The sequence below is a fragment of the Adiantum capillus-veneris genome, chromosome 24 (assembly GCF_014529385.1).
Source record: "Adiantum capillus-veneris isolate H3 chromosome 24, ASM1452938v2, whole genome shotgun sequence".
Lineage (NCBI taxonomy): Eukaryota > Viridiplantae > Streptophyta > Polypodiopsida > Polypodiales > Pteridaceae > Adiantum > Adiantum capillus-veneris.
This window is the reverse complement of record NC_140954.1, coordinates 33,442,483-33,514,571: the sequence shown is the minus strand read 5'-3', so window position 1 is coordinate 33,514,571 and position 72,089 is coordinate 33,442,483. Positions and strand designations below refer to the sequence as shown.

Below are 72,089 nucleotides of genomic sequence, written 5' to 3'. Positions count from 1 at the left end.
CCAGCACTTGAGGAAGAGAATCTTCAATGACTTAGTACGCTCATTTACACAAGGTAGGTGGAGAGGAAAATCCCACCATATTTAGTCTAGGAGTTTTAGCTAAGAGGTGAGTTCCCACAGAAAAAAAGGAGGAGATAGCCATCAGAACTGAATCCAATACACATAACTTTCGTAAAGCCTAAGACTTGAGAACTAGGGGCAATTATGAATATTCAACATAATTTATAATTTATATTTAAAATGGATAGGGCTTCCAACAGATCATTCCATTCTGATGTCGAATGTTAAGTCAACCATAAATGAGAAGTGAGTTTAAAAAATCAGTAAGAGGCAGCTATCAATACTAAGCAAGGCAAATTATGCAATCATAGAAGTATGTTTAGCAAAATAACCCTACATCAAACGCCACACCACCAACCACAAGGCCCATGAGGGGAGAATCTGTAATGGAAATGGCCTATGAACTTTGAGAGTAGAGGAATTAGGAAAGTAGGTGAAGCACTTTTAAGAGATTACTTTGTGAGCATAGCGGGTGAACTTAATTGATGGTAGCAACATAAACATGGTACTTAGTTAACTTGGCATGAACAATACTTTTGCAAGAGAGAGAGAGTTTAGAGAACATGACAATAGTTGAGGACCGGATTCATATGGAGCCGGTCCCCCCTCCAATAGGCATTTGTATTATAGTTTCTCCCATCAAGAGAGACTTGGTACAATACAATCTTTGTGTTCCTTGTGACCTTGGTGATGCAATGAAGATGGAAAGCTTCATGCATCACAAACATAACATAGCATAAACTTGAAGAAAGCATTAACTATCCCAAGCCTCAGTCCCAAGGCCTCAAACACCTTCGAAGGTGGAGAGAGCTAGCGGGGAATTATGATAGGGAAGAGGAAGAAGAAACATTCCATAGAAGAAAGAAGTAGTTCCTCACATATCATTACTCTTCTTGCTAGCATACATAATAGCATAGTAATGGAGATGGAGAAGATGGCAAGCTTAAGCATTGAAGCATGACTCTTGGTTGGATTTGCATTCCATAGCCAAGAGTGTTGGTGTAGGCATTCACTCTCACAAGCTTGGAGAAGGAGGTGGTGTTCCTCAACTTTCACCAAGTGAGAATAGTCTTGCCAATGAGTGTGTGTGATGGTGTATACCCCCCTAGCTTGCTTTGGGCGAAATTTGTTCATGTTGCAAACTCATTGGACCGCTCTCCCCTTAGCTAATCACATGCCACATGCAGTCAAGCATATGGGTATTCTTTTGACAAGTGTCCTCCTTACCCCTTAGAGAGAGAGAGCTTGAAAATATCTAGATATTTGTTAGGTGGAAGTGAAAGCTCATTGGACCCCTTTTTAGCCCAACCAATAGCATTCAAGCTCCCATCTAGTTAAGCTTAGTGAGAGTCTGACATGTGTCCCATGTGCTCTTTTAGAATTTCCCTAACTTTGAGATTTTTATGCATAGGAAGTTTCTCAAGCAGCTTCCTCGTTAAGTGAGTAGGTTCTCTTTTTGACTCAAGCATCTTACCCCCCATGCATAGGAAGCTTCTCAAGCAACTTCCTCATTAAATGTGACAAGTACCTTAGTCATTAAGCATGACAAGCACCTTAGTTGGGGTTCCCACCTCAAGCACATCCTTAACTTTCTTAAGATTAGGTTGGGTTCCCACATCAAGCATAGCCCTAGCTTGCTTAAGTTTAGGTCGAGTTCCCACCTCAAGCACAACCCTAGCTTGCTTAAGGTTCCCACCTCAAGCACAACCCTAGCTTGCTTAAGGTTCCCACCTCAAGCACAGCCCTAGCTTGCTTAAGTTTAGGTCGAGTTCCCACCTCAAGCTCAGCCCTAGCTTGCTTAAGGTCAAAGGACTTTTAACACTAACCATTGGAGGTCTTTAATGAAGCTAACCCTAAGGTCTTTAAGTTTCATTAGTTAACCTTGCTCTTTGACATACCATCTCTCATTTGGGCCCCTTTACCATTGGCCCCGTGTTGAGATAGATCCGTAAGCACATGTCTATATTCTAACCCTTGTTCCCGTTTATTATCCCATATTAAGTGATCAATTTAATATGAGAAAATCATTTGGGTTGGTTAGATATTAGATATTTGATGACATTACCTCTCTCTTGAAATCATAGTCGTCCTCGACTATGAGGTAAAAGAGATAAAGTCATAATCATTAGTCAATTTGTCTTAGCGGGTAGAGGATCCCTTTTTACCCTACGACATCATTCCAAGATGGATGGCTAATCCATTTGGTGCTTGGGAGACATAGCTGCCGCAACCATGTCTGCTCTTTAGTCCATTTCCTCCTCCCAAGTAGAGTGACAAATTCTACATGGTGTTTGAGAGACGTCGTCATCCCAAACATGATTCTTAGTATGCATACTACTTAAATTTGTGCACAATAAAGAGAGAACTAGTCTTATAAGACAAAAACATTAATCATTTCAAAGAAACATGTACATTTGGTTACTCTAAGGTAGCATTGTAAGCATTGACAAGGTTCATACTATCCTTAAGCTGGATTCCTTGCATCCATCTAGCATCTTCAAAAGGATAATTTTTGAACTTAATAAGATACCGTCGGATAATCTTACCATGTCGTAGTACCTTGTCTTCATGTCGAAGGATAGCTTCGGGTTGTAGTACCTCTTCTTGATCTTCGATTTCGGGAGGGTCTTCAATAATTGGTTCATTTGGAGGCTCTCCTTTGTAGGGCTTGAATAGGCTCACATGAAAAGCATTGTGTATGAGCCAATGGCTAGGTAACTTGAGTTGATAAGTTACCTCATTGATTGGCTTCAAAATTTGAAAAGGACCATAGTATCTTTTTGCTAGTTTAGCATAATACTTTTGATGGCCCGTAGGGTTTTTGCTCGTCGTTTGCCTCAATCGAGCCTTAGGAAACTTAAGTAAGACCCAATCATTTTCTTTGAACGTTAAGGCCCTTCTGTGCGTGTCAGTAGCAGTTTTTTGCCTTAGTTGGGAGATGGATATAGCCTCCTCAATCTTTTGAAAAGATGTTTGGAGGTCACGGCTATACTCATCGCCAGCGAAGATCTTCCCATGTACTTTAAGTAGCAAGGGACTTTTAGGTCTTCCTTCTATGATTTCAAAAGGTTCTTTTCCTGTAGAAGTATGGATAGTATTATTATACGCATACTCTACAAGAGGTAAGTACTTTTCCCATTGTGAGCGTTGATCTACTTCTGTAACATAGGTCTTTAGTAGATCAAGAATTGTAAGATTGGCTATCTCACTTTGGCCATCCGTTTGTGGGTGATAGGCCAAAGAGAAATTCAATCTTGTACCTAGATTTTCGAAGAGACCTTTCCAAAAATTACTTGTCATTCTAGGATCTCTATCTGACACGATGGAGGTTGGCAACCCATGGTGTTTGAAAATCTGTGATATGAAGAGAGTTGCCATTTGGTGTGCCTTAATAGTCTTCTTGACAGGGATAAAGTGTGCTTGCTTGCTAAACCTGTCGACTATTGTCCATATTCCCGTATTCCCATGGATAGATTTTGGTAATCCAAAGATAAAATCCATGGATATCTCTCCCATGGTGAATTAGGAATTGGCAATGGCTGGAGTAATCCAGTTTGCTTCCCTCTATCATGCTTGGTCTTTTGGCATACTACACATTTTGAAACATACTCTTGTATGTCCACTTTCATGGTAGGCCAATAAAAGTACGTCTCTACTCCTCGAAGAGTAGGTTGAATGCCTCTATGCCCCGCATAGGGAGGGGCATGGGATTCATACATGACTTTCTCACGAAGGGAGTGGGTAACACATAGCCTATTTCCATGGAGAAGATAACCATCCTGCAAGGTGAATGGTTCCTCTTTCTTCCCCAAAGCAAGGGCTGACATTATATCTTTAAAGTCAGGGTCAGTAGCATACTCATCTATCATAGAAGATAGATCATTGTGAGTTGCTATTGACACAGCATTAACTTTTGGTCATCGCGAAAGTGCATCAGCCACTTGATTGTGCTTACCAGCAATGTGAGCAATGTGGAAATTAAATTGTGAAAGAAAATTTTCCCACCTCATTTGTTTGTCGGAAAGCTTTGTTTGCGTCATGAAGTACTTGAGACTTTGATGGTCTGTTCGTAAGATGAATGGAGTCCCCAATAGATAGTGCTTCCATGTGTCTAGGACATGTAGAACAGCTAACAGCTCTTTCTCATAAATGCCTAAGACCCGTTCATCCGTGTTGAGCCTTCGGCTCTCATATGCTATGGCATGCCCTTCTTGAAGCAAGACTGCTCCAAGGCAATCACCACAAGCATCACATTGGACCTCAAATGGCTTTGAGAGATCCGGAAGCACGAGGACTGGTTGGGAGATAAGCTTCTCTTTGAGCTTGTCCAAAGCACTTTGCTCCTTAGTAGTCCATGAATACTTAACGTTTTTCTTTGTTAAGTCATGTAATGGTCCTACTATTTGAGAGAATTTTGCTATGAAGCGTCTATAGTATGCACACATACCAATAAAGCTTCTTAGCTCATGTAGATTCCTTGGATTAGGCCATGCTTTTATTACCTCCAACTTTGATGGATCCATACGGATACCATCTCGAGAGATAATGTGACCTAAGTATTGAATCTCTTGAAGGAAAAATTCGCTTTTCTTTTGATTGAGAAAAAGCTTATTCTCCCTTAATGCTTGAAAAATCACTTGGAGATGTTGCTTGTGTTCCTCCAAGGAATTGGAGTAGATGATGATATCATCAAAGAACACTCCAGTGAATTTGCGGTAGGGTCTAAAAATTTTCTCCATTAATCGATTGAATGTAGCTGGTGCATTAGTCAAGCCAAAAGGCATGACTAGATATTCATAAAGGCCAAACGTTGTTCGAAACGCAGTCTTTATAGGATATCTTCATTCACTATCCTTATTTGATGGTAGCCACTTTTAAGGTCAATCCTACTAAAGTAGGTAGAGCCTTGTAGCTTATCAAACAAATCTTCTACCCGGGGTACAGGAAATCTGTTTTTGATAGTGATATGGTTTAGTGCGCGATAGTCCACACACATGCGGTATGTACCATCTTTCTTTTGCACTAAGGGGACTGGAGAGCAAAAGGGAGAGGAGCTAGGCCTCACCATTCCTTTGTCTACCAATTCTTGTACTTGCCTCATGATCTCCTCCTGTTGAGCTTGTGAAACTCGATAGGGAGGTTTGTTAGGTGGTGAGCTTCCTGATAGGAGCTCAATTCGATGGTCATCATCCCCTCGTTTTGGAGGTAAGTCCATAGGGATATCATCAATGAACACATCTTGGAATCCTTTTAGAAAGTTAGACAAGTCTAACTCTTCTTGATTCCTACCATTCACTTTTGATGAAACATTAGGACCTTTTTGGGATTCTTTGACAAAAATCATGTACACAGAAACTGAGCTTTTCATTGATTTATCAAGGGCGAGAGGATTTACAAGTGGTATAGTACGACCAGACTCATTAGCATCTATATACATATTCTTTCCCCTGTAGGTGAAGTAGATTCTCCTTTCAGGGAACTTCATGTTGGCAGCCATGCGGTTGAACCATGGTATCCCTAGGATAACATCCTCATGTTGGAGAGGAGAGATGAAGAAGTCTTCTTTGTCGACATAGCTTTGGACATGAAGCCTCAACTTCCCAATCAAGGGAGTAACGGAGGCTTGTTGTCCCTTGAAAGCGGCATCGGCCGTTACAGCATTTCCCATCTCAAAAGCTTGAATGCCCAACTTGGTGGCCAACTCCATTGATATGAAGTTGAGACCAGAACCAGGGTCAAACAGGATGAAAGCATCATGCTCCCTTACCTTTCCCCAAGCATAGGAGAGAGGTGATCCTTTGCAATGAGTATCCTCTTTTGAAGCTTCGATAGTGGAAGCTCTAGGAGTCTCATTGTGAGCATTTCTTTTGGGGCAAGAACGATAGCCATGTCCTTGCTCCCCACACTTAAAACATTTGTGATCCTTGCGAAAAGTTTCAAGCTCTTCAGCAGAGAGTTTATATTTACCTTTGTAAACTCCTTTCTCCTTGGACCGATTGTTGTTGTTGTTGTTGGAATGGTCGTGGGAAAAATTTTGGGCATTAACTTTTCCCTTTGTATCAGTTTTGTCTTTATTTTCCATGGGTTTGACATTTCGTCTAACCCCTTGTTGGAAATTGATGCGTGAAGCAACCATGGTATGGTGGATTACTTCGCTGATAGAGTCAGGCCGTTGAGAGTTGACATACTCGGCCATCTCCTCAGGTAATCCTACACAGAATTGTTGTTTTTGCTCAGCAAAGTCTATCTTTCGAAAGATAGTAGCCTTGAGATGTAAATCCCAAAACTTGTCCACATATTTGTGGATAGACTCATGAGAGAGAAGCCTTAAACTCTGCCATTCGGTGAGCACTTTGTCCTTTGCATCACTTGCAAGGAATTTCTTCATGATGGAAACTCGTAGAGTTTTCTATGTCTTTGGTGCTTTGCCATTGCCTCGAAGACTAGCCCACCATTGACGAGCCGATTTTTGGAAGTGCATAGCTACATGGCGTAGCTTGGAGGACTCTGTGAAGCCCTCGTCTCTAAAGGCCGCATCAAATTGTTGGATGAAGGCTAATACCTTGTCGGTAGCACCAAAGGTTCCATCATAGGTGAGAAAAGAGATACTCTTTCCTCCCTCTTTGAACTTCTTGAGCTTTTGTGACCTTCGCCATGCAGGGTAAGATTTCGATGTCCTCCCCTCTTATATTCTCTAGGAGAATAGCCATAGCTTTCATCGGTATAGGAGGAAGGTGAAGAAGAAGGAGAAGAGGGTGACCTCTTTCTTGCCCGTTTCTTCCTTGGTTTCCTCTCTTCCCTTTTGGAGTGACGAGGAGAAGGACTATGGGTTAACCGTTTCCTCTTGGGAGGAGTTGGCGATCGTTTAGTCCTCCTTCTTCGTGGAGCCACATCTTCGGAGGAATTTAGGGATTCATTGCTTTCTTGATCTTTGGATTCCTCCTCTCGTATGGAAGAGAGTCTTCATTTGGGGGTCTCTTCAAGAGGCCTCATAAGCTCTCTCTCCTCTTGGAGAGGAAAGGAAATCCCATAAGCACAAAGTTGTTGAGTAACTTCGGCTTGCAAAGTGGGGTTGCCCATCGCTTGTTGCAACCTAGTGACAAGATAATTAACAAACATGGGAGCATCATCATTGGCACCTTCATGTGCAAAATCAAACTTATCAATGTTCATTCTCCTCTCTGGATTATTGTCAGCCGTGCTAGTTATACTTACGTGTTTACTTAGTGTATGCTTTGGCAATTCAAAACCTTAGTTGCTACTCCTCTTAGCCTTTGAAAATAGGCACTTAAGTATCTACACCCACGGCTCGAATTGGTTAATTATAGAGAGTATTGGAGTGAGTCTAACATAGAGAAGTTGTCGAGGGATAGCTCCTTTTGGACTTCTTATGGCTCAATAATGGTAAAGCCATAGGCAAGTCTAAATAGACTCCATTATTAAGTCCAAAGCTCCCTAGGTGTGCACCATATCCCACATAGTGGGCTCAACAAAACCGATAATAGATCCCAGTCCCACTTACCCTAATATAATTAACAAAATCAACCATTAATAGACTACTTAAGGACCTCTCTTCTTAAGCAAGAAAAGAGAAACCAAATGCTCTGATACCAATGTAATGGAAATGGCCTATGAACTTTGAGAGTAGAGGAATTAGGAAAGTAGGTGAAGCACTTTTAAGAGATTACTTTGTGAGCATAGCGGGTGAACTTAATTGATGGTAGCAACATAAACATGGTACTTAGTTAACTTGGCATGAACAATACTTTTGCAAGAGAGAGAGATTTTAGAGAACATGACAATAGTTGAGGACCGGATTCATATGGAGCCGGTCCCCCCTCCAATAGGCATTTGTATTATAGTTTCTCCCATCAAGAGAGACTTGGTACAATACAATCTTTGTGTTCCTTGTGACCTTGGTGATGCAATGAAGATGGAAAGCTTCATGCATCACAAACATAACATAACATAAACTTGAAGAAAGCATTAACTATCCCAAGCCTCAGTCCCAAGGCCTCAAACACCTTCGAAGGTGGAGAGAGCTAGCAGGGAATGAGGATAGGGAAGAGGAAGAAGAAACATTCCATAGAAGAAAGAAGTAGTTCCTCACATATCATTACTCTTCTTGCTAGCATACATAATAGCATAGTAATGGAGATGGAGAAGATGTCAAGCTTAAGCATTGAAGCATGACTCTTGGTTGGATTTGCATTCCATAGCCAAGAGTGTTGGTGTAGGCATTCACTCTCACAAGCTTGGAGAAGGAGGTGGTGTTCCTCAACTTTCACCAAGTGAGAATAGTCTTGCCAATGAGTGTGTGTGATGGTGTATACCCCCCTAGCTTGCTTTGGGCGAAATTTGTTCATGTTGCAAGCTCATTGGACCCCTCTCCCCTTAGCCAATCACATGCCACATGCAGTCAAGCATATGGGTATTCTTTTGACAAGTGTCCTCCTTACCCCTTAGAGAGAGAGAGCTTGAAAATATCTAGATATTTGTTAGGTGGAAGTGAAAGCTCATTGGACCCCTTTTTAGCCCAACCAATAGCATTCAAGCTCCCATCTAGTTAAGCTTAGTGAGAGTCTGACATGTGTCCCATGTGCTCTTTTAGAATTTCCCTAACTTTGAGATTTTTATGCATAGGAAGTTTCTCAAGCAACTTCCTCGTTAAGTGAGTAGGTTCTCTTTTTGACTCAAGCATCTTACCCCCCATGCATAGGAAGCTTCTCAAGCAACTTCCTCATTAAATGTGACAAGTACCTCAAGTACCTTAGTCATCAAGCATGACAAGCACCTTAGGTGGGGTTCCCACCTCAAGCACATCCTTAGCTTTCTTAAGATTAGGTCGGGTTCCCACATCAAGCATAGCCCTAGCTTGCTTAAGTTTAGGTCGAGTTCCCACCTCAAGCACAACCCTAGCTTGCTTAAGGTTCCCACCTCAAGCACAACCCTAGCTTGCTTAAGGTTCCCACCTCAAGCACAGCCCTAACTTGCTTAAGTTTAGGTCGAGTTCCCACCTCAAGCTCAGCCCTAGCTTGCCTAAGGTCAAAGGTCTTTTAACACTAACCATTGGAGGTCTTTAATGAAGCTAACCCTAAGGTCTTTTAAGCTTCATTAGTTAACCTTGCTCTTTGACAGACCATCTCTCATTTGGGCCCCTTTACCATTGGCCCCGTGTTGAGATAGATCTGTAAGCACATGTCTATATTCTAACCCTTGTTCCCGTTTATTATCCCATATTAAGTGATCAATTTAATATGAGAAAATCATTTGGGTTGGTTAGATATTAGATATTTGATGACAGAATCCCACCAAGATGCCAGGTAAAGAATCAAAGTAATCCCCCATAAAACCATATAACCATTAGCAACATTATGTCCAGCATAAGCAAGTAAACTCTGCAAGGAAAAACTCCACACCGGTCATGTTAATCATATACAACAGTATACCCATCAACTCCATCCTACATATTAGAGTAAATTTCTTCAATTGAGGCAATAGATTGGCACAGACTCTTGGTAAATACACACAAGACAATATAATCATTAGCTTTGAAGTAGCTTCTCAAAAAGTGCATTATTGGGCTAAAGAAACCTAGTAGATTGTAATGTACCAATTCAAACACAATAAAGTGACCAAGTGACTCGATAAGGAGGTCCAAAAAATCGTTATGTTTTAAAATTAGAGGAACCACAAGTTATAAAATGGTCAACAACATCAAAAGTTCCCTTCAACCTGATGTAAACATGAAAGGTAATCACCCATAGGACAAAACAACAATCAACCATGGATAGCACACCTTAGGACACCTTAGGACAAGCCAGGTACAAATTTAGGCATTATCCATCAAGTGACTCATAGTTTTAACAGGGGTGAATCAAAATATTGTGTGTGTGGGTCAAGGATGAAGCACTTCTAGCCAAGTATGGTGACCGTGTGTGTGTGTGTGTGTGTGTGTGTGTGTGTGTGTGTGTGTGTGTGTGTGTGTGTGTGTGTGTGTGTGTGTGTGTGTGTGTGTGTGTGTGTGTGTGTGTGTTTACCCACGCACCATACTCAACGTTAAGGCAATAGGCGCATTGAGTATGGACCTACTGCCTCATCTAGTGGATGAGAGTCAAATATGAAGCTTAAAAGATGTACCACATCAAAATTCCATGAAGCTTTAAAGTGAAGCAAGTCTTATCAAAACCATATGTGATAATGTTTTCGGAGAAGATTGTACTTCAGTAGAAGTTTTAAGGCTTTAGAAAATAGTGGGGATACCATTCAAAGTCTGTGTAGAATGTTATCCATGCATCTCAGGGTCATGGATAATCCTCAAATAAGCCGTTTAAAGGTAGTATGATCCTGAAAGACACAAAAATTAAATTGATTACTTATGGGTGAGTAAATTTGGATTAACCAACAACGTAAAACCGGCAGAGTACAAAGACTACAATAGCCGTGAGCAAGAACCCAATCTATAGTCAAGAAAAGACCACCTAGCACTTGTCAACTTAACAAGGAATTATAGATAGTGGGTCAATTCAAGCATCATCTTGAGGATTACAAAATCTTATCAAAAGATCAAGCAAGCTCCATATGCTACTAAGTGTCACATAACTAAGGCAATATTAGAGGAGAAGTAAGATTCAAGAGTCAACAGCTTACTAGTGTGTGTTTTCTTACAAATTTTAGGCAAGCATCATTATGTTCTTGACTCAATTGATGTAAACAAATTTCGAGCTCAAACACTAGGCAAATCATGTAGTGATTTCAACAGTAGGTGAGTACAAACGCTATGAATAGAGCTCATTTAGTTTTCCAAGTTTGAATATTGACAAAGGCGGATTTTTGAATCTATGGTAAAGCACCAAGGCTTGAAGTAAGATTACATCCACTTCTGATTAGTCATCAATTTTTTTTCACAAAACAGCTATATCAAAATATTAAATATCATCCAAAGGTAGGAAGGTAAGAATGCAACAAGTGTTATACAACACAAAGTAGCTGTTGAGCCAGCAGAGGATCACACCCACATTTTTGCTCACACTCATCATTTTGTAACCATTGATTGTAATAAATGTCTTTTCGACATTAATTTTGATTTGAGCCATTCATTAAGTAACGGGACTCAATTGAGTTTCCAGCTTGTAATCCCGAAGTAATTTCACTTGCTGATGTAATTAGTTAGAGATGTTCTCACCTCCAAGGCTGAGGTATATAAGCCAAAGTTTTTGTAACCTAGGGATTCAGATTATTAATCAAAGTGAGTTTTTGAGCGCCGTGATTGTGTCTGAGAGAGAGAGAGAGAGAGAGAGAGAGAGAGAGTCTTATCTACTTGCTACGCGAGCTACGGAGCCGCCACATTGTGTTAGCAACGGCGAGAGCTACGCACAGATACCAAGAGTGCGCGCTATCGGCTTCTATGTGTGGTAAGTTCCTACGAGCTTCGGTGTGAGTTTTCTTCCAACTCGTGTGTCGGAATTGAGCGTGCAGCATATCTATAGAACCACAACGAGTAGAGCTACACATTAGTACCATCGGGGTCAAGTTTCGGTCACCTGTATATTTCGGCCTGTCTTCATACGCGTTTACCGCACGGAGTGGTTATAGGTTGATTTTGCAGTTCAAGTCTTTAGGGTATTGTTCTTACCTAGTGTATAGACTTCCCCTTGAGTTTGAGATCGATTCAATGACTCTAGGTTCTGTTTCGTATAGCATTCGTTCGTAGTACGGATTTCAGTCACTCGCGTATTTTAGAACTTAGATTTGATTTCCTTAGTAGTGATTGTCATTAGAAGGTCGAGTAGGTGATTTGACACCCACCTAGTTGTTTCCATGCGCCTGCGGGTCAAACTCCGTCCTCGTCTGACAAATTCTGTTGTTGGTTGAGTCTCCCTATTTAGCTTCCGCTAGCGGCGTAACCGCCTTAACATTTGGCGCCGCTGCTGGGGACGAGAGCCCTAAGTAGGTGACCTTAGACTAATCCTACGAGGTGAGTCGTATAAATTACTTTGTATACTTTAGTTAGAAAAGATCTAGGAGTGGTGGACTCAGATCTCGAGAGATACTAGGAAGTGGGGTATTCCTGGGTCTTCCGTGTTGACATTATTTTTAGTTTAGCTTAGACTTGTTTGTTGTTTTGTTGGTGTTGAGTAGTTGCTGATAGAAGAAGAATTTGCTAGTCCGTGAGTGGCAGTGGATCTCTTTAAAATCACAATTACCAAACCCATTTTATGATTAGGAATAGCTTAGGTAGGACTTCATTTGATCCTGATCTAGAGCTAGTAATCATTGGAGTATTTGATTGATATGGTTGATTGCATGTTAGATCACTAAACTGTCCAGTTAGTAGTGAAACTTGCAATAAACAAAAGTCAGAGAAATTTTCTGTGTATCTGGGAGTTGCTGAGCACTTGAGAAAGCTTTAGGAAGGATTCTGTGCCAAAAAACTGGAAATCTGCAACTTTAGACATCATACGCGTATGATGTCTAAATGACCAAACAGAGACCAAAACAGAAATTTTGACTTTACCAGAGTGTTCAAAAGGGGGGTTATACCCTAATTTCAACTTAAAACAAGAGCATTAACACTCAAAGAAACCCAAAAAGACAAGTCGGAGTCCAAGAAACGCAAAGAATAGAAAATTTTGGATTCAGATCTTGTTTTTACATACAAACCTGACAAAAACACTTGAAACTCAATTATAAACATTGGAGAAGGCTTAAAACCAAGAATAGTCAAAATCTGGAACAAAAGACATCATACGCGTATAATGTCTTTTAGCACATCCACTGCTTATTTTTGATATCTGACCTGACAAGATTGTTACAAACACTGTAGAAAGCATAAATATCAAGTCTTGACCCAAATTGATGAAAAAGACATCATACGCGTATGATGTCTTTTACCTAATTTTGGACATATTTTGATACTTTGCCAACACAGATCCATTGTAATAGCTGTCTAGAGGTTATATTTCAAGTTTCATCCCATTTGGATCACAATTGACCCAAAACAAGTCAAAAGCGGAAAATTGCCAAGAAAAGCCTAAATTAGCCATAACTTGCTCAAACAGAGTTCAAACTGAATTTTGTGAGTGGACAGAGCATAAGGGGGCTACTGAGAGTGAGCATAACCAAAATAGTCCAAATCTGTGAAAAAAGACATCATACGCGTATAATGTCTTTTTCAACATAACTGCAACAAAATTCTCACTTGATGAAACAGAAGTTGTCCAGCTGACAAGATTAAACAATTGACCAAGTATCAATCAGTTTGGATCAATTCTGACCACAAAAACTTGGGAAAACAAATTGCCGAGATGGAAAAGTTAAAGTCCTTTAGGGGAATTGATGAATTTGAGATCGGGCAGGAATCTCCAGAATAACCAACCAAAACAAGGGGAACAAGCAAGTGTCATATCAACCGAGGGAAGTGTAAACCAAAGTTGGGTGCAACCATTAGAGCCGATCTTTGAAGGAAGTGTTTCTGATACTTCTTCGGAGAGGTCTTACGAGATTTTCACCGAACACTTGGAACACTTGAACCTGAACAACAGAGAAAGTATGGTAGCAGGACCATCAAACCCTTCTGCCACAATGAAGCTATTGTTCATAAAATACCAGTACGACAATGAGCAAGGTGCCAAGATCTACAAAGATGGAATGGACCGCTATTGTGTAAAGATAGAAGATAGACCTAGTGAGTTCAAGGACTTAGTGCCTGTGAGCTATAGCGGAGATAGATATCTAGATGACGAGGGTACCATAAATTTGGTAGTCCTAAACCCTAACATTGTGGACAAGTGGGAATTGATGGGCACCAAAGCCAAAGTAGATGAAGAACTTGAGGAGAAAGCACCAATAATGAACTTCCCTGATGCGAGGTTAAGAAGAGAGAATGAAACTACAAGGATCAGCACTGATAACATCTATGTGGGGCTATACAAATATAATAATGGGGAGCAAGATCTCTATTATAGATGTGAAGAACCCTACACTGGAGAGTTGACAGACCAAAAAAGACTTTATGTCTTTACCTACACAGAGGGATCGGAAGTGAAAATTGCCGCTTACGACAAGTATGGGAGGCAATACTCAACAATGGGCAAGAAAGAATTAGAAGGATAGACATACTTTGGGGGACCACTACATCAGTATTATGTTACTTCTAGCTCACAAATACCAGAAATCCAAGTGGTAATCCAAGACAGAAATCACAAATAAGTGTATATTCATATACACAAGGTTACCAACTATTTATTGTGTATGTTTGGAATTTTTTGGCTTCAATTTGCTATTTTCCTTTATTTTTATGATTTTCTTAATAAAAGTAAAAGAAAAATAAAAAAAAAGCAGGTGAAATGAGATCGGAAAAAAGAAAAGAATAGACGGTGATGGTCCTAATGACAAGGGCAACCCATGGTAAAAATTGGGTACAATTCTGAAAAAGTTGCGGAAAGTCCGAAACGGCAGAATTTTGGCAAGTGGACGGAATTCTAAGAAAACAGGTCAAACGGAGTCCGATTTGGGAAATTTCAGATCCTAAAGCGCATCTCACAACGAGATAGGAGCACATGACAAATTTGGTGGCAAGTGAACCGGGAAGTCCGAAGTCAAGTATTTTTCACATCACTTTCAAGCTCATTCACACTATTACCTTCTTGGAGAAGAGCAGAGAGCCACAGGAGCACAGATCTTCTACGACCTTCTACGACTTCCACGAGAGCTCAAAGGACACCAGACATGAGAGGTAGACTCGTTTCCATAAGCTTTTGATGCTTATCATTAACTTTTGTCGCGAAAACTGACCAAAACCAAAAAACAAGAGCAGACGGGGAATGGGGTAGAATGCTAGGTAGTGGCACAACCGCCTAACCAAACCTTGCAAGAACTTATAGGTGGGTTACCCTAGTATAGCATATGGGTTTCTAACACTCAAAGCTTGAGAAAGAACAACTGGAAAAACCCTAGGTCAACAAAGCCTGCAAGAGGCAAACAGGAAAAAGTTGTCGAAACAACACGAAACTTCAAAGGAAGTTCAACCACATCAAGGAAAATGCAACCATAGAATATCTCCAAGTTTGAATCACAAAAAGTAGGTCGGAACAACCGATTTGGCTGCGGACACACAAAGCGTCATTTTGGCATAACGGTTGAAATTGACGACCGAATGAAATGAAACTTCACAAGCAGCTTCAAGTAACTATCGATGACTTATGTTTGCAAGCAAAACCCAAAAGAAAGCTGATTTACTTACCGATGGTGCAAAAGATGCTTTCGGGCAACCCAAGGGAGAAAGATGGAGAACGGGGAGCCAAAGTCAAGTTCAACCAAATAGATGGCTTCACAACATATCCAATGAGCTGGAAATGCAACTCTCGAGAAGAAAAGTTGAAGAAATTCAACTCCAAGGCAAAAAGACGACTTTGGAGACTGAAATCCCTATAAGGGGGCTTTTTAGCTAAACTGATGACTTTTTAAGTTGAAAACTAGTTAGCAGGGCTTAGGGCACTAGCACAAAGCATTCTTTGCACAAAAAGACCAACATTTCAAGAAACGACATCATACGCGTATGATGTCTCACAGCATGAATTTCACATCCATTTCAACATTTGAGTGCATAGCCTCATTCCACATGTTAATCACATCCTATGAACCAAGTATCATGAGAATTGGAGTTAGAAAACCCAAGGAAAACAAAAAAAAAAACGCAAAGTAGGCTATAAAATTGATTTTTGGTCCTAATTTTGTCAAAATAACTCCAAACTCATTGAACCTTTGTAGGATTGTTGTTGAACACGTCTACAAGCTATCTGGAACCAAAAAGCACCATTTTGACACAAAAGACATCATACGCGTATGATGTTTATTTGCACTTACAGAGCCAAAACTGCTCATTTGTCATCATACATCCATTATATATATCTAATACATGCTACATATGAAATTTGGAACCATTTGGTCAAGAGGATCACCCCATTAGCCCAATTGAGGGAAAATCCTTCACCTAAAGCCTATTTTTGGCCCAAATCCAACATACTCAAGACCAAACCAAGATTTGAGTAGGAACAGTCCTTCACTAGTACATGGGGAGTCCACAGAACCAATCCCATGCAAAATCGATGAAAAAGACATCATACGCGTATGATGTCTCCAGAGCCATTTTTAGCCCAAAATCTATCCAAACTTCATAAATCCACTAAATAAGCCTATCTAAAGCCAAATCCAAGCTTATAGAGAAATTTGGTCCAAAAATACACTAAAAGACATCAGACGCGTATGATGTCTCACTATGTGATTTTGGCACCTCAGGGCTTCAACCACCAAACAGAAGTGATCTACATGCCATTTGAAAGTGAACCACCAAGTTTTATCCAATTTGGATCATAAAATCCAATTCCCTTTCAAAATTTTACCAAGAGCCGGAACTGGATTAAATTGGCCAAAACTTGACCAAATGGGATCCAAACTCAAATCCAAGCATATGATAATCATGTATACACTATCAGCTACACGCACAACCAATATGAAGTCATTTTGACACAAAAGACATCATACGCGTATGATGTCTCCAGCATGATTTTGAGCCCACTTTGCATATTTTTTCACCTACCTTGCATCCTTAGGCCCTGAATAGCTCATGTTTCAATTTTCAAGTCATTTGGATAGTTAAAAGCTTCATTTCGGCTTTCAGTACTAAAAAGACGCTAACTTCTGAAATTGGAGTTACAGGATCCATGGATTCCACCAAGTCATCGGCAACGAAGAGAAAAAGACCGACAATCAAAGATGCTATTGCAGAAGCGGAACCATTTGACATTCCAGCAGAAACCCTCAAGCCAACCAAAACTTGGGTGGAGGAAGCAATATTGGAGAAAGAGGGAATAAAGATCTACCAGGGGACTTTCAGAGATCCTCAAGGGCAAGCGGTGGATGTACCGATGATCCCACAGGAATTGGTAGATTATAGCAGGTCAAAAGACATTAGCAGGTACCTGAAAATGGCAGACTTGCACAGTTTCTTCACCTGGAGACCATCAGGTGTGGATACAAGAAGAGTGTACGAGTTGGCAACATCCATTCAGAAGGATGGAAGAGCCACATTGACAGCCATGGATGGAGAGAAGGTAGAAGTACAGATCACTCCACAGCTAATTGCAGACGCATTGAAGTTGCACAACAAAGGGAGCTCGGTCAGGGAAAGAAGGGAGGCCATAGAGGTCTATGGGCCCAAGAAACAGAATGCAACCTATGGAGATATGAAGGACCCAAGAGCGGCAACCCTTTGCCGACTGTACAACCAATTTCTTCATGTTTGCAGTAAAAGACCGCAAAAGTATACGACACCACCCCATGCCATTGCGACCACCATCACATGGGCATTAAAGAGCAATATGCCAAAAGAGGTGAATTACGCTCAACACATCCACGAGCAAGTAATTGCCATGCACAACGAGAAGCCAAAATACATAGGAGGAGCGGAAGTTCTGACAATAATAGCTTATGAAGCTATTGGAGCTAGAGATCAGTGGCAAAAGGCTCCCTCCCAGAATGAGTGGCTTAGAGAAGCCGACGAGAAGGAAGAACAACCCAAAGTATCCAAGAGGGCATCCACAAGAGCACGCCGGAAGCTAGAAGTAGTTTCAGAACTTGAAGAGGATGTGGACGAGCCACTTAAGAAGAAAGTAAAAAAGAAGGTTGCTCCCAAGCAAACCAAAATTCAGAAAGCGGCAGGAAAGGAAAGATTAGTGGAGCAGTTTAGAGCGGAAAGAGCTCTAAAGGGTGACTTTGAAGAAAAGTGGGTGCTAGACCCCACTAAAGTCTGAACTAGCTCGGCCATGCCACATATTGATCAATATATTAAAGCTTATGAGGAGTCAGAGGCTATTTTGGAGCAGCAACCTGTCAAGCTATACACTGAATAGGAGGTACAGCAATTAAAAGATGAGCTTAAAAAAGACGACAAGGGGAAAAGGAAAGTAGATGGGTCTACTAAGCCTCAACAGAAAGATGGGCAAGCCGACAAAGGGAAAGCCAAGGAAGCTGAGGACAAACATCCCTCTATGACTGATGTACCAAGCCCGAAGAAGACGGAAAAAATTGTGGAAGAGACCACAGTAGAGGTGGACACAGATGTTTTGGAAAAGCCAGAAGCCGAGACCAAAGAAAAGAAGATAGATCCAGTTCAGCAAAAGAGAAATGATTATGAGGATCTGGTAGAGATAGGATACACCGAAGAAGAGGCCCTTGAGGCAGTTTATGGGATCACCCTACAAAAACAGGATGAACGGAGAGGGACGGAGAAAAAGACAAAGAGTAAAAAAGAAAGTGAAGAGAAACTGGACGAACCGAACATACTAGAAGAGCCAAAGGCAGTAAAGGTGGTGGCCAAAAGAGCTTTAGAGTTGACAGATGATGATGAAAAAGACATGCACATGGTGAATGAACTGCTCAACAAGATAAAAGAAAGGTCCAAGGCAAAGGAAGTAGAGATTGAGACAGCCAAACAAAGGGAAGCGGAGTTGCAGAGAAATTTAGAGAATGCTATGACTGAATCTGAAAGTCATAAAGCATCACTCTATGACGCGGAAAACGAGAGAGACGGCTTGATACTCCAACTAGCCGAGGCTTCAAGAGAAGTAACAAGTGCACAGGAAGCAAGGGAGCGGATAGAGGATGAGTGGGAGGCGGCTAAGGATGAGCTCATTGAGCTAAGGGAAAGAGTCGAGCTCCAAAAAAGAACAATCATTAGACTCAGGTCTATCCCTAGAGCTAGCAGAGCAGGAACCGAACAAGAGGGAGCTATCGTACCAGTTTTGGAAGACCAGGTCCGAAGCTTACAAAGAGAGCTAACATTAGAGCAAGTGCAAAGGTTGCACATTGCGGAGGGATCATTGGCCGCAGAGGAGAGGCTCACATTAGAAAATCAAACACTACGGACAGAGAATGAGGCCCTCCGCAAACAGCTCCAAGATCTACAAGAGCAACAACGGAGAGAGACAGAGACACCACAAGAAGAATCAGGTGGAGCAGCCATAGAGCTACCAGAAACTGGAGAGGCAACCACAATTGAAGATCCAGCCCCAGCTCAAGAGGTGGCCTCGACTTCAAGAATTTGTGAAGAAGAAGAACAAAGGCTCCATGACCAAATAGAAAAGTCAGTAGAGGAGAGTGCCAAGGCGGAAATGGAATGGGAGAGGAGACTCCTAATCTCCATTAGACTTTAGGGACTAGACACAAAAGTGCTCCATGAACAGTGGATGCAACCCAGCCTGCCTTTCCCTTTGATGAAATTTGAAGTGCTAAAGACGAAAAAGAGACTAGAAGGGGAGCAGTATGTCGCTCTTTACGAAGGCGACATCACAAAGGAGGAACAATCAAAGAAGATAGTAGATTCACAACCTAGATGGAGGAAAGGTTGGCTGAACAAATACCCAACCTATCTCATCTACTTGGTGGAGGCACCAAAGGAGATCCGGGAGGATGTAACCTTCTGCCCGGTGCCAAGAGTCAGAAACTGGAAAGAGCATGGCAGGATTGCAGAAAAGAAGCCAAATTGGCTTAATTATCCCAGGATGCCAGGACCAAAGGCAGGAGAGAGAATAGGTGAAGCCTACATGGTGAAAACCCTAACGGGCACCATCAAGCTCTTTATTGGCTCTCCTGACCTTTCATGTCAGATGCTCAAGAAAATCTGCAGGACTCTCTTAGCTTGCATTGAAGTGTTCACGCCAGATAAAGCCACGAGCTCGAGTCTACTATCGACGGCCGACACGGTGTCTGATATGATGTATGATCTTTCATTGCAGCCTTCTCCAAAAGTGTTACACCTCCTATACCAAAGGATTATGTTTTTGCCTAGCTTCCACATGCAAACATTCGAAGAAGCTTTCTACACCGGCTTTTTCACCCACGAAAGCAAAATATTCGGCCCAACCTTGACCATCGGCAACCTACGATACGAATCACATTTGCAGAAGCTCAAGACGACAGGACTTTATTGACCAAGCATAAAAGTTATGTCAGGGACGACATGAACGCGGAGGGGGGGGAGTGTTGAGCCAGCAGAGGATCACACCCACATTTTTGCTCACACTCATCATTTTGTAACCATTGATTGTAATAAATGTCTTTCTGACATTAATTTTGATTTGAGCCATTCATTAAGTAACGGGACTCAATTGAGTTTCCAGCTTGTAATCCCGAAGTAATTTCACTTGCTGATGTAATTAGTTAGAGATGTTCTCACCTCCAAGGCTGAGGTATATAAGCCAAAGTTTTTGTAACCTAGGGATTCAGATTATTAATCAAAGTGAGTTTTTGAGCGCCGTGATTGTGTCTGAGAGAGAGAGAGAGAGTCTTATCTACTTGCTACGCGAGCTACAGAGCCGCCATTGGAGAAGCGACACCGCCATTGTGTTAGCAACGGCGAGAGCTACGCACAGATACCAAGAGTGCGCGCTATCGGCTTCTATGTGTGGTAAGTTCCTACGAGCTTCGGTGTGAGTTTTCTTCCAACTCGTGTGTTGGAATTGAGCGTGCAGCATATCTATAGAACCACAACGAGTAGAGCTACACATTAGTACCATCGGGGTCAAGTTTCGGTCACCTGTATATTTCGGCCTGTCTTCATACGCGTTTACCGCACGGAGTGGTTATAGGTTGATTTTGCAGTTCAAGTCTTTAGGGTGTTGTTCTTGCCTAGTGTATAGACTTCCCCTTGAGTTTGAGATCAATTCAATGATTCTAGATCCTGTTTCGTATAGCATTCGTTCGTAGTACGGATTTCAGTCACTCGCGTATTTTAGAACTTAGATTTGATTTCCTTAGTAGTGATTGTCATTAGAAGGTCGAGTAGGTGATTTGACACCCACCTAGTTGTTTCCATGCGCCTGCGGGTCAAGCTTTGTCCTCGTCTGACAAATTCTGTTGTTGGTTGAGTTCTCGCTATTTAGCTTCCGCTAGCGGCGTAACCGCCTTAATAGTAGCCAAACCAGTCAATCAATAGTACCCAGGAAGGTCAGTTCGTAGTTAACCACTTCCAATAAAGTAAAGCACATTCCCTATTTAACTATAAATTTAATCGTAAAGTTATGAAGTTCATATGACTAGTAGAATCTCCACAACAGATCAATCTTGATTAGGAAACTGAGTTTTTTACAGAATGCAGAGAAGCACCAATAAGTCTTGATATATATTCATGGTTTTAGATATGGCTTTGCAAGATAATACTAGCTATTACAAAATGCAGATTAAGGCTTCAAACACTCATGGTACATTTAGATGGTATCAATCACGATTGTATATTCCATTTCAACGGGTAACATATATGGCCGCTATAAAGGCAACTAAGAAAACCCATTTAGAGTAGCATGAATGAACCTAAGTAGAGATTAAAATTAAGTGTTCCCACTAATTCTTTGCCAGGTAGAAGATACCACCCTCAAACAAGGCAATAATGCTAAGATCCTTCAACCCAAATATACCAACATGAGAGCCATCAGGTTTTTTTTTATAAAATATAACCCCAGCTTATGCACAACAATTTATCACAGTAAATCATGAGAAGCAAGTAATGTTTATTCGAGGATGATTAGAGCAAAAGAAGAGGAACCTAAGAAGCAGCAGCCTACAGACGTTTTGCAAGGCAAAGTCAACAGAGTTGCACCACATTAGAGCGACCACATTCTCAAAAAGCAGTATTTGCAAGCCCGCTTTCACCAACATCAAGAATCATATCTTCTCTCATACATGCATTCATAGTATTGCAAAGCTAAAGGGAAAAGAAAAATCCCTCAAATAGGCTTGCTAGTGTGCAGGATGTTTCCATCCACATCAATGGAGATTTGTAATCAAATCAATCAGAGCCAACTACAAAATCTCTAGATAATCTTGGACTGCAAGAGTCAAGAGTCTTTAGACTTCAAAGGGCAACCCAATAGGCAAGGAATCAAGTCTGCATAGGCAGGGAGAGAGAAGAAGAAGAAGAAGAAGAGAATTTTAACGTCGTAGGAAACTATCCCAACAGACCTTAAAGATCTATCCAACGAGGACAGTTGAGCTCAAGACCTGTTATTCAAGATGGAAATGGCATTAGAAATGTTAAACCATTTTCCTCTTCTTATTATCATGTGCACGCACGCACGCGCACACACACGCACGCACGCACGCGAGAAGAAGAGAGTGTTGGAATTAGGGTTTCAGGAAAACACATACAGCTTGGAGAAGACGAAGGAAGCTCAAGGCACACAATAGAGAATGTATTACTTAGTTGCAATGGAAAGATAGATAGCCCTAGAATGATGGGCGCATATATAATGCACAGGGGGAAAAACCTCCTAGTGAGGGACAAAATGCCCAAGCAGTCTTGAATGTGTTCACACACATCACTACCACATGTATATGATAACAAATCCCCCTGGAGTGATGTTGTGAACGAGAGTTGGCACATAGAGTAAAGGGAAGTGCCATGCCATGAGGACATGATCAATCCACAAAGGCGAGTAAGCCCAAAGCTTTGCGGAAAGCTTCGAACTTCTCACGAGACAATGCCTTTGTGAAAAAATCTACAAGGTTGTCCTGTGTTGGCACATAAGCCAAGTTGATCTCTCCTGCTGGGGGCCTCTCCCTAACATAGTGGTAATGCACCTCAATGTGCTTTGTGCAAGCATGGGTTCCTCGCAACTGCCAATGCGCTCTGACTGTCAGTGTAGATAGTGTTGGCAGTGTTCTGTCCAACACCCAAATAAGCCATAACACGTCTAAGCCATACACACTCAACCGTAGCTGTGAAGACTACCCTGTACTTAGCCTCACAACTAGAAGTGTCCACAGTAGGTTGCTTCTTGCTCAACCATGATATACATGAACTACTAAGCATGAAACAAAAACCACTTGTGGACCCACTCGCATGTCAAAACAACCAGCCCAATCTGAGTCCAAAAAAGCATGTAAGTCTGGCGGCAATGATCCCCCCCTTGGGATAAAACAAGCCAAGATGTAAAGTGCCACTTAAGTAGCAGAAAATCCTCTTGACAGTCTGCCAATGCTTAGACCTTGGGCAATGCATAAATCTGCTAACCTGTGAGACCGCAGCTGAATATCCGACATCCTGTTGCATACATATATGAGGCATCCAATAGTAGTTTGGTAAAGAGTGACATCTACAGGATCACCAGAACCATGAAGATTCAACTTCAAACCTGTTTCCATGGGAGTGGCAATAGGTTTGCAATCCTCAAGTCCAAACTTACATAGCAATGTCTCTATGTAACTTTTCTGACACAAGGCAAAACCATCATCACACTACTTAAAATTCTATACCCAAGTAATGATGCAAAAACCCCAAATCTTTCATCTTGAAAGGAGCATTCAAATCAGCCTTAAATTCAGCAATATGTCTCTCATTTGGTCCAGTGATCAACAAATCATCTACATAAAGAATCACAATGAGAAGTACATCACCCTCACGCTTTACATACAATGTGCTTTCTATTGGACTGTTACAAAAGCCTCGTTTGACCAAATGAGAGTCAACCTTCTCATACCAAGCACAAGGAGATTGCTTCAACCCATACAAAGCTTTGTTACATTTTCACACCTTATCCTCTTGTCCTTTCTTGACAAAACCGCGAGGCTGCGTTACATAAACTTCCTCAAATATGTCACCTTTCAAGAAAGCACTAACAATGTCTGATTGATGTACATCCCAACGAAAATGAGCTGCCAATACACATAGAAAATGCACAGTAGTCATACGAGAAGTGGAAGAAAAAGTCTCTTCATAATCTATGCCTTTTTGTTGTGCATAACCCTTTGCAACAAGTCGAGCATTATAGCAATCCATCTCACCATCCAGCTGGCGTTTAAACTTGTAAACCCACTTCGTACTAATGGTCTTTTTGCCAGGAGGCAAATCACTTAAAGTCCACGTGTCATTTTCTATAAGTGCATCATATTCTGATTGAATGGAAGCCATCCAATTTTTTGAGTTATGGCTTCATCATAAGATAGAGGTTCCTCAACATCATGTAAGCTAGACATAGCCAAAGCATAACAATGTGATGCATAAGATGCATGGCAAGAACCTGAACGAGTACCACTAGAAAAAGGTGCATCCAATTCATTGTCATGCAAAGTATGCACCAACCATTTAGGCATACCTCTAGCCTGCTCATTCTCAGCTCTTTCCTTATCAAGTACATCATGTACATATGCGTCAGTAATAGGCTGATCTGCAACATTTTCAGAAACCCACATAGACTGTACATTTGCCTCATTGGAATTTACATTTGTACTTCCACCACCAAAAAGAGGAAACAAAGTGTCATAAATGTCATGTGAGCTAACATTACTGTCTCTAGTACATGACAGTAAGGGGTGAATAGAGTCTTTCACAAATACAACATCCCGTGAGACGAGCATACGCTTTGTTTGTGGATGATACAACCTGTAACCTTTGCTTTCAGCACTATAACAAAAAAAATTACATTTAACAGCCTTATCATCCAATTTTTGTCCTCGAAAACGAACGTACAAAAACGTTTCTTAAGTGCGGGGACATTCTTCCATGTAGAACCTTCTTCAGGTCTATCTAGCCATTTTACCAACACCTGTCGTCTGACATGATGTCTGGTGCGAAGCTCATGAGAATCCAGAATCTTTTCGGGCTCATGAGGAATGCTTGGCGGTTCGATAAGTTCGACCAGCACACCTGTGTCAATGACATTATCATTCTGTCCTAGCTGTTTTCGTAAACGGCTAACATGGAAAATAGGATGAACTCGTGAGTGCTCTGGAAGAGCTAACTTATAGGCCACTTGACCTATACGTTTGAGAATGGTAAACGGTCCACAATAGCGTGGTGAAAGTTTAGCAACTTTTCCCATCTTCAGACTTTCTGAATGCTCCGGAACTTTGAGGAAAACCTTGTCTCCTTCTTTGAAAGTAGCAAGACGTCGATGTTCATCTGCGTACTTCTTATATCGATCTTGAGCTTGCTTAACATTCTGTCGAGCAACTCGAAGCATGCCAAAATGGTCTTGGAGAAAATCCTTCGCTTATTGTATCTTATCCTTAGCCAACCCCACCGTAACGGGTGATCTAGGTTGAAATCCATACAAAAGCGTAAATGGACTAAACCCTCTAGTCACATGCTTTGAACTATTATAAGCAAATTCCAATATAGGTAAGTAGTCTTCCCAATTGGTTTGCTTCTTGCTAACGTATGCTCGTAGCATATCCTCTAGCACTTGATTAACTCTTTCTGTTTGACCATCCATTTCTGGATGATCAGTCATACTTACATTAAGTTTAGTTTCCAGCTTTTGGAACACAGCTCTCCAAAAGTGATTATCAAACTTTCGATCTTTGTCACTAATGATACTAGCTAGAAGATCGTAGAGTTTATATATATGCTCTACAAATAGCCGTGCTAATTTCGGTGTCTTAACCGTAGTCTTAGTGGAATGAATCGACCCATCTTTGTGAGACGGTCTACAATTACCCAAATGGCATCATGGCCACGATTTGTAGTAGGTAGTCCTACTACAAAATCCATAGAGATAGTCTCCCACTTACCCTGTGGAATCTCTAAAGGATGTAAAAGGCCACCTACCTTGAGGCGCTCTGCCTTATTAACTTGGCACTGTTGGCAGTTTAGTACGTACTCTTGAACATCATGATGTAAGCCCGACCAATAAAATTGCCATCGAACTAAGGCATACGTCTTACGGATACCTGGATGAGCAGCACTTGGAATATTGTGACACTCAAATAAGATTTGGCGCCTAGTGTCTGAGTCCTTTGGCACACATACTCTACCTTTGTGGAGTAAGTAGCCATCATTAATGGAAAAATTCTTCCATCGCTTAAGCTCTTCCTGAGTAGGGGTGGAGCTCTGTGTGTTAGAGTTTCTATCTGCGCGTGCAGAGACATGTTGATCTGGGTGTTCAGAGACATGTGAGTGTGAGGGATCCCTTTTTAAAACTGCACTCCACACTTTAGCATATGAGTGATCTTGTGCACACTTGCCACGTAATGACTCCAAAAATCCACTCTTTAGTTCCGTGAAAGCAGGTGAATTAATCTGAGGCATCCGCTACTACATTATATCGCCCCTTGTGATATCGTAGCTTACAATCATAATCTTGAAGGATTTCTGCCCATCTAGCTTTACGGCTCTTCAAGTCTGTTTGAGTAGTAAACCATTTGATACTCTCATGGCCAAAAACTACTTCAAACTCGGCACCATATAAATAGTGTTGCCACTTTCGTAAAGCGTGAATTATGGCATAGAGCTCTCCCTCATAGACAAAATAATTCTGTCGAGCTCTATCTAACTTTTTACTTTCAAAGGCTATAGGTCTTCCCTCCTGGAGAAGTACCGCACCAATGGCTTTATCACTAGCATCAGTCTCTACCACAAACGGCTTAAGTGGGTCGACGATTGCTAGGATGGGAGCAGTGGCTATAGCTACCTTGAGCTTTTCGAAACTGCGTTTTTGGGCTTCTTCCCAAGAAAAGGTCTTACCTTTTGCTTTAAGTTGATCTGTCATAGGAACGGTGATTTTGGCATAGTCACGGATATATTGTCGATAAATCCAGCCATGCCTAAAAATATTTGAAGCTCCTCAACCGTGTTGGGATGTGGCCATCGAAGAATGGCAGCGACCTTGTCGGTGTCCATCTTGATGCCAGAATAAGAGATCACATGACCGAGGTAATGTATCTCTGTTTTAAAGAAATCGCACTTGCTTTACTTAGCATACAACGCGTGAGCTCGTAGATGTTCAAACACTAATCGTAAGTGTTCTATGTGTTCATCTTCAGTCTTACTGTAAATGAGAATATCATAAAGGAAAACCACAACAAATTTAATAAGATAGGGACGTAAGACAATATCCATGAGTGTCATAAATGTAGTTGGAGCATTGGTTAGACCAAAAGGCATAACCAAAAATTCAAAATGCCCGAACCGTGTTCTAAAGGTCGTTTTGGAGATATCTTGCAGTAGGATACGTAGCTGGTGGTATCCTGAACGAAGATCTATCTTTGTATAGTATCTTGCCCCGTGGAGTTGATCAAACAACTCATCCACTCGAGGCAGAGGATACTTGTTCTTGATGGTTATCGCATTTAATCCACGATAATCTACGCACATGCGCATAGTACCATCTTTCTTTTTTACCAAAAGAATTCGTAATGCCCAAGGCGAAGTGCTAGGCCTAATGAAACCACGAGCGAGGTAGTCAGCCAACTGACTCTCAACCTCCTTGGCTTCTTTAGCACTCATACGATAAGGTGGTTTACTCACCGGTTTAGTTCCTGGCAAGACATCTATGCCATGGTGCACATACGATAAGGTGGTTTACTCACCGGTTTAGTTCCTGGCAAGACATCTATGCCATGGTGCACATCACGTGTAGGGGGTAAACCCAGTGGTAAATCACTTGAGAACACATCACTATACTCCGTGAGTAAGTGAGTCAGCTTTTGTCATGCAAAAGGAGAAAGTAAACTAGAGTTATGCTGGGATGGAGAATCTTGTAATTCTTGAATGTTTGTTTTACAACAGTTGCACGTTGCTCTACAGAATTAAAATTGAGAGCACTTTTCTCGTTAGATTTGTTAACACTTTGTTTATCAGTAAAATTCATTGCACTTTGCATACCATTACTAGAATTCACCGCACTTTGCTCTTGAGAATTCACAAGATTTGGAGACAAGCAGTAACATAAAAAGACTTCATCTATTAAATTTTCTTTCTGCAAAATAGAAAGCTTGGTTGTACATATAAGAGGTGCAGATGGTATATTTTTCTCACCAAGCAAAAGCACATGTTTACCATTGGCCATAAAGGATAAGGAGTTGTGTTCATAACTAGTGTGCAATGTGTTTCCTAAACCATGCAGCCACTCCCGTCCTAAAACTACATTAGCACGGTCCATGTTCATAACTTGGAAGTCAAGGGTCATCGTATGATCTTGAACAATAAGCTCAACCCCTTGAACTACCGTGTCCCATACTTCTTTATCATTCCCAGACATCTGTTCCACCACATACGTGTGAGAGAAGGGAGTCTATGTAAGTTTCAATTTCTTGACTAGCTTATAGTTCAAGAAGTTATGAGTTGCACCATCATCCACTAAAATACAAACACGTTGTCCGTTAATAGTGCCATGCATGCGAAGCAAATCATGGGGGCCAAAGGTGGGCTGACACATTGAGGCAAGCACAAAACACTTGTGCTTTTCTTCCATATGAAGAACCATTACAACACAATATTTAGGAGATGAATCTAATGTGAGGCGTTGCACCGTGTGCATGGCCTTTTCTTTGCCTTGCAAAAGAGGACAATCTTTCTTGTTATGTTAGTCCAAAAGACATCTAAAACACAAATTGTGTTTCTTTGCACGCTCAAAATCAGTAGTGCTGAGAGACCTACGCGGAGTATCTCGTGATTGCTTAGGCTTCTTAGCCTCTTGTGGGTGTGGAGAGGTAGATTGTCTCTTGTTTCTCTTGGAACGTGAGGGAGATCTACCTCGCCATTGGCTCTTAGCCACATTGCTCTCAGAAAAAGTGTTCTTAGAGTAGGGAACATTTCCTTTCCTCTCTTGGTCATCATCATATCTTTGTGCATGACTAATGAATTCTTTCAAAGTTTTTGGATGTTGGGTCTTGACATGAAGACGATACTCTTTGTCAAGACCCCTATTAAAACCCCGTATCTTTTGGAATCCATCTAGACCTTCTAGTTTTAATATGATGTTTCGATACTTTGAAAGGTACTATGTGAGAGAGAGGCCAGTCATGCGGCATGCCTCCCATGCTAAACAATTATTATCTTCTTCATTGGAGTCCAAAAACTCTTTGGAGAAAGAAGCTTGAAACGCAGCCCAAGACCGAGGACAAGTATCTATTGGAAATGTCATCCACCACTTATAGGCCTTGCCTTTAAGAGATAAACTTGTTTCCACAGCCGTCTTTATATCTAGGGTGTGTCTCAATCTATGAATATCACTCCATTTGTGTAAGAACGTATTGACCGCATCCTTGTTGCGATCACGCTCTTCCCCATGAAACTCAGGAATGGTGATATTCTTAAGTAATGCATTGCTACCTTCTGCATCTTCTGCAGCACTTGTCTCTTGGAATCCTTGAGTCGTGCGAGCCTGGTTCCCTTGAACCATGCCACTTGTGGCTCCTTCAAGTGGCTCCTTGAGTTGTCTGTGAATTCATAAATTTCACAAGTAACTCTGTAAGATTGGTAACATTTGCATTGAGTGCAGAGAGGTTTCTTTCAAGTACGCTTTGGCGATGTTCCAAAGTCTTGAAAGAAGCCATATCTACAAGCCCATGATCTCCTAGATCATCATCATCATGCAGATTAGTGTCAGCAGCACCCGTGGTGCCCTGATTTTGATCTACGTGCTCAAAATCAAACGTGTGTAGGTGGGATATCCTCACTGGCCATGGTAAACACACACTAATGCAAAGAGAGAAAAAGAAACGACAACTTGTACCTTGAGAAATTGAAGTCTTTGTGTTTTGTATGCTCCGCGATTTGCGTTGCATGTGAACCTCGCCTTGCGGGAAGTTGAGCGCTTCACTTATTGTTCCTTGTAAGAACACCATTGATGATTCTTCACAAAAATTCGTCGTTTTTGTGAAGGCTTTTCTTCACTTTGAAGCTACCTCCTTGAGGAAAAAAGAATTTTTGGAGGAAAACTTGGCTTTGTCCAAGAAGTGAAAAGGAAGGGTAAAGCTACTCCTTGAAGTTTGAAGCTGTCCCTTTCCTTTTGTCCCTTTCCTTTTAGTTTTCCTTTCAACACAAGTAGACTATCTTTCCTTGTTATACACAACAAGGGCCAATAACTTGATGGTAAAGTGTTGGACTCTTACCCTCATGGGGTGGGTATAGCCCTTCTTCATGCAAGGGTTAAGCGGGCCTTCCTGCGCGCGCGATCAACGGAAGCCTTTGGAGCCTCGATGTCGTCGAGTTGCCGGTCGAGTTTTCCTTGGTCGCCCGCCTTAGTCGTGCATTGTGGAGGGCGTCGATGGGGTGGCCGGGGTCGGCTGTCGCTGTTTCTCCACGCGTTTCTCCCACATAATATTGCGCCTATCTTCTTTTTGCTGCACGACGGAGACGTTGTTGTCTGCGGAACGTGGGAGAGAAGCTGAGCGTCGCACGCACATGCAAGCCGCTTTTAGCCTCCTCCCAAAAATAGCTCAGATACCAGTGAAAGGGCGGTGGTAATGCGTGTGCTAGTCTCCACCCAATCGTGCTATCTTATAGCCTCCCCCTAGAGTACACACTGTCCGGCCGTGCCGGTAGCCTTGCCCATATGACCCATGTCCTTACAATCTGTCTACTGAGACACTGAGTTTTGTTCATGCTTTATGCAATTTTGGTAAGTTTTTTTGAGTTTTCACTTAGTTTTTAGGAAAAAAATCTATCGGATTTTTTCCAAATTCTTGCCATATTTTATGTAAATTTGCAGTTTACTCTCCGATGGTTTAGTAGTCAAGTCTGACTCCCACTTTCATAGGTTTTGTCAATTGCATATGCTTGTGTGGCTACAATTCAAGTAGTCACATGCTTTACAGGTTTTAAAAGTTTTATGAACCGTTGGTAAATCTTTGAAGTCAATTTTCTTGTGGGATGCATTTTGAGTGTGTTTGCTCACTACTTGCGAATATGGTTATACACTTTACACTCGACTGAGTTGTTCTATCTCATATTTGGCTCACTTGGTTTAGTGACATTGTTTATGCCTATAGATTGTAGATTGTGAAGATATTTTGTGCATATGCGAGCATCGACCTTTGATGCGATTGATCATGTTTTTCTATGATTGTTTAGTGGTTGAGTGATCTCCCACTTTATTGCCAGTTTGACATGGTTTATGGTTGAGATTCTTGCATGAGTTTTTACTCAGTTTGCAAGGAAGACTTTGCCAGATTTCTCCCAAGATTTCTTGCCATAGTTTCTTGGCATCCATATAGCACACATGCGTGACAGTTTAGAGTCAATAGTGATGTCTCATGAGAGACAACGGTCTCGTAGTTACCGATACTTGCGTTGTTGGCATTGTGGTCACACAAGTCACATTAGCGCCATTGTTTTATATGTATGAGGCAACAGTAGAGATGTATGCGTGATGCAAATGAGGTTTTGACACATGCTAGAGGGGTGGCTTTATGTGCCAGGTGACCGGTGATGTCACGTTTTCCTTTAACATTCCTCCCCCTTTCATGTCTTCGAGAGGTGGCACTTCTCCCCATTGGTTGGTAGATGAGGATGTAGTTTTCCATGCCACATCACATTGTGAGTGGTTCAACACATTCTCTAGTGGGAGCTTTGATTGTGTTCAATTGGCCAATGATTTGGCTTTTGACATTGTAGGTGTAGGAGATGTTTGCTTTTCATTGCCCAGTGGTGCATCATTAATGCTACGACATGTTCTCTATGTTCCTCAGCTAAGATAGAGTTTGATCTTAGTGAGACAGTTAGAAAATTGTGGGTGTGAGACACTACTTAGAGAGCAATCTTTCCAGATGCATTGCAGATCACTAGTGATTGCCAAGGGAGCCCGTAGTGGCTTGGTATATCCTATGCATGTATATGAGGTACGAGACGACATGGTCTCAATTTTTTTGCTGGCATTTGTTGAGTGAGAGACGAGACATGTCTCCGTTGCGGGTGAGCTCCACCATGCTCAAGAGACATAGTATATAGATGTGCAAGACATGCCAGGAGACTCTGTAGAGACAAAGGTACAAAGGCAGTGCTCCAGTGAGACACATTAGGTGTTGTTAGAGTTTGTGCAGATAGAGGTAGAGCGGTTTTGCTTCCCTAGAGACATAAGCAAAGATGACATATGTTGATTTCTTTGATATGCTTATGCTAGAGGTTGATGAGTTGATGCCAGGACACACAATTTTGCCTATGGGTGAGAGGGATGTAGCCATCCCAATGTCAGTGATGACACATCCATACTCGATGAGTAGTCTTAATGATGTAGTGCATACAGATAGCGGAGAGGAGGCTAGGATAGCCAGGTTTGCGGAGATTTCATCAGTGTTTGGGTGTCTCATGTACGAATTACTATTGTCGAGGCCCGACCTAGTAGCTACAGTGGGAGCATTTGCAGCAGAGACAGTGAGTTTGATATCCTCATGCGAGATCTTATTGAACAAATTTGGGAAAATACATTGCATCGAGTCCAAAGAGAAGGCAATGCAAAAATATTTGAAAGGCAGAAGCTCCCCGAATTTGATTATCAACACAGAAGTCGCACCATTTTGGGAAGTATGCGAGTTGCATACGAGGATTTAAAATTTTGATGCTAACTTCTACTCATTCACGTAGATTGCAGCTAAGGGGCACAATATGGAATGAGAAAAATGTGAAGAGCAAGCGCATGAGGGCATTACATGCAGAGTCACTTCCAAAAAGAGTGCGCATCACCCAAGACACAGCCGTTGCATCATCCGGGCAACCAGACGTTACAGGGACATGGGCAATTATGTGCACTATTTACAACTCCATGTGTGCACATCTCATCGACATTTCACATGAGGCATTGATTGAAGGACAAACAATTGGTTCAGGAGCCTTTAGTGAAGTAAAAGAGTACAAAGTTTGAGGGATTTCTTTTCTTCTTGAGCACATAACATATTGTGGGAAGCTATACAAAGGAAACATCAACTTCAAGTTTGAGAGCTTTCAAACAAAGCAGGGCATGCAAGTATTGCACCCAACAATCGTCAGGTGCATTGCTTTTATGAATGAGTCGCCTTGGATTACAATTTTTCCATACTATAATGGCAGCTTGCTCGGTGACATACTCTTGAAGGTACCCTTCAAATACAATGCATTTTTTAGAGCGATGTATCGCTTGGATAAGGGTGGAAAAATCCTCCCCCTCTTGACATGCGACTAAGCAGGGAACAACTTGCCAAAGTCAAGGAGGTAGTGATGAATATACCCCACATTATGCATGCTCTGGGGGATGGCATGGCAACTGCACATACGACGGGCATTATTCACACCGACCTACACCCATTTAATATAGTGCTGGACTTCACTAAAGATTTGAAGGCAGGCATCGACATCATTGATTGGGGACTTCTACTCAGAGCGCCCAAAAAACGATTTTTGCTTAATTTTGTATATGAGGCAAAAAAAAACCCAAAAAAGGTGGCACATGCTCAATCTACTGCTGATCGAGAGCGACAAAAGCGAGGATGGCTGGCGCCCAAGTTATATGATCCCCTTCTCGAAGATGCCTATACACTGGCAAGCGATGTCTATGCTCTGGGACACTTACTACAAGTGCTATATGATTTTTGGAAGGTTGTACAGGATCTATGGGGATGGGAGGCAGTACCCACAAAAAAGCTACCATGGACGCTATACTTTATAGAGCCAGAAATTGGATGTTCTTGCCGAATTGCAAAGAGAGAAAATCTATGATGCAAGTGGCAGAGTTTTTTAGATCATTGAAAACTAAGTCAGCCAAGGCGCAACGCCCGCTAGTCAAACTCTCTTTGTCGTTTAATCCAATTCTGTAATTGAACATGGTTTTTATATATTGAAATATGTGGTCAAGATAATTTGAGATGTGGTTAAGATAATTTGTTTGGTCTCATGTTTGAGGTGTGCTTATCTTTTATGGATGCTTTCCACTGATATTTGCATTCCACTGATCTTTCAATCTTTGAGGCCAATGAGATGGAAGTCTTATGTATGAATCTTTCATACACCAAGTTTCTTATATCATCTATGTTTTTGTAGATATGGCAGACGAACAAGATAACAAGCACCATGAGTTGGCTAGAAAGGCATACAAGCGACTTAAAGCTCTCACACAAGGTTTGACTGCCCGCCAGGCAACTAGAACGGCTTACAGATTGTCCAAATGGGAAAACCCCAGTCATGCCCAATGGAGTGACATAAACAAACAAAGTCACAAAGGATATGATCAAAGAGATATGGCCGTGCCCAGAAGGTGAGATCAAGAAGGGAATACATAACATGCATCATTACATGATATGCATCCATCACACTACTCCACCGAGTTTTTTTCGTAAGTGCTACCCTTAAAACTTTGATTTTCTCTTTGACTTTTCCGTTCTGCTCGCTCTCCCAGTCATGAAATGCCATACATGTAAATGTAGTTATGACTGCATCTTTGTTTCGAAGAAGAGACTCAAAAGTGTAGAAGTGAGTGCAAAATCTAGTCTCTGTAAGTAGTTTTAACATTACTGACATGCAAGGTTGAAAAATATCTAATACTCTCCGTCTTTTGAGCATAAATCTCACAAGTTGGCGAGCAGTATTGACAATAGAGACAAACCACTTGGTATCGTGACTTTTATACCAATCTTTTAACACAAGATTCAAACCATGTGTATTGCACCTGAAAGGAAAAACATGCTGGTATCGTCGCTTCAATATTTTGTCGGCGTTCTTGCAATTCTTTGCATTGTCCATCACAATGCACCAAATTGTCCATCACAATTTGGACTACATGTTTAGCACCCACTTCCTCTATAATAGAGGCAATTACATCAGCAATACAAACCCCAGATTTAATTGAACCATGTGAATCCACAACACGAACAAATGTTTCGCCTCTAGGTGAAGCGATCATTAAATTAATTAGTGGTTTTCTTTGTACATTGTACCAGCCGTCGCTTACTATGGTACATCTAGAAAGCTCTATATTGCTAAGAATTACCCTTTGCACACGTTCTTTTACTTGAACATAGCATTTCTCCAATAGATCATTTTGCATAGCATGGTACGTGGGCGGTGAAAACCTTGATCCAAACTCACCAATTTTCTTTCATGCTCTCTTTCAATGCTCATTGTCCACCATCATCGTAGCACTTCCTGAAAAGTAAATCGATTTAGTAAGAGCGAGTTGTGCATCATCGAGTAGACCGTTACGTAAGCTTTCTTGCAATGAAGCTTGACGCATAGATACCTTTCCTAGGTTAAAATGACGCTTTGATGAAGATGCACTGGGTAGATTGCTTTCTGGTTGCACATTGGGATTCGAAGTGCAAGTCGGCAATGCTTCCCAAGTCTGTTAGTTGGAACCAACATGTTCTGGCATTCCGAAGACATTAGTAGTAGACATGTAATGTTTCTTTGATTATTTCCTTAAGTGTTTGACCATTGCAATTGCACTGGGGTGGCTATGTGTGCGACATCGTTTCTTGGGTCCACCTAGAAAATGTTCCCTTAGTCGAGGTGCCCCACCAGATTTTGTTGTATGGCATAGCTTACACTCCCAATCTATGAATCGATCACCGATGTTAATTGCATATTGCCACTCTATCCTAAGTGCCTTTTTTTCTTGCTAGTTTGAATTTGAGTTTCATCACTAGGTCCAAGGTTTCCTTCCATGTCAAATAACCTATTCAAGAAAGCATGGAACAATGAATACATAACTAAACTAACAACAAAAATACTTACGCATTACAAGAACGTACATCTCTACACAAACATACATTGATTTTGATGATAAAATGAAGCAACACGACAATTTAAAACTAGTACAAAAATTATAGTATTGTGTTCATTATTGAACTATTTTAAAAACTTACTTTGCATGGATAGTCAAATATATAGACCTACTTAAATTTTAATCGATAGTTTTGATGTTCTCTTAAATATCCATAGATATTAATCTTTGTAGATATACATATATCAATTTTTATTAATCCTCAAGCATCATAGCATGATAGATGCAAGTAATCTTTAAGCAATATAAATGTGTGTTTTCAAATTAAGATATATGAAATTGATAGCATACATACAATGCACATTGCACACCCAGTGAAAGATGTATTTCGTACCCAATTAAGGATACTTTACACCAATTAAACCAAGGATCTATGCCTGCCCAATACTCTAGTATAAGACAATAGACCCTTGCTTAACGTGGAACATATCAAATATCAAGAACCAATACTAGCCCCTAAGCACGACTCTTGGCTCCATCAAACCGTTTATAAAGCAGCATGAGGGAGCAAGTAACATGTAAATTACCTGTGTTGCTCAAATACAAACAAGCTCAAGTGACTCCAACTTTATTCCTAAATCTCCACAAGTATTAGCTACAAACCACACTCATCCAACAATTCAAAGAGCTGAAGATTACTGGCTCAGTAGCCTTAGGCGAGCCTATGAGGAAAGAAGATCGTCCCTAAAATAAGGACCTTTCTCAAAAAGCTAAAAATGCGCCTAATCATCCGCTCTTTATAGCGATGCCATAGCCCGCCAAGCTTTGAGTTTGCTCGATGGGGCCCGTCGAGCAAACCTAAAGCCCGACGGGTTTATAGACAAAGCACGTTTAAGCCGATTGTTGCAAAGGTTGTGTGAATATAGATGTGATTACAACATAAATTATGTTATTAACACATGTTATTAATGTGTTCACGTATTTGTGAACACGTTAATGAAATCCCTGGTTCGGCTATTACCCCCTTAAGAGGTTTATATATATATATATATATATATATATATTTTTATTTATACACACACACACACATATTCTTTCTCTCTCTCTCATGCTCAATTGTTGAGAGAGAGAGAGAGAGAGAGAGAGAGAGAGAGAGAGAGAGAGAGAGAGAGAGAGAGAGAAGGGGGGGGGGGATAGAGGGAGATAGTGAGCGCTCACTTGAGAGAGAGAGAGAGAGAGAGAGAGAGAGGGTAGAAGGAGATAGTGAGAGAGAGCAAGAGGGGGTAGAGAGAGAGAGAGAGAGAGAGAGAGAGAGAGAGAGAGAGAGAGAGAGAGAGAGTAGATATTTTTTGATATATATATGTATAACACACACACACACATATGAGAGAGAGAGAGGGGGGGATGGAGAGAGAGAGAGAGAGAGAGAGAGAGAGAGAGAGAGAGAGAGAGGGAGGGGCGGGAGGTACAGGGAGAGAGAAAGATATAGATAGAGAGGTGGAGGGGAAAGAGAGAGAGAGAGAGAGAGAGAGAGAGATGGAGGGGCGGGAGGTACAGGGAGAGAGAAAGATATAGATAGAGAGGTGGAGGGGAGAGAGAGAGAGAGAGAGAGAGAGAGAGAGAGAGAGAGATAGGGAGAAATATAGACGGAGTTAGAGAGAGAGAGAGGGAGAGAAGGGAGAAAGCTCCCTCTTAAAGCTCTCTCCAGGAGGCAGCTTTTTAGGAAGCTTCTTTAATTTTTGCTAGTGTAAGTAAAAATAAAAAAAAAGCTCCCTAAAAAGCTCTCTCCATACCTCTACTCCTTGAAGTGTGGGCTTGTTTATTAGAGAAAAAACATCTCTCGCATTGTCTCCTCCCCAACCCCTAAGGTGCCGCCACACAAGTCATCTACACATCCTTGCCTCACGCCCCCCTACGTATACCGTCGGCCTAGTCTTAATATGCTACCCACCACGACTCCCTTGTAGGTGGCCTCCTCCCCCCCATTTCCGACGGACTCTAATTCTCCTTTTTTTGCTCTCAAGCCAACACTTGGCATCAACTGCCAAGATTCGCTAGAAAAAAATGGTCCCAAAATCATGACCACCTACTCGCAGATATTACATACCACATACTGGCAGAGCTTAGAATCATGCAAGAATCTCATTGAGATTCTTTTCTTTAAGGAGAATTCCAAGGCTCTCTCAACTTTAGATATTTCTAAAATATCAAAATGTAGAATCAAACTTAGGGGACTGCATCATATGATTTGCGCCTTTTGCTCAGGACCAGTTTGGCAAACCAACATGTTATGTTTTTGAACCTAGCCTCATAAAAAAACTTAGTGCGTTACCCCTAGACTTGTTGGGCGAGCTACATGATGTGTATTTGGCCTCGATGTTCTCTTGCCTATTTCTAAGTGATCCGCGTGCGCAACCCCCAATGATGGAGATCCATGCTCTCATATAATCCACTACTTACCCCCCCCCCCCCCCCCCCCCCCCCCCCCCCCAACCCCCTTCTATTAAGGGAGAGGGCATCTCCTAAGATTCCTAATAAAAAGAATACTCATTATTAGGCCCACACACATACTAGGGCTACTATAAATATAATCTATTAATCCCAAGATTCTTTTGAATCTTCCTGCACACCCTTGCCCCCTCCTTGGAGTCCCTCCATCAGTGTCTCCATACTCCCCCCCGGCGTCCTTCTTGCCTCCGAAACCCATCCCCTTGTGTGTGAGATTCTACCTTGCCTAGAAAGAAGTTCTGAGATCACTACTTCTCGTCTCCTGGACAAGCCAATGCGACCTATTGCACACATGGGCCAACTCACGGGTTGCTTCATAAGACAATGCTATTAAAAATATCACGTGAGAGAGACAATAGCATGATGCCGACACCCTGTTAGAATCTAACACATTGCAGATTTAATACTGGCTTGTGGGCCTACGAGAGATTATCACACTACTATGCAGTGATATACCCACTCTGAACTGCCTACAAAAATGCACATTTTCTCGCTTGAGAGAGAGAGAGAGAGAGAGAGAGAGAGAGAGAGAGAGAGAGAGAGCCCTTGGGTTGCCAAGTGCTTGTTGCGGGAGAGCTTTGCTCGTGGCTTAAATAGAGAGTTGCCGCCCCACTGCCTCTAAAAGGGTGCGCACATGGAGCTGAACTAGAACCATAGCGGCAAGAAACGATGACGTGATAAGAATCTCCACCCCGCTGCGGCAAACCCAGCAAAGTAGGGCTTGGTACATAGTTAGCCCTGCTGCCCAACTTCTCACCGAGAAGCAAAGGGGAGAGAGAGCTTGTTCGATGGAGATGGCACACTTTGTGTGCGCGAAGAGAGCTTGGCGGCTCTGTGCTTAAATTCAGATTGCTGCATGAAATTCCTTGCTGGTAAATCGTCATGTGCGCACCCTTTGAAAGAGGCTTCGAGATGCAGACGATGGTGGGCAGGAAGGAGGGAGAGAGAGAGAGAGTTTTCTGGAAGCACGTGGAAAGAGAGAGAGAGAGAGAGAGAAGCAAGGTACCTTCCTCCGATTCTTTCCAAAATTTGAAACTTTGGAGTTTAGGCTATACGTCTCAATTCTCTTCCCCCTCTCTCTCTACTTCTCGGGTGTGGGTGCGTGTGCGCGCGCTAATAAAAAGAGGAAAATGGTTCAACCTTTCTATCACCCAAGTGTCCTCGTCGGCTAGGTCTCTTGGGACAGTTTCCTACGACGTTAAAACTCTCTTCTTCTTCTTCTTCTTCTCTCTCTCTCTCTCTCTTTCTCTCTCTCTCCACGATGAACAAGGTAGGGGCAGGTGGGGGGCCAGCAGGCGGGGCATTTGGAGTAGGTCTCGGGGGTGCGGGTCCAACTGTTGCCGCTGCTGCTGCCGCAGCCCAACGTCAGCGTGCCCTCCTTCAACGCGCAGACGCAGACATCACCAGTCTTCTCGACAACTTCTCTCACCTTCTTAAGGCTGCTCGGGTATTCTTCCTTCCTTCTTCTTCACTGCTTGCTGCTCTAAAATAACTGCTGTGTGTCAGAAACGAGAGAGAGAGAGAGAGAGAGAGAGAGAGAGAGAGAGAGAGAGAGAGAGAGAGAGAGAGAGAGAGAGTCCGTACCTAAAGTGCATACGTTCTTATATATTTAGACCTGGGTGGGACTCATTCTGACCTACCCAAGGTGGTGACAAGCATGCGAGTACAAAGGAACAGAGTTTAAGGACACATTGAGAGGAAGTAGGAGACACATATGTTACACACACATATGCATATGCATGTATGTATATATGAAAGCTAGAGTCTCGAGGAAAGAGTTGAAAAGTTGCACCTCTGGTCACATACCCAATGCTAGAATCTCAAAGCTGCTACGGGAAGTCCAAGAATGCGGACGACTGAGGCTACTGAGGAATCAATTGTCTGATGACGAAGAATGAAGGAACTGCACTAGTCACCTTAGAGAATGACGAATTGCAAACTGTGTCTAAAGGAAATCATCGGAACTGAGAGTGAAAACTGTGACCGATCTTCATCTGTCTGGAACACATCGCGACTCTTAGATTGAATTAGGAACAAATATCCGATAGAAATAAAAACACAACAATATTGGGACTGCAACTAATACGATAAGATCAAGAGACCTTGCACACAAGCTCTACAAGAGAAGAACAAGGTGTTGTAGAAAGCCACAACATAGACTGTCAATCGTGTTCATTGCACATGGAACCACTAGAACTGAAAGGAAGTAGTTCTCGGAGACTAACTCCCAAGCTGGCTTCACATCCCCCTCTGAAGGGAGAACAGCGAGACTATAGATAACGTGTTGCTAGGGCTCTTGCCCTTGGACACTCGAGTGCATCCTTCTCATAGGGTGGGTCACTTGAGGAGGAGGTTCTTAGCTGGTTGCTACGAGTTCGCTCCGTCGTTCCCAGCATGTGGTGCATCAATTAGGTGGTCATGGTGATGCCTACGCATGGCTCTTGCCCGATGGTACGCGGCCCTTGTCCCACCATGTATCATGGCTAATATTTGGAAGGGATAAGCACCTTCCCCTGTGGGCACCTCTGGTGCGACGAAAAAGAAATAAAAAATCCATAGCCGAAAGTTGATTCAAAACTTTGCAAAAGACCAAGCCTTTGCAGGAACAAGCCCTGAGAGTTCTCATATTGGAGGCAGTTTTCATACTAGAGGCTAAGGCTACTACAAGCATAGTTACATGGGACGGTGGGTCGGGTCGGGGTCGGGGTCGGGAACGAGACGGCAAAAGTCAGGAAACGGGGACGGGGTCGGAACGGCAAAAAAAAAAGAGTGTTTTTTTGGCATTTTTTGACCTACACACATGCCACACACATAGAGCATCACTTTGACCATAAATTTATACTAAATAGACCAAAGAACACGAGTCATATAGGTTGAAATGTGCTAATAAAACATCGATGATCGATGGATACAAAATGAGAAGTGCATGCCACAATGGCTCAAGAGTCAAAAAGCCTAAAGGACTTAGGACAAGCCTGAGGCCTCAAGGATAACAAAAAGTACAAAGGGCTATGTAGTAGGTAGAGTCGTAGACTCAAGAGTCTAGACTCGAGAGTCGAGTGATCAATGATCATCAAACTCCAAGAAGTGCTCGCGTGCTGAATCTCTACATCGTCATCGTAGTCGAGGTCGTCAGCGACGTATGAGGGCTTGGGAGGCTCGCATTGAGGCTCGAAATCCTCCTCTAGCTCCTCCAAAAGAGTATCGGCCATAGATGGATTCTCTTGTGCCATCTCCCACTCAGTGAAAGGATCTGCCTTGTGTGTGACGCTCTTGGCAAGCATACGCAAGTTAGCGCTCACAAACACCAAATCATTGGCCCTCTGAACCCCAAGGCGATTCCTCTTCTTAGAGGCAATGTGGCTGTACACACTCCATAGTTGCTCCAAGCAACTAGTGGTACATGCTTGGCTAAGGACACGAACAGCCAAGCGTTGCAAATGTGGGCCATCTCCTCCATAGTCCTTCCACCACAAAACCGAGCCAATCTTGTTGCGATCAAGCTGTGCATCTACACATCCATAGGAGCACTTCTTTTGCCTGTAGTTGAGTAGCTCGTCTCTAATCTTGCGCCTAATGTCACTGCTAGGCTCAAGGCGCTCCAATGCAAGCTGCCATCCTTTGCTCACCTCCTTGTCAGTCTCTTGACGCCTTTCTTGAAACTCATGGTCAAGCACATAAGCTGCCGCATGAAGTGGAGAGTAGTATCCATTCCACCTCGACTCACACAAGCCATGAATCTCCGCATACTGAACAGGGTCAGGCACAAGCTTCTCAAGTGCCTCTATCATCCGATCCATGGCTTCGTAGACTTTGCCAATGCATGGTTGCAAGCCATCCACCACTCGAAGTAGGTGTAGAATAGGCTTGACCATGGCGTCAAGAGTCTTCACCTCCTCCCACCAAGCGGCGTCGTCGGCCCATTCTCGGCATTTCAATCCTATTGCTGATGTAGACTCCGGCATGGCTTGGAACTCATCACTGAGAAAGAGGCCCCTTAAGGCTCCGCCACATGTAGACAAGCGGCCTAGCATAAGCCAATTGAATGCAAATCTTGTCTCTGAATATTTGAGCAAGGACAAGTGGCTCCTCTTTGAGAATTCATGGCGCACTTTTTGATGGTTGAGCACAAAGGAGACAATTCGAGAGGCGTCACCAATGGTGGGTGAAATCCATGACAAGTTCCCTATGTCCTTGAGGAGGTTATTGAGGCAATGCGCCATGCAAAATGTGACATGGATGCTGGGATACATTCCCTCAGTGATAGCTCCGACTGCCCTATTTGACGCCTCTCCATCTGCAACCATACAAAGGACATTCTCCGGGCCGGTGATCTCTATGGTGCTTGTCCACTCCGTAGCAAGCATCTCGGCGGCCTTGCCACTATCGGATGCATCATGTGACTCCACAAAGTACATCTTCCCCCGAGAGTAGGCCACCACCCCGTGGATGGTGTAACTAAGTCAGACTTTGTAAATAATTAATTTATATACGAAAAAAGAATCATCTAATTAGTTGTGTGTACACCAGAATAGACCTAGCAGTTCTAAGGCCTCAGGTGAGCCTAAATGCGGGCCACAACACCTCAGAGGGACTTTAGCAGAAATTACCCTGAAGCCCTAGTGATTGGGAAATCAGGTCTTCAGAAAGGGGTAAGCAGTAGCCTCAGATTTTAGGCTCAGGAAAAATACGCGCGTCAGTACAAGCACATGAATGAGATGGGGTCCTTAGAACAGTGACCCTAAGGCTAATAAAGCTAATAAAGCCTTAGGGTAAGTTTCGTTAAATTAAATTTAACGGTCCGTGCCCGGGTAGGCGGCCGGACAAGTGTGAACAGGTAAAGGCGGTGCAGTGCCAGTGTAGCATTGCGCCGGCAGACCTTTGGTGTTCTCATAAAAGAATCATTGGTAGCATTTGTTAGTTAGTTGCACATTTTTAATTAATGAGCTAGAAGTTTTTAAAGTCAAAAGTTGAATGGTTTTTAAGTTTTTAAAGTAAGTGTGCCAAGTGGCACACTTACCAATGCAAACTAACTCTCTCTTAACTCTCTCTTCCTAGCGTCCCCTCTCCTTGATGGCTATTTAGGAGCCCCCCCTCCCCCATTTTCAGGGCTGGCAGTGCACCTACCTCCCCTAATGTGAGCGTGCTCTACGCGGTGGAGCCCTCCATTGAAGCTTTGAGAGCAACCCCTTGCGACATATGTGGTAGCCTTGTGCTCCAATTGTCAAGAACAAGGGATCTCACAGTCATAGACACCTTCTAGTGAAGTTTCATCGCGAGAAGCTGCCGTAGACGCTCTCTTAGCAGAGTGCGGCTGCTGTAATTCTCTGTTTTCAGCCCCTAATCACCTCGATTAGGGCTGTTTTCAGCAGATCAGCCATAGAAATTCTCTTCTCTCTCCTTATCCTAAGTCTACATCAAGTTTGGCGCGATTCCATTGCGAAGAAGACCTCTGTTTCGGCGTAGGGGTGTGCATAGGTAAGAATTTCAGGTTATGTGCAGAAAATTACAGCAAGCATGTGCGTGTGCATTTTGCTTGTTTCTCTTTTGTGTTCGATGCATGAATGAATGAGCATGAAGGCAACACATAACGGAAGATGGACTCTCCTCTGTGAGAGCTTCCGATGAGCTGTTTTGGAAGATAGACTCTCTTTTTGAGAGCTTCCAACCAATCTCGCAGAAGAGAGGAAATCCCCTAAGCAGAAAGAAAGTGGAAACACTTTCTCAGTCAGTAGTCAGAACAGAACAGAAGAAAGAATAGAGGACGGGCGTATGTCCCGTTCCTGTGCTTGTAAAGATTCTCCCTTAGTAATAAAGATATTCTCTTTATGGGGGGGGACCAGCCCATCTTCTGGTCCCCAATGGAGTGTCAAGTTTTCTCTCTCCCTCTAATTCTCTTGAGTATTTGAAGTGCAATTAAACGTCAGTTTACGCTTCCGTATTTTTGTGACAGTGGTATCAGAGCAAGGTCCTCTCTCTCTTCCTGAAGGGATTGACGACTCTTGGTAGACTGCAGAAATGGGAGGACGCGAGATAGAGTTCTCTCTCCTTCAACAGCAGGTGGAAGAGTTGCAGAAAGCTCTCTCCCATCCAGAAGTCCAAAAGATTCTCCATACTCTTGAAAAAGGGAAGGAGGAAATGCCGATGGGGTCAGCAGAAATTCCGCAGAACCCAAAGGCGCCACAACCAAGGAAAGATCCTTTGATTGGAACCTCCGGCATGCACGAGAGGCAGAAGAAACCTCCAGAACGTCATGTGCTGTTTAATCCAAAAGTTCAAGAGCAGGATCCCCCTGATTCCCCTCAATTCTCTTTCATGAAGGATCTGGATGACATAGTTGCTCCGGAAGACATGTTTCTCGACGATCCGTCGCAGCAAGAAGTGCATTCAAGGGAAAGGACTCCTGTCTACAAGGAGTCTAAGCATAGAAAGAAGGAGGACCATAAGAAGAAACACCATAGGCAGAAAACATTCAAGTCGGGAGATAAAGATGTGAAATTCGACACCTACAATGGACGGCGTGATAATGACAAAGCTTTGGCTTTCATCCGCCAATTTGAAGTTGCATTTGCAGAAGGGAATTTCAAGGAAAGATCCAAGCTTCGCCATGTCAGTTTGTACCTGAAAGGCACCGCCAGCAATTGGTGGTTAACCCTTATCCTGGAAGATCGCAAACCCCAAGATTGGACTGCCTTCAAGAAGGAGTTCTACGCACAGTTCCTTCCTTCAGATTATGAGGAAGAGGTAAAGAAAGAATGGGATCGACTTTCACAGTCAGAGAACGAAACTGTTCCACGCTATGTGGATAGGTTTTGGGACGTTCTCTTGAAAGTCACTCCTTTCAAGAAGATTGACGATTCGGAGAAGATGTGCAAGTTTGAAGCAGGTTTGCATGAAGCCTTGCAAAAGGCTATGAAGCTTTACCCTCGAGGTAACTTGCAGATACTTATGGAATCAGCCCGCATAGCTGATGGAATACATGACAAGGGTACTCCCAGGAAGATGGAGCAAAGCACTTACCATGCCAAGCAGAAGGCTCTCCATGAGCAGTCTACCTCTTCTACTTCTTCTCAAAAGAACAAAAGAACCGCCTCCGAAGCAGAAGCAAAGCCAAATCAGCCCAAGAAAGGGAGATATCTCTCTCCTGCTGAGTTGCGAACCTACATTAGTGAAGGAAGATGCTTCAAGTGCGGACAAGCTGGTCACATGAAGGGTGACTGTCCAACCAAACCTCCACAACCACCCTCTTCCAATGCAGTCCCAGATGTACAGGGAAATACAACCAAGGATGGAAAAGAAAGAGCTCTTCTCAAAGCATGGGGTAGTATCAACAACCAGCGGGCTCTTATTTTGTTTGACCCTGGTAGTACAGACAACTTCATCTCTACCAAGCTAACTGACGACCTGAACTTGCAGCCCAATCGTTTTGGAGTCTCTATTCAAGCGCAATCTGCTTTCAAAGGGCAGAACTCAAACTCTACTCCAATTATAGGAAAGTTGAATCTAAAGGTCGACGACTACAAGGATCAAGTGTCTTTCTTACTAGCTTCACTTGAAGGATGCGATGTTATCTTGGGAATGCCTTGGCACTACAAGATGCATCCCATTCCTGACTATGTTCAGAAAACCTTATCTTTTGCTCATAAAGGAAAGGAGTATCTTGTACTTGCAGATGCAGGTGATTGGCGTATTCCTATCGCCAATCACATTGCCATCAAGAAAGAAATGAAAAAGTGTGTTTCAGCGTACTTGATTTTTGCAAGAGAGAGAGATGTGTCTGTTTCACAACTTTCTTCCTCTTTAGAGCAAAAAAGACTTAAGTTAATAGAAAGATATAAAGATTGTTTTGCAGATGAACTTCCAAATGAACTCCCACTTTCGCGAATTGAGGATCATACAATTGATTTGATCCCAGGAAGTTCTCCTCCAAATCAGCCCCCTTATCGAGTTAGTCTAATGCAGCAAGAGGAAATTCTCAAGCAGGTTAACGAAGTTTTGGAGAAGGGCTTAATAAGGCCTAGTACTTCTCCATATTGTTCACTTGTCTTGCTAGTACAGAAAAAGGATGGCACATTCCGCATGTGCATAGACTATAGATCTCTAAACAAGATCACAATCAAGAATCGATTTCCAATCCCTCGGATTGACGACATTCTTGACAAGTTACAAGGAGCAAGTGTCTTTAGTCGTATAGACTTGAAGAGCGGTTATCATCAAATCCGCATAGCTCCTCAGGATGTGCATAAGACTTCATTTAGAACAACCTTCGGGTTGTATGAATTCTTAGTGATGCTTTTTGGACTCACTAATGCACCAGCTACATTCAACAGAATGATGGATAGAAACTTCCACTCATACAGAAGCTTTACAGGCGTTTTCTTTGATGACGTCTTAATCTTCTCAAAGACGGAAGACGAACACTATAAGCATCTCGCCTTAGTGTTTGAAGAATTACGCAAACACAAATTATTTGTGAATGCTAAGAAGAGTGAGTTCTTTCTAAAAGAAATTCACTATTTGGGCCATATAGTATCTCACAACCAGGTGAGAATGGACCCTGATAAGATTCAAGCAGTTGTAGAATGGCCTACGCAAACTACAGTACATGATGTACGAAGTTTCCTTGGCCTCTGTTCTTATTATCGGCGTTTCATTCGAGCTTTTGCCGCGATAGCAGGTCCCCTCCATGACCTGACAAAGAAGCGGATTCCATTCCATTGGACAAAAACAAGCTTTCGAAAAGCTTAAGTATCTACTCAGTCACGGACCTGTTCTCACCGTCCCTGATCTTCGCAAACCTTTCGAGGTATACTGCGATGCATTTGGAGATTGTGTAGGAGCAGTTTTGAACCAAGAGGGTCACGCGATAGCCTATGAAAGTCGGCGCCTTAAAGATGCAGAGTTGCATGCCTTCATATACGAAAAAGAGCTAATGGCAGTAATTCATGCTCTTTCCATTTGGAAACACTATCTATTAAGAGCTGATTTTATTATCAAGACAGATCATCAAAGTCTTCGCTACTTTCTCACACAGAGAAAGTTATCAGAAAAGCAGATGAGATGGGCCAACTTTCTTTCAATGTTTCATTTTCAGATTTTACACACTTCTGGAACAAAGAATGCAGTTGCAGATGCTCTCTCCAGGCGTCCAAAGATCAATGCACTAACAACTATTTATCACGAGGAACTAGAATCTCTCAGTGAGATGTATCCTCAAGATCCAGACTTCGTCACAATTTGGGCAGATCTTCAAGCTGGTCACTCAAAGCCACCTTATTCCATTAGGGATAATACACTCTATCGTCAACAAGCAATATGCATAGCTCAACCCTTACGACAGAAGGTGATGGATGAAGCACATAATTCTCCTTATGCCGGGCATCGGGGAATTGCTTCCACCACTAGTGCCCTCGAAAGGTATTTCTTTTGGCCAACACTCCGTGCGGACATTGAAAAACATGTACGTGAGTGTTTAGTCTGCCAAAAGGTAAAATATGACAGACATAAAGTTTATGGCAAGCTTCAGCCGCTCCCTGTGCCTAATACGCCATGGGAAAGTATTGCCATGGATTCTATTACGGATCTTCCTCGATCCAAGAATGGAAATGATGCGATCTGGACTATAGTAGACAGATTCAGTAAGCAAGCCCATTTTCTTCCAGTAAAGAAGACGATCAAAGTTGATCACATGGCTAGAATATTTCTAGCTCAGATTTTTAAACACCATGGATTGCCAAAGACTATTGTGAGCGACAGAGATCCCCGCATGACTAGTCTATTTTGGCAGGCATTGTTCGAAAACTTGGGAACTAAGCTTGATTTTTCATCAGCTTATCATCCTCAAACAGATGGTCAAAGCGAAATCGCTAATGCCACTGTTTTAAATCTCCTCAAGTGCTATGTTTCGGAACGACAGTCCGAATGGGAACAATACTTACCAATAGTTGAGTTTGCGTATAATAATACCATACATTCCTCAACTGGTAAAGCCCCTTTCGAAATTATTTATAGGAAGCCCCTCTTACTTCCTATTATGGTGACCAAAGAAAACATCTTCGCCGCAGATGAATTTGTGCGCAATATTGATATTGCCCATCAACAAGTAAAGCAAGCGATTCTTCGTACTCAAGAGCAACAGAAGAGAAAAGCAGACAAGTACAGAAGGAATCTCAATCTTGAAAAAGGACAATATGTCCTGCTTCGGTTTGAGAAAGCTAGATTGAAAAAGCGGGTCCGCAAAGGGAAAGTTGTCAAACTTTCCCATAGATTTTACGGCCCTTTCAAAATTACAGATAAAGTCAATGATGTGACTTTCAGATTGGATTTGCCTTCTAACTGGCGCATCCACAATGCTTTTCATGTCAGTCTCCTCCGACCATATGTTGGACCTCCTCTAGTGGCGCCCGTACAAGAAGATCCTCCAGAAGTCGAAGAGACTGAGGAAATCCTTCAACCTGAACAGATAATACACCACTCGGAGAGACAACTCAAGTCGGGGAGTCTACATCGAAAGTATTTAGTCAAGTTCAAGAATTACACTTCTTTAGATGCAAAGTGGATGACTGAGTCCGATCTTAAGGACTACCCTGACATCTTGCACAGTTATGTTGACCCTCTACAGTTGAGGTCAACTGTTTAGAACCAAGAGGGATGTAACTAAGTCAGACTTTGTAAATAATTAATTTATTTACGAAAAAAGAATCATCTAATTAGTTGTGTGTACACCAGAATAGACCTAGCAGTTCTAAGGCCTCAGGTGAGCCTAAATGCGGGCCACAACACCTCAGAGGGACTTTAGCAGAAATTACCCTGAAGCCCTAGTGATTGGGAAACCGGGTCTTCAGAAAGGGGTAAGCAGTAGCCTCAGATTTTAGGCTCAAGAAAAATACGCGCGTCAGTACAAGCACATGAATGAGATGGGGTCCTTAGAACAGTGACCCTAAGGCTAATAAAGCTAATAAAGCCTTAGGGTAATATTTTAAATTAAATTTAACGGTCCGTGCCCGGGCAGGCGGCCGGACAAGTGTGAACAGGTAAAGGCGGTGCAGTGCCAGTGCGGCATTGCGCCGGCAGACCTTTGGTGTTCTCATAAAAGAATCATTGGTAGCATTTGTTAGTTAGTTGCACATTTTTAATTAATGAGCTAGAAGTTTTTAAAGTCAGAAGTTGAATGGTTTTTAAGTTTTTAAAGTAAGTGTGCCACGTGGCACACGTACCAATGCAAACTAACTCTCTCTTAACTCTCTCTTCCTAGCGTCCCCTCTCCCTGATGGCTATTTAGGAGCCCTCCCTCCCCCATTTTCAGGGCTGGCAGTTCACCTACCCCTCCTAATGTGAGCGTGCTCTAGGCGGTGGAGCCCTCCATTGAAGCTTGAGAGCAGCCCCTTGCGACATATGTGGTAGCCTTGTGCTCCCATTGTCAAGAACAAGGGATCTCACAGTCATAGACACCTTCTGGTGAAGTTTCATCGCGAGAAGCTGCCGTAGACGCTCTCTTAGCAGAGTGCGGCTGCTGTAATTCTCTAATTTCAGCCCCTAATCACCTCGATTAGGGCTGTTTTCAGCAGATCAGCCATAGAAATTCTCTTCTCTCTCCTTATCCTAAGTCTACATCAAGTTTGGCGCGATTCCATTGCGAAGAAGACCTCTGTTTCCGCGTAGGGGTGTGCATAGGTAAGAATTTCAGGTTATGTGCAGAAAATTACAGCAAGCATGTGCGTGTGCATTTTGCTTGTTTCTCTTTTGTGTTCGATGCATCAATGAATGAGCATGAAGGCAACACATAACGGAAGATGGACTCTCCTCTGTGAGAGCTTCCGATGAGCTGTTTTGGAAGATAGACTCTCTTTTTGAGAGCTTCCAACCAATCTCGCAGAAGAGGGGAAATCCCCTAAGCAAAAAGAAAGTGGAAACACTTTCTCAGTCAGTAGTCAGAACAGAACAGAAGAAAGAATAGAGGATGGGCGTATGTCCCGTTCCTCTGCCTGTAAAGATTCTCCCTTAGGGGTGTGCACAGGTAAGAATTTCAGGTTATGTGCAGAAAATTACAGCAAGCATGTGCGTGTGCATTTTGCTTGTTTCTCTTTTGTGTTCGATGCATGAATGAATGAGCATGAAGGCAACACATAACGGAAGACGGACTCTCCTCTGTGAGAGCTTCCGATGAGCTGTTTTGGAAGATAGACTCTCTTTTTGAGAGCTTCTAACCAATCTCGCAGAAGAGGGGAAATCCCCTAAGTAAAAAGAAAGTGGAAACACTTTCTCAGTCAGTAGTGAGAACAGAACAGAAGAAAGAATAGAGGACGGGCGTATGCCCCGTTCCTGTGCCTGTAAAGATTCTCCCTTAGGGGTGTGCACAGGTAAGAATTTCAGATTATGTGCAGAAAATTACAGCAAGCATGTGCGTGTGCATTTTGCTTGTTTCTCTTTTGTGTTCGATGCATGAATGAATGAGCATGAAGGCAACACATAACGGAAGATGGACTCTCCTCTGTGAGAGCTTCCGATGAGCTGTTTTGGAAGATAGACTCTCTTTTTGAGAGCTTCCAACCAATCTCGCAGAAGAGGGGAAATCCCCTAAGCAGAAAGAAAGTGGAAACACTTTCTCAGTCAGTAGTCAGAACAGAACAGAAGAAAGAATAGAGGACGGGCATATGCCCCGTTCCTGTGCTTGTAAAGATTCTCCCTTAGTAATAAAGATATTCTCTTTATGGGGGGGGGACCAGCCCATCTTCTGGTCCCCAATGGAGTGTCAAGTTTTCTCTCTCCCTCTAATTCTCTTGAGTATTTGAAGTGCAATTAAACGTCAGTTTACGCTTCCGTATTTTTGTGTCGGATGGACCGCTTGCGGGTGTCGCTCCCCATCCATCTACAAGGAGAGAGACGCCATTGGTCTCCCGCAAATCCTTTGTTGCTTGGGCCGCTTGCTCCACGGCAAGCTTCTCTTTGTCAAGGAGGGTGGTGCGAAGCCTCTCCGATGAAGGTGGCACATAAGAGGAGCCATATTCCCCTATTTTCGTAACCATGGTTCGAAAGTATGGAGACCTATCCACACAAAATAGAGCATGTTGTGTTAGTATGGACAGTCGAGAGTCGAGAAGTTATAACCCATTATGAATACAAAATGGAAGATTGCAATGTGCATATGCCAAGGGAAACTCACCGCGAAGCATGGAAGGCAATGTTGTCGTGGAAGAAGAATCGGGCAACCAACCTATCCACCTCTTCCTTCAATTTAGGATTCCAATTTTCGTTGAGAGTGGTTTGGCGATGCGGAACGGAAGAGGACGGTGTAGATGCATGGCTCTTGAAGCTTCGAGAGATGTCGTCAAGGTTGGCTTCCCTCTGCTCTCGCGGTGTCGTTGTGGCGGAGGGATCAACGGCAACAAAACGGCCCCTCTTGGCCGCTTCCGCAACCTCATACACCGTGAGCTTCTCAAGAAGATCCAACCTCTTCTCGAGAGCTACATGAGGTCAAAACTTCACCTCGTGACCGGGTTCATGAAGAAGATGGGCTGGCACTTTGTTTGAACCACCCGTTCTCTTGTATGGGCATAGCTTGCATGTCCATGGTCTTGCACCGCCACCTTTGCCACGCGAGCTAAAGTCGACTTCATCCCACCACGACCACGTTTGCACGGCGGGCCTCCTTCGAGAAGAACCGGCTTGAGAAGTGGAGTTGGCTTGAGATGACACGATGGTGGAGAGACTCGAGAGAGTAGAGCTTAGAAGTTAGAGGAGTTAGAGGAGAGCTTGTGTGGAGAGAGAGTAGAGGAGAGCTTCAAAGTGGGTAGAAGAGGGAGAGGAGAGCTTCAAAGTTCAAACTTCAAAGTGGGTAGATGAGGGAGAGATTTGAGAGTGGAGACTAGAGTGTAGAGTAGTCAATGGTCATGCTTCAAGCTTGAGCCTTGAGGCTTGAGCAATGACTCAATGAGGCTATGAGGCTTGAGCAATGAGCATTGAGTAGAGAGGAAAGCATTGAGTAGCTTGAGCTTGAGGGAAATTGCAAATTGGAATGAGACTATGAGTATTAAGAGGCCCAAGGGAGCCTTTTATAGCCTCCCAAGGGCCAAGGCCTCCCAAAATGTGGCAGTTGGGGCTGCACATATCCGTTAAAAACGGTCAAAAACGATCACATTTTTCGGCCTGACTGCAGCCGTTCCCGGCCGACCCCGTTCGACCCCTGCCGCTCCGGTCCGTCCCCGGCCCGTCCCCCTGTGACCCGCCTGTCTGGCCCGAATTCCGTCCGTCCCACAGCGTCCCCTTCCGTTCCCGGCCCGGTTACGGCCGTCCCTCGGCCGGTCCCCCCCGTCCCCTGTGAGCCTCCACCGCTTGAACTCAATGCTCCTTGGCTGTCCACTCCAAGCTACATATCCAAACACTGTAGAAAGAGGCAGTGTGTCAGGCCTCGTCTTTCAAAATGCTACAAAAGGAAAGAGTGTGCCAGGCCTTGCGTTTTAAAATACTATGCAAAGTGCAATCTTGGAGAATGTCGTCATGCTGTCGCAGAGGCGAACATTTCAAAAGCCATCAAAAATAGTCGCTGGTGGCCACAATACAAAACTTTGCCCAAGGCCAAATGCGACAATTTGCGAACTTTTCAAAACGCTATGCAACGATGGTCTACTCCTCACTGGATGGAAAACGTCTCCTTGTCTTCACCTTGCGCCAATTTGCCCCTCGCAATCGTGAAGCCATGAGCTCTGATACCATGTCAAAGTCAACGATGTGAAAGCGTAGAGCTTGGAGAGAGAGAGAGAGAGAGAGAGAGAGAGAGAGAGAGAGAGAGAGAGAGAGAGAGAGAGAGATTTTGTCGAACCAACCAACTAGGCAATGAGTTAGATTATAATACAATGGGGGTTGGGTGCTTCTTATATACTACTTTGAGGTCCACAAGTACCCCCTCAAAGAATTTCCCTATCCAAAATCTTGTCAAATAAGTAAAACAAATGCCTTAAAACAAAACTAAATATTGGGATCACATTGGGCTATTTACTTGAGATGCTATAACTTTAACAAGATCTCCAAATGTTGTTGATTGCGGAAGTAGGAACTAGCCATTGTGCTAGTTGATGACATGGCAGATTGTACGGATTTTTGCGTTTTGCGTTGATTGCTGACGTGGCAATTGTACGGAATTCTTGATTTACGTTGGCTGCTTTTTGGCATTGTTTTTGGACCATAAGCTTTTGAGTTTGAAGGCTTTTCATGCAAACTGCTTTTGGGGCCTAGGGCCTTTAAATATGAGGCCATGGGCTCATTCTCTAGCATGCTTCCTGGAGAAGGTGCAGAGTTTGGAGTACCGGTTTGTATTGTGTTGATACAATATAAAGAAATACCGAAAGGGACGCCAAGGTTTGGGGCCAATACTCTCTGGGGTGGAAGTCCGCCACTGTGTGTCGCGTGTCGTCTCTCTCTCTCTCTCTCTCTCTCTCTCTCTCTCTCAGTTCAGTTGTTATTGAAGTGTTAAAGGTCTGTTCAGTCTGTTCTTTTCTATTGGACGTGGTGCCTGTCTTGTGAAAGTGGTATCAGAGCATCGGGCGTGTGCTTTTCTGAAAGCATACCGGTTCTACAAAAGAGCAGACAAAGCTATTGGAATTTTACTTGAAGTATCTTCGGGTCCCGACCTCGGACTTTTTAGCCACTCCCACCCTTACTTCATCACATCGGACAGAGTGGTGTAAGTCTAACACCCCCTCTCAGCACCTGATGCTGAACAAACCGCGTGAAGCCGAAGATGTGAGGCAAACGATGAAGATGTCTACTGCAATGTCCACTGAAGGACAATACTCCGGCGAACTCCGCGAGTGTCGCAGTAGTCTGGGGTGTCCTAACCGCCAAGAAATCTCCGTAGAATGCCGTCACGACCAGTGTAGCAAACTATTGTACTTGGCCGATACAGGGTGACAATACTGCGTGAGGGTCCCGAACTGAGTATGAAAACAACTCCTTGTCATGAGAGAAGTGCCAATAGACCTGCAAGTGTCCTACCCAATAGGATATGTGGTGTCTGTAGTCAAACCGTCCGGAGAAAATGGAGAAGCCCAGGAACCGTCATGAGAATGACCGGAAGCTTGTCAATGCAGGAACCTGCAATCCAGTGTGGCCAGGTGGCTAAGCTGTGTAAAACTTCACGAAGGCTAGATGTAGTAATCTGAACCGTAAACGTCCTCCAAATCAAGGAAAGCCAGACTAAGCAGTCTGCAAGCTACCATAAGCTGCAGCAGTCACCGAGATACCGCACAAACCACCACCGGATAGTGTCCTGTCAGTAGGTAGGGTAATCCAAGATGTGGGGAAAGCTAGACTCAACAGTCTGCACTGTGAAGAGCCTCTGAGAAGAGGTGTGGTTAGATAAAGCTGTCTGCACTGTGATCATCCTGTCGAAGTAGGGCAGCCAGACTGAGAAGTCTACATTGTGAAGAACCTTTGAGAAGAGGAAAGGCAAGACCAATCTGTTTGCATCGTCTTGCCTGTATCTCCTGCCTCCAATCCTTTGGTGTCAACCAAAATAGAATCCGCACCAACGCCGCCACCAAACCGCAACTCGGTGTGGCTCTCAATGTGAATGAGCTGGGAGTGGCCTACTGCCTAGGTCGGGGGATAAGTCTGTTGTAAGGTTACTAAGGGTGAGTGTAAGCAACTCGGAGGGTTTAATCCAAATGATCAAGAGTGTAGAAGAGCAACCGCACTACCATCCAAGCCAAGCTCCGGGTGACTCCGGATGTAGTCGCGTAATGATGCCTGATCTCCTGCATCTCACGGGTAAACTCTCCAAGAGAGTCCAAAGCACCGAAGTCCCACTCCAGTATGTAGATCCAAGCAACGAACCTATCGAAGAAGAGATCCAAGATCCTCTCCCTAAGTCCATGTAGATGCTCTTGTGTAAGCAAGTGATCTGACTTGTCGAGGTCAAGTGGTAAGTGCCTGTCCACTCAAGATGGTGGTGTCCTCTCTGAGAATGTCGGAATCCCATATGCTATGAGCATGGCCATATCTCATGTGAACTCCTCTGATGAGTGCATAGGTGTGTCCATAGCAAACCACAAGTCACCACCTCCTCTAGAGTGCGCAACCGTCGGAATGATGGTTGGAAGGAATGGATCTCCCAAGGATCGTACGCCCGTAGATGATCAAGCCGATGTCGAAGATATCGTGTATTGCAGCAATCACGGAGAGACCGCATGGACCACCACCGGATGGTGGCCTGGTAGGAGGTAACTTCATCCTCTGTGAAAAACACAAGCCATGTGGTTGATGTCCACCAAAAAACGCAATTGCGAGGTGATGAAAACGCTGTTGTCCAGTGATTTTTAGTGTGCTCGAGCCTCGTACGCTCCTGGCATGGTCCGGAGCGATGCAGAGGGTCTGGGAGGGTGGGGAATCAATGTAACAACCCTTGGTGGATTGAAAACAAAGAAAACACAGCGGTGGTATATGGCGGAAAACAGTAGATGAAGAGGATACTCGCCGGCAATGCACCAGATGCAAAGCGGGGTAGGTGGTGGCGAGATCTGGGGTCCAAAAGCTGAGCGCTGCCCTCCTGCTGCAAAAACGCAGGTCAATTTGCAGCCCACTTTTGCTGCACTTTTTGGCACCAAAAACCTTCTGTTTGCTGAAAAAACAAAGGCTTGATATCAAGGGTACCCTAGGTGCCCAACAACTTGTGGAAGGTGTCAACGACACAAAATGACCAATAAAACTGCCGAAAATGGGTTGAAAATCCAAAAACGCAGATGAAGGTCAAAAATGTAAATGGATTTGGAGGGGTTTCGCGACAAAGATGTTCAGAAATGGTAGCGCTAGCAGGGAAAGCAGCAGACCTGATGTTTATTGCAAAAAACGCAGGTTGAGGTGAGGTCCTCCGCGACAGAAATGGCTCCCGCTTCTGCGCTTGCCTGACTGATGTAAAAACGCTGGCAGATCTGACTCCAGTTGCAAAAACGCTGGCTGGTCCAGCCCTCAACCTGATGCGATGTAGCACCTCGGAACACAGCAAAGCCTGAAGCTGCTGATACGATGTGAGTGTGCGTGTGCAGAAGAGAGAGAGAGAGAGAGAGAGAGAGAGAGAGAGAGAGAGAGAGAGAGAGAGAGAGAGAGAGAGAGAGAGAGAGAGAGATGGTGAAGAGGGGGCGATCAATCCCCCATGACTACCATGAGCAGAAGACCCAATATAATGAGATATGTATGGAAGTGGGTACCCTCCTGGCCCCATAAATAGGTGCCAAAGGGGAGGTAGGGCAAGGCCTGATAAAAATCCCCACGACCCAACAAAAAAATGATATATGGAAATATATGTGGGTGCTCGGTTGGCCCCAAACTCGAGCTGCTGGACCAAGTACAACCTAGACTATGGGTGGCCAGCCCGGAGACATACTAGCCGTACAAGTATGCCCTAGACCTGTGAAGCAGCAGAGTGGTGTAAGTCCAATACCATGGAAACCCTATTAGGTTATATCTTAAATTTCTCGACATCTCTCAGTAGATGTCTCTGCTCGAGCTGATAACCTCGAAGGTCCGGTGTGACTGCTATGTCTTGGGACCACCATCACCGCCACAGGAACACTCTTTGTCCAAGAGATTATGGACCATGTTACGGTCGCCTACGACCTTATGGAATGAAACTAGCCCTAATTTTTGGTGCAGGTTTCAGGATGGAAAGACAATCGACTTTTCGAGCTCGATTGATGTCGAGATTGCTTTTTAAGTTTGAAATCTGTTTGAGAACTTGTTTGGTGATCCTTTGAAATTTGTTTGAAATGGATGGTATCTGTTTTGAACCTGTTTTGGTGCCGATTTGAAATGTTTGACTCTGGTTTTAATACTGGTTTCATTGATTGGTGATTTTACTCTCGTGTGGAGAAGTGAGAAAAACTGTTTTGGTATTGTTTGAACCTTGGAACGACGCAGGTCAATGCCTGGGGAGCGTTTCATTAAATGTTTGAAAACCTTGGAACGACGTAGGCCGATGTCTGGGGAGCGTTCTGTTGTATGCTAGAAAACCTCCGAACGATGCAGGTTGATGCCTGGGGAGCGTTTGGTTGTATGCTTGTAAAATAATTGTTGTTGTGACTCCCGGCCCGGACTTGGATGGTTATGCGTGAGGAGTATTAAGAAGTCTGAGCAGTGGTTGCTCTCAGCACCTCCAAATGACACATGTTGCGGTCTGGGGGGTGTTTGGTTGTAAAAGGCCTCTATATCTCCCGGCCCGGACCTTTTTAGGTTATGTGGGAGGAGAGAGGGAGTCGTTAAATATCTTCCGGTCGGGACCTTCTTAGGTTATGCAGGAGGAGTGTTCATCGGCGAGTTTATGTTTCTATGTCTTGTAACATGCATATGTGAGCATTTGTGTTGCATTGTGATGTGCCAACTACTGAATATTCCTAACTGGATGAGATTGCCAGGGTATGTAATTTTAGTGCATCAAGACACCCGTGGAAGATAAGTGCGGTCTGCGTGTGATGACTAATTTTATTATGCCGAAATATCAAGAGTTCTGATATGGACGAAAGGAGTTGGCATGCCTCAGAACAGTTGGTATGACGAGGAATGTAGAGAGACGAGAGCACAACTTCAAAGGGATCTTCTCCTAGGGGTCATCGATCACAGAGTCTCGGGTAGCCTTCCGGTGCCTTGTGTGACAGAAGAAGCGAGCGCTCCTAGCTCAAATGGAGCGAGACTTATACCAGCTGTTCTTGAGCAGAGACTCAGGAGAGGCATGTCGTCTCTTTCATGACACTCCCCTCCCCCGGTGATTACTTCCCTTGATGTATGGGGTCAATATGCAACATCCTCATATACGGTCCCAGGACAAACACCCCTTCCAAATCCTCCTGAGCCATGGCCATCTACAAGTACCTTCCTTACCACCAAGATGGCAAAGACGACCATTGACAGGGTGATGACAAGGAGGGCATATGATCATGATGGTCTAGTATCAAAGCACTTTACACATGCTAGAGATATGCTGGTAGAGGTTCTTACAGTTCTGTTCAATCGTGTCATGTGTGAGGGTCTACCTGAGACTTGGAGACTGTCTACTATTGTGCCTATCTTCAAGGCAGGTGATCCTACGGAGCCAAGAAACTATCGTACTATTATGATTGGACACACATTCGCGTGGTTGTATCCATCTATCCTTAAGCAGTAGTTGAGCAGATGGCAGGGAGAGGGTGTAAGAGCAGTGGGACAGGCCGGTTTCATGAGAGGCTTCTCCACTCTTGACCATATTCTAACACTCAGAGCCATTATTGAGGGTAGGGCACATGGGAGACGGATTTATTGTAGCTTTGTAGATTTTCAAAAAGCATTTGACATGGTGCCCAAAGCCAGATTGATGCGCAGACTATAGGAGATGGGAGCACCTAATGAGTTGATTTGGGGGATCATGGCTCTATACAAATCAATGGTGGGACATATACACACTCTAGAGGGTATATTTGATTTAGTGCACTCCACTATTGAAGTGAAATAAGGTTGTCCATTGTCCCCTACTCTATTTGGTATGTATGTAGATGAGGTTTTTGCTTACATTGACAAAGAGGGTGAGTCGTGACAGAGGTGCCCAGCTCGCAGGGAGATGGATTCCATTGTTGCTATGTGCTGATGATATTATGTTGATATCTGACTCACCGGAGGGTATGCAACGATATTTGGATGCATTACTTAGCTTTTATGTGCAGCGAAAGTGATTGATGGTATCTGCTCAGGATTAGTGCTTAGTGCGTACGCAAGGTTCCTTTACTTCATGAGAGTGGTGCAAAAGACTAGAAAGAGAAAGAGAATGATCTTGTGAGTGATGGTTCTGAGAGAGAGAGAGAGAGAGAGAGAGAGAGAGAGAGAGAGAGGACTACACCAGATGAGGTCCGAAACCCCCCTCCAAAGGCCCTCCTCTCTATCGCTAAGAGGTATTTGCTTTAGATTGCACAAATGCTGTTACAATGTTCTAGATGCTGAGATGCTTGACTGGTGCTTGCAGTAGATGATGGGAACTTCGAGGCTAAAGGCTGAATGCTGAAAAACGCTAGTGATCTTGAGGCTGCAAGTTGACGGGGATCAGGGGCTGAACTTGATGTCTGGAAAACGCTGATATGCTGCTGCTGTGTGGCTGAAAACGCTACTGTTGTGTGGCTGGAAACGCTGAACTACTGGCTGGAAAAACGCTGGAGTGCTGATGATAATAGGTGATCGCTGAGTGCTAGAAACGCTGAGGGTGATGGATGAAAACGCTGGTACTGCTGGTGCTACAGGGTACTGACTTCTTCTTCCTTGCCTTAGGAGGTGACCCACCAGGCCCCCTTATATAGCAAGGCAATGCTAGGTCGAGCAGTCACTTATTCAGCCTCCACAATCTTGATAGAATCATGCTAATGTCACTTATTAAGAAGTTGAACTATTAATAAGAGGTGCTTCGTATGCGGTTCTTGCCTAGGCTTGGTACTAATGGTGCTATATGGAATGTGCAATTAGAGGGTATGCAGCTACTCTATAGTGCCTGGACATGCACATCCTGCTTCTAGGCTCACAAGGGTGCCATAACACTTCCTAGGCTATTCTAAACCCTAGAAATAGGAGTTATAGCTTGTCCACATGCACATAGGGTTAGATGTGCACGTGACATTAGCTTTGTAGAGGATAGTGGATTGTGTGTAAACCTTGGTAAAACCAAGGTTATGGTGTTTGACACCAGACCGCAGGTGGATCAGGAAATCGACACCTACATTCACTTATGGTCAGGAGACTATGAAGTGCACATATGCATACACTTATCTTGGGGTAGCCTTCACTGGGCCAAGGTTTTTCTTTGAAGAGAGCAACATAGACTAGACTGACCTGAGCGTATGCGGCCTTGGGAGGATTGGAGAGGATGTGTTCGTAGGTCAATTCTAGGAACCTCGAACAAAGCTCTGGCTCTTTGTTACCTTGGTAGCTTCAGCTATGCTCTGTGGGGTTCAAATTTGGGGAGCCCTCCCCATGGAGATAGAGGTGCTTACCAGATCAGTCTCCTTTATGCACAGCTTATGGGATACTACCTGAGATAGATATGCCAGATTCGCCCTTGAGTCCTCTTGACAGTTAGCTTTACAGGGGGACATATCATGGTGGTTTGCACAAATGTCATCATGGTTCCAGATACATGGCTTCAGCATGGACAACTTAACCCCCTTCTAGTACTCCCTCGATGCACCATTGTTGTCTCTTACACGGGTGGAGATTACTAGACTCGTTTGCCAGTACCTAACCCAGCTGGATACCATGAGGACATGGATAGAGCCGACACGGGAGTGGGGTACGAAGATGGCTTTCTATAAAGAGCATCTTCTCCAACTCATAGGGGATGAGTTTGTGATTCAACTGAGCTATATGGATACACATCTATCTCATGGGTTATGATGTGCCATTGGTCAGATACGGACATCTTCCCACTAGCTTGAGATTGAGACTGGTAGATTCAGAGGGATACCAACAGCCAGCAGGATATGCTGCCTATGCCATACAGAGCCAGAGATGGAGATGTCTTATATATGTAAGTGCACAATGTACTATGAGATACGGGGTCGCTTCCATTGTATTCAGAGACGGCTTCAGACCCTTCTCCAAAGTCATGAGTTATCAGGACCAGAGATGCCTTGGACTGTATCTACTTGGGTTACACAGACATAGGGACAATTTACTGAGGAGATCTGAAGAGAGACAATCCTAGAGACCGCGGTACTCTCGTTGACCGAGCATTGTAGCTAGGGATCGAGGTACCCGCGACTAAGGACAGGAGCTTCACAGCATCGACGGAGATTGCAAGAGGATTCGAGCCATACTATATCGACATCCAGAGTACAGATGAGGATAGACTCATGACCCATTATATCACCCTCTTGTACTGGGCACCATTGTGTCAGTGATCACACATACCCCACACAGTTCCAGCTAGATGCACTGCTAGATTCATTTTAGCATTTCTTTTTTTGTACCCAGACATGGTATCAGATTCACCAGTTTGTAACGGTTTGGTTTTATAGGTCATTTTGGCCTCTCTCCTCTTGTTCAAGTTCAGCTCAGTTGTTTGCAGGTTTCTCACGTGTGCTGCTGTAGATTTTTGGCTTGGGGTATCCCAAGTCTATTACAGCGCATGACGATCCCCTTTATTTTTACAGATGCACGCTTGGATATGTCTCATTGATCACCTTCTACGTGCTGCTCACTGAGGATATAAATGACTAACCGTCCTTGGAAAGCTCATGCCAGTGATGTACTTTACAGCAGGAATCCTTATGCCATTGTTTCTGGGTTTGCGCATATGCACATCCAGTGTGGAGGGCGGTATGCAGTTTGCTTATTAGAACAGGCATTCATGGGTTGTTGCATTGCTTTTGCGATTTTCAGGGTCACACACTCTTTTTGAGGGCTCTCCTACAGATCCGGTTTTCATGCTCACATCCTTGGGATATACATGACTAGGATCTCATTGGAGTTTGCAGGGACAGTTAGTGACAGAAAATGGTCATTTTCAGATATCCTGGAATCCGTAGCTTGCTCCAGTGTTCTTATTACAACATTAAAAATTACGCCTGTTCTTCTAGTTTTTCAGTTTCCTTTCATGTCTATGCTCGTTTCTTGTTGTCAAACAGGTGCATTTTTAGCCGATATTCTCTTTAAAGCTTTTGTTGACATCTCGACACTTTTGTGGATCATGGATGGAAGGCGATAAAATCTCCATCTTACTACCAGTGCTTATGCTGACTTATGTTGTACTTATTTTCAGATAAATGAGCCTATCAGGAATGCTCAAGAAGAGTTTCAGATGGAGGTTCATGCAGCTCGAGTGGTACGCCATCTCTTTTGTTTCCACTCTCAAATTCTCTCTCTCTCTCTCTCTCTCTCTCTCTCTCTCTCTCTCTCTCTCTCTCCCCCCCTGCTAACTTGGGTTTACTGGTGATTCAGGTGCAGGCAGCTGATTCTCTTCTGAAGCTTGTGTCCGAACTTAAACAGACTGCTGTATTTTCAGACTTCAAATCCTTGAATGAGCAAATAGAGCAGAGAGTGAAGCAGTTTGAGAAGCATAATGAAGAGAGTGATTGCATTCTAGGTACCATCAGCGAGCAGGCCGCAATTGCCCTCAAGGAGCTGGAGTCTCACTATTATCTCTCATTGCACAAGAATGTGGATCTTGATTCAGCTCAAATAACAACGGGATAATGTTATGCTTCCCAAAGGCCAAAGGTGTTCTACGATTCCAATGGTGTGTGAAGAGGGCCTAGTCTCAAGGCTTCCATCACGACAGTAGAGCTACCTGACGAGGCTTTCATCGGAAGTGCAAAGCTACTGTACATTTTTGTGACATAATGGAGAAACAGGAAAGCGGTGCAAGGTCTTTCTTGAAGCATAAACTAGTCAAACTCCAACTCTGCAGAGGAAGGATCATTATTGGTAGGTATTAGGGCCATTTCATATAGATTTAAACCATACAATGCATTTGCCACAGTGTTATGTAGGGATGGGGCCTCGGGAAGAACATCTGAAATGGATTTTGTCTTCTGTTGGTATGTGGATGGTTGTTGGGACTTCTCACTTCTGGAAATACGCAAGGAATGCATTACCTCATGGAGCAGGGCTTCACTTGATTTCAGAAAGGAGCACATTAACTCTGGTGATGGTGAACTCAAGTGTAAAAGACCTTATCATACCACCTTGCCAATGTGCGTGTGCACAATTTCTCTCTTGGGATAGTTTCCTACGACGTTAAAATTCTTTTTTCTCGGGTGTGTGTGTGGTAATGAAAAGAGGAAAATGGTATAACATTTCTATCACCCAGGTGTACGTGGCTTGTCCTAAGCTTGGCCATGGTTGATTGTCTTTTTTTGTCTTGTGGGTGGTTACCTTGCATGTTCACCTCAGGTTGAAGGGGACTTCTTTTGATGTTGTTGACCATTTTATAACTTCTAGTTCCTTTAATTTTAAAACATTTGGATTTTTTGGACCTCCTTACCGAGTCACTTGGTCACTTTACTATGCTCGAATTGCTAAGTTTTAATCTACTAGGTTCCCTTAGCCCAGTAATGCACTTTTTGAGAAGCTACATCAAAGCTAATGGTTATATTGTCTTGTGGGTATTTACCAAGAGTCTTCACTATGCTATTGTCTCAAGTGAAGAAACTGGCTCTATTATGTAGGATGGAGTTGATGGGTATAATGTTGTATATGAAGATTAGCATAACTAGTGTGGAGGTTTGCTTTGCAGACTTGACATGCTTCTGCTAGACATAATGTTCCTAATGATTATATGGTTTTATGGGGGACTACTTTGATGCTTTACTTGGCACCTTGGTGATATTGTCTCGTCATGGGTCTTATGGTTGGTGGTGTGGCGTTTGATGTAGAGTTATTTTGTTGAACATGCTTCTATGATTGCATAATTTGCCTTGCTTAGCATCGAAAGGTGTCCCTTTATTTTTTCACTCACTACTCATTTATGGTTGATTCAACAACAAACATAAGGATGGACTGGTCTGTTTAAAGCCCTATCCATTTACCTTATGTTGAATATTCTTCGTTGCCCCTAGTTCTCAAGTTTCGGGCTTTGCCGAAGTTGTGTATTGGATTCATTTTCTTATGGCTATTTCCCCCCTTTTTTTCTTGTGGACTCACCTCTCAGCTAAAACTCCTATATTAAATATGGTGGGATTTTACTCTCCATCGACCTTGTGTAGATAAGCGTAATAAGTCATTGAAGATTTTCTCCTCCCCAACGTTGGAATTTCTTCAGAGCTTTTGCACTTGTGGCTTCGACTTGTAACCAGTCGTGCTATATTTCTTCACCATCCTCCTACTCTCCTCTCTTCTTCTCGTGTGGGTGTGTGTGTGTGTGTGCGCGCGCGCGAATAAGCAGAGGAAAATGGTATAACCTTTCTATCACCGAAGTGTGGTAGATTGGTTATGCCATTTCCGTCTTGAATAAGAGGTCAATTCTCCTCGTCGGATAGATCTTTAAGGTCTCTTGGGATAGTTTCCTACGACGTTAAAATTCTCTTCTTCTCGGGTGTGTGTGTGTGTGTGTGGTAATGAAAGAGGAAAATGGTATAACTTTTCTATCATCAAAGTGTGGTATATTGGTTATGCCATTTCCCTCTTGAATAACAGGTCGAGTTCAACTCTCCTCATCCGATAGATCTTTAAGGTCCTTTGGGATAGTTTCCTATGATGTTAAAATTCTCTTCTCCTCCTTCTTCTTCTCTCTCTCTCTCTCTCTCTCTCTCTCTCTCTCACACACACACACACACACACACACACACACACACACACACACACTTGGTTAGGAGTGCTTCATCCTTGACCCACTATTTTGATTCACCCTATTAAACTAGACCTCACTTGATGGCCAATGCCTAAAAATCTGTACTTGGCTTGTCCTAAGCTTGGCCATGGTCGATTGTCTTGTCTTGTGGGTGATTACCTTGCATGTTTACCTCAGGTTGAAGGAGACTTTTGATGCTATTGACCATTCTGTGACTTGTGGTTCCTTTAATTTTAAAACATTTGGATTTTTTAGACCTCCTTACCGAGTCACTTGGTCACTTTACTGCGCTTGAATTGCTACATTTTAATCTACTAGGTTTCCTTAGCCCAATAATGCACTTTTTGAGAAGCTACTTCAAAGATAATGGTTATATTGTCTTGTGGGTATTTACCAAGAGTCTTTACCGTGCTATTGTCTCAAGTGAAGAAACTGACCCTATTATGTAGGATGGTCCTTATGGTCTTCTATTGTTTGTGCTATATAGCACGTGTTGTTTCCGCTTTCCTTCTCCTCTTTTCGGGCAGTTTTCATATTAAGTGCATCATTTATCATGGCTGACAACAACACAGATGTGTTCAAGATGTTTGTTGTTGAGGACAAATTGGATGGGGACAATTACCCTATGTGGGCTTATATGATGCAACACGTTCTTGTGGATCAAAGGGCATTTGGAACATTGTGCAAGGCATTGATGTACGTCTTGGTTATGAGGATACAGACGATGTTTAGGATGTTGCAGGTCTTTTTGCAAGGATTGCTACTGTTAGACTTGTTTTGCCTACAACAAAACAAGCTCATTGGGATGTAAAGGATGCGCAGACTCATGCGTTGATTGCGTTTTCTATGAAGTGCACCATTACTCTTCACATTCGTTCAACGAAATCTGCAAAACAGACTTGTGATATTTTGATTGGTCTTTATGCAAGCCGCAATGAGGCAAAAATTGCATTGCTGCGTAAAGAGCTGGAGTCGAAGATTATGCATGAGGAACTTGCTCATGTCAAGGATATCAATGAGCAACTTATTTCTGTAGGTGAAGTCATTTCAGATAGTTCCCTTGTGCAGACTGTTCTTGATGCCTTGCCAGTCTCTTACTAGACTTTTGCTAGTACTTGGGAGACTTATGACCCAAGGAAATTCTGAAGTTGTCAAGTTTGATGCATTGTGCACATTGGTGTTGCAAGAATCACTTTCCAAAAAAAAAAGGAGTAGACAGTATGGAGTTGAATAGGCTTTTCTTGCTGCTCAAAGAAAGGGTGGTAACAACAATGTAGCCACTTCTTATGGTTCTTCTGCAAGTGGAAAATTACATGTTCCTAATGCTTCTGCTGACAGCAATTCGTATGGAAATTCTTGTGGTAACGGAAAAAAGAAGATGTGTTGCCATTATTGTAAAGCAAATGATCACTTGATCAAGCAGTGTCCTAAGTTGAAGGCTAAAGAGGCTAAGAAGAAAGAGAGTGGTTCCACTGCAAATGCTGGATCCACTACAAATGCAGCTATTGTTGAGTCTTTTGTGAAAGGAGATTGTGTTGCTGATGTTGATGCAGAATGGGCTTTTAGTGCAGAGTGTACCTATAATCCTATTGTCCATGATGCATGCATGTCAGTTGCTGTAGATTCACATGTCTGGTATTTTGACAGTGGTGCTGCAAAGCACATTACCTCAAATCGTGATTTGTTCACCTCTTTTGAGTCTACCCCTCATGAAAATTCATTTACTTGTGCCCAAAATGCCTCTTATCCGGTTCAGGGAGTTGGAAAGATTGTGCTTAATGCTACAAATGGCAGTTCTTTCACACTTGTTAATGCACTTTATGTACCTGGGATCAAGAAGAATCTTTTGTCTGTATCTGCACTTGCTAGACCTTGTCTTGTAGTCAAATTTGTGGATGACAGATGTACAATACATGATCTCAGTTTTGGTGGTGAACTTGTTGCATCTGGCATTTTATGCCGTGGACTATATAAGCTCACGTTGCATGATAAGTGTGGGAAGAATTTTGCAAATGCACTTGTGGATTCAAAGGCTATTTCAAATGCAAAACTTTGGCATGCACGTTTTGGTCATTTGAATTTTGTCGGTTTGCTACGTTTACAGAAATCTGATATGGTTGCTTCTTTGCCGCCTCTTGAAGCACCTTTCAAACATGTTTGTGAAGGTTGTATTTTGGGTAAGATGCAACGTTCAAAATTTCCAAAGGATGGTTCAGTTAGGGCCACATGTAGGTTGCAACTTGTGCATAGTTATGTTAGTGGGCCCATGCAAACTCTGTCCTTGGGCAATTATCTTTACTCCGTGACTTTCATTGATGATTACTCCAAACATGCATGGGTATTTTCGCTTAAAGCGAAGTCCGACGTATTTATGTGCTTCAAACAATTTCTGGCTATGGTTGAAAATGTCTCAAAATGTACTATGGGCACCCCTATTCCGATCGAGGGGGGCATTATATGTCTCATGAATTTAATGCATTTCTGGCTAGTCGTGGGATAAAATACCAATGTACAGTGCCTTATACGTCTCAACAAAATGGTGTTGCTGAGAGGAAAAACAGGTCACTTCCGGTCAAGCTTTGCCACATTCTTTTTTGCTTGAGGCCATCATGTGTGCCACTTACGTACTAAAAAAGTGTCCTACAAAAGCTGTGCAGTCTATTACTCCATATGAAGCATGGCATGATAGAAAACCTTCTATTGAGCACATACGTGTTTTTGGCTATTTGGCATATGCTTTGGTGACACAACAAGGGGGGGGGGGGGGGGGGGGGGGGGGGGGGGGGGGGGGGGTAATGTAAGGACATGGATCCTACGGCCGGACAATGTGTATGCTAGGGGGAGGCTATAAGATAGCACGGTTGGGTGGAGACTAGCACACGCATTACCACCGCCCTTTCACAGATCCACAAATGGTATACATGAAACTGCCAAAAGTCTGGCAATGAAGCTCACTCCTAAAGATGTGGCTCTTTGGACAAATGCACCTGTCCAAAGAACGTCGTAAACCTATGAATCTGCCACCACAGGTGAGTTGTCACTAGCTCACATTGTACCCACAAATGCATATATAGCACAATTGCACAAAATTATGCTAAAAAACACTCTCTAGAATGATCCACACGGTCATACATGAGCACTACCAAGTGTGTTACATAAGTTGCACTCAAAAAAAATGTGCAACTTGTGAGCAAAATGCATGAAATCTAGCACACACTACCTCATCAATTGAAAAACTCATCGATTAAAGACCAAACACAAATGTCGTCCAAAAGCTGAGCTCACTCGTGGAAACCCGCTCCGAAATGGTCTATCAAAGTCACGAGGCATCCAATGTGTGTCGTTGAAGCTGGAAAGTAGTGAACTGTCAAAGCCAATCGTTGTCAAGGGGGGGTGGCGGGAGGGTCACCGAGGAGACACTATTGAGTTGAGCCGGTCCAGATGGGGGATAGAGGGGAGCCGATGCCGCTCTCACTCGATTTGTCTCCATGTAAGTTGACAGTCAGAAAGCTAGGGTATTGGGGATGTCTATTGGAGCAAGATCGATTTGAAATGAGCGTGGGGGGGTAGTCAATGGAGAGGCTACACCAAAGGAGATCTAAACTCCTGTCGCTATGTTGAAGCTAAGAAAAATGGTCAATGCCTTCTTGTGCCACCGGACAGAAGTACTCGCCAATGTCATAGCCGTCGATGATGAGTTGATGCGGAACCGAGAAGAAAGTGTCACCACAAAAGTGTGCCTCCGGTGTGTCAAGGTGTGAGCACCGTCATTGAGGATGTAGGTATGATGTCGGGGAATGCTCGGGCTTACTCTCTAATGCTCACACATGACGCTTGTGTGTGTGCATGTACGCCTACCAAAAGTGCATGCACCTTCTCGCTTTTATCAACAACCAAGAGAGTTCCAAATCCCTCTCTCTTTCTCTTTCTTTCTGTTGCTCTTTGCTTTTGCTCTCTCCTTAGTGTGTGTGTGTATGTGTGTGTGTGGGGGGGGGAGACACACACACTGAGGAAACACAGTCCTCAGTGTTGTGTGTGTGTGTGTGTGTGTGCACATGTGGGAACACACACTTAGAGAAAAAAATCAATTTCTCTCTATCCTTGTTTGAACTCTTTGTGTGTGTGCATGAGTGCAACACACACACACACACACACACACACACACACACACACACACACACACACACACACACACAACCTCAAGCTCTCGATTGTTTGCCTTGCAAGATGCTCAATCTTGCTCAATTTGGACTATAGCAGGCTCTTCAATGCTTGATTTTCTCTGCAAAAGAAAAGTTTATGCTCTCAATTTGACCTACTACTAGACTTCTACTTATATGTATGATTCTTATGCAGGTGCTACATAGAGATCTCAAATTCAAGCTTTCTAAGCTCTGCGATGGCTGCCCGAATTGTCCTTTGACTGCTGCTCGTTCAACCTACAAATTCAATCTGCTTCTTTTCCATAGTTCTCCAATGCTACTGCTTGTTATTTTATTTTCCACGGTTCTCCAACACTATTGCTTGTTATTTGCTCTCCCAACTGTAGCCCTACATTAGGAGAAACTTGGACTCAATTTTGGGCCCTGTAAGAAACACCAACTCAACATAGAGAGAGGTAAATACAAAAATAGTTTTTTGGAATTTATTTCTCATAGTACATAGGTCAAAGTTTGCTCGATCACTTAAATGCATGCTCGTACAAAATGCTTTTCGAGAGTCCAACTTAAATGTACACAAAAATCCATGTCTGTGAATTTTAATGAGTGATGTGATGTGTGATGAGAGAAAACACATAAAAGATGTTTTCAAAATACAAAAAGAATACCAGGGATGCATCGAAAACGTCCAAAAACCTTAGGATAGCACTTTAAAACGCTGAAATCCGACTTCTCTAGCTCAAGATATAGCATTTTTTAGCCTAGGGCCTCATGAGGTCAGAACCAAGCGAATAGAGGCCCAATAGTTCAAGTGAAGTGGAAAATGTTGTATTTATAAATGAAGTGGTCTCCTTTGAAATTCAAAGCCTTCTTTGAAATATAAGGTCTCCTTTGAAATTCAAGGCCTTCTTTGAAATATAAGGCCTCCTTTGAAATTCAAGGCATCCTTTGAAATTTAAGGCCTCCTCCTAGAATCTTTTGGAGCCTTCTAGAATCTTCTACAAGCTTATAGAACCTTCTTTCGTCAGAAAATTATTCACAAAAATAAATATCAATATGGGTATCAAATGAAATCTCTTGTCATGTAGATCATGATTCTAGCTTCAAAAAATAAATCCAAGATTCCTGTAAAAACATATAAGCATTCAAAACATTCAGCCTACATATGCATAATGGAAAATCTTTCATGATCATGCCATCTTATTGATTGTAACTATCGTTTCTAGCCCACACTCCAAGGCATTAATCCTTTCTGTGTGTGAGTATGACTTAAATATGCAAGAGTTACAAGCCACATGTGCCCCATTTCGGCTAGCCAAGTGGAAGTGTGCATTATCTAGCGTGGGTCCACCATCACCTATGACAACTCATCAATGGCCTACTTAAATGCACTATTTAGGCTATCTTTTGAAGAGGAAAACAATTTTCAAGTGAAAAAATAAGCATTACTGCAAAAAAGGATACAAGATCTTTGTTTATTGAGTTGTGACAACCCATCGCATCTTGATTAGTTATCCTCAACTAAAAAGCTTCTTTGTATCGTTTGATTTTTGTCCTTCTTTAGGGATTGAACTCCCTTCTAGAATTGCAAGCTTTGTTTTATCTTTATGTGCAAGGTTGTTACCACCACTATGCTTTATCTCCCATGTTTGGGCATGGTCTATAAGTTCCCTAAGAGTAGAAGAATAATGATTTAGAGCAATATGAAGCTTACATTGCAAACCTCCTTGATACTTCCCAAGTTTTTTGGAGTGACCAATCTTCTTGAAATATTGGACTTTCAAAAGTAGCTCCAAAACCTCTTGGTGTAGTCTTCCAAAGATTCATTCTTCCTTTTCCACAAGCAATCCCACTCCATCTTTACATCCCTCCTGAGAAATGGATAGGAAGAAATTGGGTTTGTAGCATGCGGACAAAACTCCTCCATGATCTTAGAGCAGCATCATCATACTCCAATCCCTTCCACCAACTGTGAGTTAAATCGGTCCAATTTAAAGGTGCAACCTTCATCTTCTCCTTTTCTTTGTACTTCTCATGACCATACAATATTTGAAATTGACAAACAAATTTTAAAAGAAGATCAAAATTTTGTGCACCATCATACATACTAAACTTGATCTTCTTCTCAAGTTGTGAGGGTGACTTGATCTTCTTCTTCTTGTGCCTTCTTAATGCCTTGATCTCGCAGATAGACGAGGACGAACTTGTCTCCTGAGATGAAGAAGAGGGTGAAGAGTATCAATATCTTTGCCTTCAATGAGATTTTCTATATAAATAAGGTGTCTCCTTATTGACCCATTGTGAGAGGCACTATATGAATATGACAAAGATGATGAACGTAGCAAAATATGAATCACAACACAAGAAAGACAAGAGACAGAATGAGGGCTGAAGATGGGCAACCCCCCTCGAAGGAAATATATTTTTGCTGAATCCAAGTACCTTAGAATTGAGCTTAATTACAATCAACTTGAGAGTGAGTTTAAGTAGAGTCACACTCGTAGATCATGCAAGATGTCGTGTGCACATGCATAAAAATCGACAACGTGAAAGATGATTCCAACATATTTACAAATAGGAAATTCATCTGCTTCTTGGGATAGAATAGCAGTCCATCTTCTTGGTTGCATTCATGGTGAGAGAAAAGCTTGAAGTTTCAAGAGAAGAACTGAATTTTTTGATTTGCAGGAATGCTACCCTGAAAATCACAGAGAGAGAGAGAGAGAGAGAGAGAGAGAGAGAGAGAGAGAGAGAGAGAGAGAGAGAGAGAGAGAGAGAGAGAGAGAGAGAGAGAGAGTTGTCTACTTGGAGAGAATTTGAGGATAGATGTAGAGAGATGATGGCGGCAACGTAGAGGCTTCTTAGGCTTATGATAGAGTGAAAATTCAGCAAGTAGATAATGCTCAAGTGAAGGGAAAAGGTTGTATTTATAATTGAGTGGTCTCCTTTAAAATTCAAGGTCTTGTTTAAAATTCGAAGCCTCCTTTGAAATTCAAGGTCTCCTTTGAAATGTAAGGCCTCCTTTGAAATTCAAGGCATGAGATGCTCAAGAAAATGTGCACACAAGCAGCTATAAGCACTAGTAGCATAGAGGTGGGGATCAAGCCCAAGCTCTAATACCAATATAAGAGCCCCGTGCAACTAAGAGTGCTTATTCATTATTACGTAAAGAACTTGACAAAATATTTATCATAACACTTCAAGGAGACAAGAGATAGAATGAAGGTTGAAGATGGACAACTCTCCCCCAAACAAAATATATTTCTACTCAATCCAAGTATCTTAGGATTGAGCTCAGCTACAATCAGCCTGAGAGTGAGTTTAACTAGACTCACACTTATAGATCTTGCAAGATATTGACAAGCCCAAGCGCAAAATAGACCCCAGCGGCCTCTACGCAAGGTCCATGCACGCAGACTCGTCACGGGGGGCACCACCTAGCTTTGAGCGGCTAGGACTCGGACAACAGTGATTCAAATACCACTAACACATCACATCGTAGGAGGGGGGGAGTGTTGGGATTAAAGCCCAAGTGGCCTCTTATGCGGATATGGCTGGCCGCCTGCCTAACTCACTTCCCTCTAACTCTTTGTATATACTAACTTATAC

General features: G+C 43.0%; 1 protein-coding gene across 1 annotated transcript; it reads left to right on the top strand.

Moving 5' to 3' along the window:
• The first annotated feature begins 39,215 nt into the window (after positions 1-39,215).
• On the top strand, positions 39,216-62,836 carry LOC147426182 (mediator of RNA polymerase II transcription subunit 22a-like). Its single transcript, XM_086498308.1, has 3 exons — positions 39,216-39,480; positions 61,792-61,854; positions 61,971-62,836. The coding sequence occupies exons 1-3, from the start codon at positions 39,295-39,297 to the stop codon at positions 62,223-62,225; spliced, it is 504 nt and encodes a 167-aa protein (XP_086354434.1). The 5' UTR covers positions 39,216-39,294; the 3' UTR covers positions 62,226-62,836.
• Positions 62,837-72,089: the final 9,253 nt, after the last annotated feature.

Bases quoted from the DNA above. Each gene is read 5' to 3' on its own strand.
- LOC147426182 (XM_086498308.1), top strand. From the start codon at position 39,295: ATGAACAAGGTAGGGGCAGGTGGGGGGCCAGCAGGCGGGGCATTTGGA. The intron at 39,481-61,791 runs GTATTCTTCCTT...ACTTATTTTCAG, and splicing joins ACCTTCTTAAGGCTGCTCGG to ATAAATGAGCCTATCAGGAA. The intron at 61,855-61,970 runs GTACGCCATCTC...CTGGTGATTCAG, and splicing joins AGGTTCATGCAGCTCGAGTG to GTGCAGGCAGCTGATTCTCT.